The sequence below is a fragment of the Orbicella franksi genome, chromosome 11, assembly GCF_964199315.1.
Source record: "Orbicella franksi chromosome 11, jaOrbFran1.1, whole genome shotgun sequence".
In the NCBI taxonomy this organism is placed as follows: Eukaryota; Metazoa; Cnidaria; class Anthozoa; order Scleractinia; family Merulinidae; genus Orbicella; species Orbicella franksi.
Genome location: NC_138155.1, coordinates 5,935,272 through 6,006,313, shown reverse-complemented (window position 1 = coordinate 6,006,313; position 71,042 = coordinate 5,935,272). Strand labels below are relative to the sequence as shown.

The 71,042-nt window shown below is 38.4% G+C and overlaps 6 protein-coding genes and 1 pseudogene across 9 annotated transcripts; 5 read left to right on the top strand and 2 right to left on the bottom strand.

The window, feature by feature from the left end:
* Positions 1–3,408: 3,408 nt before the first annotated feature.
* LOC145460115 (uncharacterized) lies at positions 3,409–7,280 on the top strand (the record flags this gene model as incomplete). The annotated part of the gene is made up of 1 exon (XM_081444846.1): positions 3,409–7,280. A coding segment is annotated over one exon (3,507 nt), but the record flags the coding sequence as incomplete, so codon positions are not given.
* A 4,709-nt stretch (positions 7,281–11,989) lies between these two features.
* On the top strand, positions 11,990–16,063 carry LOC145502392 (uncharacterized). The gene is made up of 2 exons (XM_081481711.1): positions 11,990–13,525; positions 13,853–16,063. Exon 1 carries the CDS (start codon positions 12,055–12,057, stop codon positions 13,522–13,524), a length of 1,470 nt encoding a protein of 489 aa, XP_081337837.1. The 5' UTR covers positions 11,990–12,054; the 3' UTR covers position 13,525; positions 13,853–16,063.
* Positions 16,064–16,669: 606 nt separating this feature from the next.
* On the top strand, positions 16,670–18,415 carry LOC145502456 (uncharacterized; annotated as a pseudogene).
* Positions 17,946–24,819, bottom strand: LOC145502389 (cyclic GMP-AMP synthase-like receptor 2). The gene is made up of 2 exons (XM_081481708.1): positions 24,688–24,819; positions 17,946–20,539 (listed from the first exon to the last, which is right to left on the bottom strand). Exon 2 carries the CDS (start codon positions 20,466–20,468, stop codon positions 18,984–18,986), a length of 1,485 nt encoding a protein of 494 aa, XP_081337834.1. The 5' UTR covers positions 20,469–20,539; positions 24,688–24,819; the 3' UTR covers positions 17,946–18,983.
* An 8,132-nt stretch (positions 24,820–32,951) lies between these two features.
* On the top strand, positions 32,952–44,779 carry LOC145502374 (uncharacterized). 3 transcript variants are annotated; one of them, XM_081481690.1, is made up of 8 exons: positions 32,953–33,115; positions 35,257–35,827; positions 37,155–37,600; positions 38,775–39,034; positions 39,504–39,766; positions 41,065–41,206; positions 42,384–42,507; positions 43,077–44,779. In XM_081481690.1, exons 2-8 carry the CDS (start codon positions 35,297–35,299, stop codon positions 43,180–43,182), a joined length of 1,872 nt encoding a protein of 623 aa, XP_081337816.1. In that variant the 5' UTR covers positions 32,953–33,115; positions 35,257–35,296; the 3' UTR covers positions 43,183–44,779. The 3 variants fall into 3 exon arrangements, with proteins under 3 accessions (XP_081337818.1, XP_081337816.1, XP_081337817.1); XM_081481692.1 differs by lacking the exon at positions 43,077–44,779 and having other exon boundaries at positions 32,952–33,115; positions 42,384–43,061; XM_081481691.1 differs by lacking the exon at positions 32,953–33,115 and having other exon boundaries at positions 35,159–35,827.
* A 2,357-nt stretch (positions 44,780–47,136) lies between these two features.
* Positions 47,137–57,957, bottom strand: LOC145502398 (mesoderm-specific transcript protein-like). The gene is made up of 11 exons (XM_081481717.1): positions 57,571–57,957; positions 57,184–57,266; positions 55,955–56,032; positions 55,058–55,188; positions 54,347–54,423; positions 52,941–52,981; positions 51,928–51,995; positions 50,978–51,079; positions 49,186–49,262; positions 48,428–48,488; positions 47,137–47,580 (listed from the first exon to the last, which is right to left on the bottom strand). The coding sequence occupies exons 1-11, from the start codon at positions 57,941–57,943 to the stop codon at positions 47,451–47,453; spliced, it is 1,221 nt and encodes a 406-aa protein (XP_081337843.1). The 5' UTR covers positions 57,944–57,957; the 3' UTR covers positions 47,137–47,450.
* On the top strand, positions 57,795–66,689 carry LOC145502407 (centrosomal protein of 41 kDa B-like). Of its 2 annotated transcripts, XM_081481727.1 has the most exons (12): positions 57,795–57,897; positions 57,998–58,061; positions 58,180–58,227; positions 59,574–59,635; positions 59,770–59,833; positions 60,548–60,695; positions 61,060–61,229; positions 62,297–62,364; positions 63,291–63,405; positions 64,123–64,293; positions 65,511–65,567; positions 66,149–66,689. In XM_081481727.1, exons 1-12 carry the CDS (start codon positions 57,859–57,861, stop codon positions 66,256–66,258), a joined length of 1,116 nt encoding a protein of 371 aa, XP_081337853.1. In that variant the 5' UTR covers positions 57,795–57,858; the 3' UTR covers positions 66,259–66,689. The 2 variants fall into 2 exon arrangements, with proteins under 2 accessions (XP_081337853.1, XP_081337854.1); XM_081481728.1 differs by lacking the exons at positions 57,795–57,897; positions 57,998–58,061 and adding an exon at positions 59,244–59,338.
* Positions 66,690–71,042: the final 4,353 nt, after the last annotated feature.

Genomic DNA, 71,042 nt, shown 5'->3' with positions numbered 1-71,042 from the left:
ACGTGCCCAACATAAATGAAAGGTGTTGACTGTGTGATATAAAAAAAGATTTCATGGCCAGTCGAAACTGAAAGCTTATCCTACGATTCGAAAGTGTGATAACTGTCTTGTCATTGTTATTATTGTGACGGAGATTTCCTTTCAGCTGATGCAGACTATAACTTTGAATTCCATTCTGAGTTGAACTTAAATTAAGGAACGATTTACGTACTTTTTTTAAAGCCATTTTGGAAAGGTAAGTACAGAAAATTAAAAACAAACGTTTTGTCCCAAATGTTTTATAATTAAGATAATTTATGCAATTTTCAAAAGGACAGGAATTTTTAGCATTTGTAAATAATAATTGCTCAAGAAAATATACCCGGCAAAAACAACTGATTTAGGCATTGTGATGCTTGGCGTTGAAGGCCTTGTAATACATTACACAAAACTGATGAAAATATTACTTATTGAAGTGACAAGGTAAATTGTTTTTTATGTGTTCCAGTTGAACTAAACATTGTTCTTTGACTCTTTGAACTGATGAAGTAATAATAAGAAAATTAGAGTTCTTTCAACATCTAGCAATCCATTTAGCTTCATGTAGTTAACGGTCAAAGCACGGATTAAAGCAAAAACGAATTAGAGAACAAACCTTTTATTAATTCTTCTTGCAGGGAAAGTTTCTCTTGTGGACATACCTGTTACGTTTGTACTTTTTCATATTCTGAACTGAAGTGGTGAGTAGAACCTTGACTTTCACTTTCCTTGGTTTTAGTCACCTAACTCTATCTTGGCTAAATCTAAACAACCTTCATATAGCTGACTGTGTTATTGGCTACTTTACAACAAAATGTTTTGGCCATATAAACATTAAAATTGTCAGTGATAATCCACTATCATTATTTACTGCGAATGTTCAAACTCTACGGCTTTCATCTGAAAATTGTGATGTTTGCACAACTTTATTCTAATAGTATTCCGGCTTTTATTTCAGTAATGTTATATTTAAAATACAAAATGCAGACCTGGGAGTGAAACTGGCAATTTTTATCGTTCAAAACGTTTAGAAGTCTGCCATTATCGCCAGTTACAATGAAGTAACATTGTTTCAATCTGAATTTTTAAGTTTGAAGTAAACAATTAAAAGAAAAAAGAACGTAACGAACAATACAGTTCAAAAAAAGTTAGGTATCGTGCAGAAAACATTCTTTGTATGTCGTTACTGTACATTGAAACAAGCCAAACAGCACTAATGCTTTGTTGTCCTTTTTAAAGGAAGATTCCTTTTGCTGACACAGATTGAATTGGGCGTCATTCTGATTTTTACATCTCAAGAAACGGTAAGGACAGTCAGTTAATAGAACAGATATAAGATATCGTCTATTCGAATCTCTCGTTAGATTTCTTTACTGTAAATTTACGAAAAATATTTATTTAAGCTCTAATGTACCATTGTCCTTTCTAGGGGGAGACCCCTGTTCCTGACAGAGATCGAGTGGGATCTCATTCTGATTCTCACATCCCACATAAAGGTTAAAAAAGTAAGTAGCTTTAGTCGCTATACTTCTTCAGAGTACATTAGTGTTGTACAAACAGATGCAAGAAGGTTTTGAATTTTTAGTGCAGAAATTTATATATTAAACGTCCATCCTCGACGACTTTCAGTTTTGTTGGTTGATCTTCCCCTGTGGTCTTGTCAAGTTTGTTTTATCTTCCTTGTCTGTTTTCTTTCAGTTAAATTTTGCAATTCTATCTCAGTCGGTCATGATTGTCATACACGAGCATTTATCGTCAGCTGTAGCTTTAAGTTTCTCACGTTAATTTTTGTCTGTGATTACAACTTTGCTCATCTAACTTAACTTTTGTCAGCGAATTGTAAGTTTGATGTAATATATCAAACACGAAAGACCGTGTTTGACCCCATTTCCAAACACCGAGAAGAGAGCTGCAAATACGACGCGTAGCTGAGTATTTTTGACAAACGTCGAGGTATTTGGAAATGCGGTCAAACACTGTCTTGAGTGTTTGATATATCTTCTCAACTGAAACTAAAACTAAGAAGAAAACAGAGAAATAAAATCGTACAAATCTATGCTAATTAAGATCAAGTATCCAAACACCGTCACGGTCATGTTTTCTTTTGTTTAAACTTGATGAATTATTAATGAGATTGAGAAGCGTTTATCTTTATCCCTTGCTATATTTTTGGCGTGGATTTCTGCTTTGTACTTCTGACATCCTTTGTAATATTTCAGTCTTTATAGTCGCGTGACGCTAGAGGGTAAAACATGTTTTTTTTTTAAAGAAATCCAAGTCCATAAGTAAACCTGAAATGTTTCTGTTTTTGTTATCCTACAGACAAAGTCCTGGTGTAAAGTGAAACTGTTGCCTTAAATTCTGTATTCTTTCCACAACGAAAGAGAAGTGGTGAGTAAAACCTTGATACCATTTCAATTTGATTTACAATTTAGTACCAAATAAGCAAAGCGAACTTTGCTTGTTTTTCACCAAACTAATATAACTCAATAATAAGACAGGGTTTACCGTAGTACTAGTCACTAATCATGTTTCACCGCCAGAAAATTTTCAAAATTAAGTACAGCTCCATTTTAACTATTTCTGATGATTTCTAGTACTTTCTGAAGGTATCCGGAGTGTCGAGCTACACTATTGAAAAAATTCAGGTAATTTGTCGTCTTATTCTTAATCAGCATTAAGTCGAAAATGTATTAAGACTAGGAATTTCTGCCAAAAACAAAAGCTCGTGCTATGGATGCAAAGGCCGGTACGATAATGCTTCCGCCCTTTGTATCGAAGGAAAACTCTTGGTTAACTTACCACGAATAATTTGCATTTCATAGAACGAGTTTGAATCAATTTCTAATCGACGGACCATCAACCAGTTTTTCCAATGAATTCTTCTGCTCGCGCTCTCAAGACATCCGTGCAAATTAATGGCTAATTTTTAATAAATATATCTTATTAGATACTTTGGTGTGTAGTATCGCTGCATATTTTTACGAGTTGTGCCGTACGGGCTCGTCAAAATACAGACAATTAATTAATTAATGATTCGGTGTGTTAAAGGGACACAGTCAGCTGGCGCACATGCGCATTAGATACCATTTCATAGCTAATTTGCATTTCACAGAGACGCAATCTGCATTGTTTTTAACCAAATATGATAAAATAATATCATATGATGAGCAGAAACACACTCAAAAACAGGTTTTTCAGTAAACGATTGAAAATCAAGCAAAACACTACGAGGATTGAAGCGGATTTCTAGATGTACTCGACGAGTAACTTTGATTTCAGGCTGAGGTGAACTCTTGTCAAAGTGAGAAAACTAGTGTCCAGATCAGTGCGGTCCCACAGCTGACCCTGTCCCTTTAACTGACTTGACGACAAATTTCTTTTCACTATAATTCTCCTTTAATCCTGACAGAAGTGTTTGACATGAACAACATGGACGAAGTTCTACAAGCCATCTCTATCGGCCTCATGGTTGCTTGCTTCCTTCTCAACACCAATCGAGTTCTAAAGAGCATCGAAATATGCAAGGAATGCTTGGTCATCTTGAAACACAAAGCATGCATCAAAGACGATAAACTAGTCAAATTATTGTACAAAAGGGTGTATTTGATACTGTCGAGGGCTTATCGAAATGAAACAAAATACGCAGAAAAAATTCTCCAGATTTATCGTGAAACTGGAGAAAAACTTGAAGAATATAAGCTAAGCTTCGATCTAGCAGCAATGTACTTCCGTCAAAGTAAATACGCAGAAGCGAGAGAACTATGGGAGAAAACGCTCCTAATCGGTACAGAAATTGGTGACAAAAATGGAGAAGCCTCCTCTTACGGAAACCTTGGAGCTGTGTATCAATCAGTTGGCAAATATGACAAGGCAAGAGAACACTTCGAGAAATCACTTGTCATCAACAAAGAAATCGGTGACAGAAACGGAGAAGCCGACTGTTACCTAAACCTTGGAGCTGTGAATAAATCAGTTGGCAAATATGACAAGGCAAGAGAACATCTCGAGAAATCACTTACGATCAACAAAGAAATCGGTGACAGAAATGGAGAAGCCAGCTGTTACGGAAACCTTGGAGCTGTGTATAGATCAGTTGGCAAATATGAAAAGGCGAGACAACATCTCGAGAAATCACTCTTCATCAATAAAGAAATCGGTGACAGAAATGGAGAAGCCAACTGTTACGGAAACCTTGGAGTTGAGTATCAATCAGTTGGCAAATATGACAAGGCGAGAGAACATCTCGAGAAATCACTTGTCATCAACAAAGAAATCGGTCACAGAAATGGAGAAGCCAAGTGTTACATGAACCTTGGAGCTGTGTATCAATCAGTTAGCAAATATGACAAGGCAAGAGAACATTTCGAGAAATCACTTGTCATCAACAAAGAAATCGGTGACAGAAACGGAGAAGCCGGCTGTTACCTAAACCTTGGAGTTATGTATAAATCAGTTGGCAAATATGACAAGGCAAGAGAACATTTCGAGAAATCACTTGCAATCAAGACAGATATCGGTGACAGAAATGGAGAAGCCAACTGTTACATGAGCCTTGGAAGTTTGTGTCGATTAGTTGGCAAAGGTGAAAAGGCCAGAGAACATCTCGAGAAATCACTTGTCATCAACAAAGAAATCGGTGACAGAGATGGAGAAGCCAGATGTTACAGGAGCCTTGGAGCTGTGTATGATTCAGTTGGCAAATATGACAAGGCAAGAGAACATCTCGAGAAATCACTTACGATCAACAAAGAAATTGGTGACAGAGATGGAGAAGCCGACTGTTACCAAAGCCTTGGAGCTGTGTATGATTCAGTTGGCAAATATGAAAAGGCAAGAGAACATCTCGAGAAATCACTTGCAATCAAGACAGAAATCGGTGACATAGATGGAGTAGCCACCTCTTACATGAGCCTTGGATTGTTGTATCAATCAGTTGGCGAAGAAGATAAGGCTAATGAACACTTGGAGAAAGCATTGGCGATCAAGAGAAAAACTGGTGACAAGGAGGGAGTAATTATGTGTTGCAATAATCTCGCCTTTTTATTTTCCTCTCTTGGTAAATATCCCAAGGCTAACAAATATAATCAGGAAGCACTTTCCATCGCATCAGAAATTGGACACAGGGAGGGGAAAGCCTTCTCTTTATTAGCGCAAGGAAATATCTTGTACTCAATTCATAACTATGTCAAGGGTAAAGAGTATTACGAAGAAGCAATTGCCATCTGCAAAGAAATTGGACAACGATATTTAGAAGCCGGTTGTTGCATATGTTCAGGAAAGGTTCTTTTCAAAGATGGTGAATATGTTAAGGCTGAAGAACATTACACGAAGTCACTTGCCATTAGTGAGGACATTGGAGATGTTTCTCTGCAGTACCAATCGCTCAAAGAACTAGCATGCTTAAGAATACAAGAAGGCAAGAATCAGGAAGCTACCACGTACTTACTTACTGCCGTCGAAAAATGCGAGAAAATGCGCGGCTCCCTACGAGATAACGATCAATGGAAGATATCGTTTTCGGATAACAAAATTTCTTCCTACAAGATCCTCTGTACATTGCTTTGTAAAACCAGAAATCTCGTGCCAGCTTTGTATGTTTCAGAGCTTGGGAAGGCCAGGGCTTTGGCAGATTTGATGTCAGCTAAGTACTCTGTGAAGAATCAAGTATCCGCTAATCCTCAAACATGGTCTGGAATTGAAAGCATCATCGACAGAGAACGTAATTGTTCTTGTCTATACCTCTCCTATTCTTTTGACAGCATGTATATCTGGATTCTTAAAAGAGGTGGAGTCACGTATTTCCGAGAAATTGAGGGAAAGGACCTTATTGCTTACGAACGACCTGTTAAAAATCTTGAAGACTTTTTTGCCAACAAAAGCTTTAGAAGTTTTGGCACGTCACCATGGCCAACGGAGCTACGCAAAGATGAGTCTTTAAATGCCATACAAGGTAAATCCAATTCATGGGAGGATGACAGCTATGAAGGTTTCCGGATTGGAAATGAAAGTAAAGAGAACCAAGGTCCAAAAATGAATCTTCCTCTGTGTTACAAACTAATCATCGCTCCTGTGGCTGACTTGCTTGACGGCTCGGAAATCATCATCGTTCCCGATCGTTCTTTATACAACATTCCATTTGCCGCGTTGCCTGATGAAAGTGGGAAGACCTTATCAGAAACTTTCAAGATCCGGGTCGCTCCTTCTTTAACAACTCTCAGGCTCATCCTTGACAGCCCAGCAGACTATCACAGTCAGACCGGTGCACTGATAGTGGGGAATCCTGATGTTGGTGAGGTGATTTTCAAAGGATGTCTAAAGTCCATTTCGCGACTGCCTTGCGCAGAAGTGGAAGCGAAGATGGTAGGAAGAAAGCTGGGTGTTGAGCCTTTACTAGGACAGCAGGCTACTAAGCAGGCGGTACTTCAAGCAATGGATTCGGTGGCTCTGATTCATTTGGCTGCTCACGGTGATGCAGAAAGAGGAGAGATTGCCCTGGCACCTTCTTTTCGCATTCCTAACGGTATTCCTCGAGAAGGGCTCTACTTATTGACAATGTCGGACATTTCAAAAGTTCAACTGCGAGCTAAACTGGTAGTCCTTAGCTGTTGCCATAGTGCACGTGGAGAGATTAAGGCCGAGGGAGCGGTCGGAATTGCTCGAGCATTCCTAGGATCTGGCGCACGCTCAGTGTTGGTGTCACTGTGGGCCATAGAAGACAACTCAACAGAGCAGTTAATGAGTCAGTTCTACGATCACCTTGTTCGTGGGGAAAGCGCTAGTGACTCTCTTCACCGGGCTATGAAGTGGATGAGATGTAACGGCTACTCTGACGTGAAGCAGTGGGCGCCTTTCATACTGATTGGGGATAACGTGAACTTTGATTTTGGAAAGTAAGGTAAGTTTACTTGAAAAAGCGCTTTCTGTTTTCTAACAAAGGATTCGTGGTAACTGTTCAGTATTTTGCTGAGGAATTATCGATCGGGCTGAGTGTGTTTTCAAGAAGAGTAAGGTGCGGCATATCTGATTTTTTGATTACTATTGTTGTTTTTCTGTTCTTCTGTGCGGACATGGTATTTTATAATAACTGACCTGCTTTCGATGAGAATAGGGGCCATGAAATTACGTAACCTGAAAAGCAGGCTTCACTGACGAAATTTCGGATATTCATCGCACTCAGCTGTAAACGTTACAGTGGAACTTCGCATGGTTCCAGCAAAGTGTTTTATCAAACAATTAAGGAAGCCACTACCCATATATTATTGTAGTGGTGTTTTATGTAATCGCAAAGTACGTTTGAGAAATTTAGAAAGCACAAGCAACAAGGTAATGTCTTCCACACTTCTCAAGTGTTTTTAAACGAGCCGTAATGTTTTATGGGAAATTAATCTTTTTCTTTCATTTATTCAATTTTTATGCAGATTTAACCGTGGCACCACGATTAAACACGAAAATCACGATTACTTACGTTTTATACAAAGGCAAAATGGAGCTTTTCAGGCAATCAGCTAACAGTTTTTCAAGAAAACGTTTAATTGAGATTGACTGAAGTCGCCGAACACAAGCCTTTTTCATAGTTTTACACTTTGTCTGTTTTTTTGTTTGTTTGTTTGTTTTTTTGTTTTTTGTTTTTTGTTTTTTTGTTTTGTTTTGTTTTCTCTTTCAGCTGTCTCTGTTGGACAAACTGACCAGCGGAAACAAGTGAGAAAGACAAAGCACAACGACCTCAAGAGACAGTTTTCAAGCCAGTGGTGTGTCTCAGTAACGTAATTTGACCCTTTTCAAAAGTTTTGGTGCCCTTTTAACAATTTAATCATTCGGCAGGATTGAAACTGGGTAAAATACTTCGCAAAACGTTTCAACTTTTTATTTAGTATCTATTTTCGAAGCAAAAGCTAGTTTTACTCGCACAAGTATGCAATGATTTTACTAGAGCTATTACCCGTGAGCTTTCAGTCAAAGAACATTTCAAACTTAATGTAGCTCAGAACAGTTTCCAGCACTTTCCAAGACTATGGTTCAAGCACTCTTTATCAGTTGATGCCACAATCTTGAGCCAAAAAACTGCATAATCATCGATAAACACGTTGTTTACTATATTCTTGACACTAGAGGTTACCATCGCATCAGTATTTTAGCTTTAGTAGTTACATTTATTCGAAAATTTAAGGTAGCTCTGAGCCCCATGTACAGAATTTTTCTAAACTTTGCCAAAAGTTGCATCTTCTCCTTATCAAATTTCGATAATAAAGAATACATGGGTTTCACCCCGCCGTGTTTGAAATATAAATACCTAAAGCTAAAGTTAAGGGTGTTTTTAGTCTATCGTACCGCTGCTATCGCGACCCAAATTGTCCTGTTGTATTTGTAGATAAGGCACCTAAAACGACTGGCACTAAGTAACAATTGTTAACATGACTTGGAAAGAGAATATTATTCTAAGCAAAGTGAGGTCGACAACGTAGTGTACAGGACATTTCTTATTTAACCAGCTTTCCGAGTGAAAGAGCTTTACGATGTAAACTTTTATCGATTATTAGAAGTCTTAAGAAGAAACGTAAAAAAGCCAATCAAAAGTGAAGTTAAATTTCTACTAAAAAATTGAAGTTGAAATGAATTTATTTTTACCAGTTAGGTTTGCAATTACATTTTGTGAATAGTGCGCCTGAAAACGTCGACCCTTAATTAGTTAAATATACATTTGGCATTTAGAAGTTTTAAGTAAAGTAGTGTGAGGAACAATTTGCACAGCATTTATCGTGAAAAAAACAGTGATCATAAGGCTACTGTTGTTGATTAAAGGAGTAATAAATTAAAATAAAACTCTAAAGAATAATTGTTTATTTATGTAAACTACTTCCCAGAATGAGCAAAGCTGTTATTAGTATGTAGCGATGCGGGATTCTCACAAAATTTCTGTGACGTTGAAATTGCGAACTAAAACGGGCACGAATTCAAAAGACAATGGCCTCTGCAAATTTTCATTTCGGATTCGAAATACCGTACACGGGGTAACAGGAAAACACAAGTCTTTCCGTTTTGGCTACTGTTGCGTGAGTTATCCATGTTTTGTTTTATAGTCTTAAAAATTCTATTATTTCAGGGGGGAACAGTTCAGAAAGAGGCGAAAACATATGTTCTATATCACCTTGCATCTTCTCAGCCATTTTAATAAACCCGATCGTGTTCTAAGAACGCCAGTGATCTAAAATTTTCCGGCGCAAAATTTAACCATGCGAAATATTAAGTTCTGAACGAAAAACGTGCTCTCATTGAAAGCGAAAAAGACTCAGTTGTCTGACTCCTGCAAAATTCTTTGATCTTATTATAATGAGTCAAAAACGCAACTTATTTTAGAAGATATCGTGATGATGTAGGCTCATTGGGGAAATCCCTTCACTCTTCTTAACAAAACGAATGGTCTTATTGGTTTCAGCCTGCTTCACTTTCATTTGTCATTTCGGGTTATTATTGGGAAGAAGACAGCAAAGAAATCTACTCTCCCTGTTGTTCGGTAGAAAAAGTTGAGCGGTTTTCACTTGAATGTCAAAAGTTGTACCCATTTACTTTGGTTTTGCATTTCCGCGGTGCTTGTTTAGTTACTGAAAAACTCGCGCTATTTTCTCATCCAACTAGAAGTAAAACCAACCAATCGTAACTCGCTCGCACATGTTTTCCAGCGCTTCACACCGATCACGTGTTTAAGCGAGATGTGATTGGTTCACTCGATCGCCCGTGTCTTTTGTGATTGTTTACTTTGGCTTGGATTTCAGTTAACATTCAAATGAAAATCTCTCTGTGGAGAGCTTTTGACTAGAGTTAGCGGTAGCATCTTAACTATTTTTAACTAGTTATGTGATCTTCACGGGGAAACCACAAACTTCGCTTTGGCTGAATTAACCTCTCTATCGCTTGGTCAATACAGGAAAACCGAAGAGAAATTTGACAACGCTGCTTTATTTCCACAGTTAGGCGTACTGTCCAAACTAAACCGTCACGAAAACGGAGCTTTTCGAAAACGTTTTTCAAACCATAGGAATTTGAAAACGACGGCCTTGCGTTCTTGTGTGGTCGGAAAACAATTTGAAAACGGAGCTTCTCGATCGAAAACGATGACTTCACGATTCGCGTGTAATTTCCCTGACCTAGTTTTTCTCAAACGCAAATCTAAAATGACTGGTAATTGTTGCGTTTTCAAATTTCTCCGGCGTAGTGTGGACGGAAAACATTTCACGCGTTTTCAAAGTGAAAACTCCGTTTTCAAATTTTTCATGTGTAGTCAGTGCACGAGGTCTTACATAGAAATGATCTACGGAGTAGTCCGTTCAAAATGCTTTTATTTTCTTAAGACTTGAAATAGAAATCAAAACTAAATATTTCTGTTGTGGCTTTTGACAGCCGTGATGAAATTTCGTCAACGTTTCAAAGAACTCAGTGGCCATGAAAAGTCTGTCAAAGTCACGCGTTTTACAAATTGCGTCTTCTTGTTGAAATCCTTTCTCGTCAGGGCAATAGCATGCACTTGGCCAGTGTTCATTGATTGACACTCATTTTTCTGCAGCTGTTGCAGTTTCTGATAAAAACGCAACAGTTTTTAATTATATCTTGCTCATCTTTTTTTAGTAGGGCATAAACAGTTGTAAAAAATACTAAACTTCATTAGAAATAGCCTGTCAGCCTGCGACCTTGGACCCAGCGACATTCAGGCTATTTGAACTTATTTGTAGAACTGAAGGAGATTCTCTTGGTACCTTTCAAGTGTCCACAATTGTCTTTTGATAGGACTTAGATTTTCCAATTGCGCGCGCATTTTAACTGACACCTGCTACATATTTTGGTGCTTCTAGGGCTCATTACAGGCTCGATTGTCGCCGCTCTTTTGAGTCCGGTCTGCGTGTCTCCCCGAGAGGAAGAGAGGCACCATCAGGTTCCTTTCCCAAACAGCGACTGGTAATCGAGCCTTGGTCTATTATCATTCTATGTCGTTAATAAACAGGAAATATGAAACTATAGTTATGTTAAGAAACCTTTTATTTCCTGCATTGCGTTCATGACTGGTAAATGTACCTTTAGCCCCCAATTGAATGGGGGTGTGCGGCCCGCTTCCCAAAACGCTTACCCTATTTATGACCAATTTTCCCTACCTTATTTATGACCCGGCCAAAAATTCTATATTCTATTTTTGATCGTTGCGGCTGGCACAGTTGCCCTAAACATAATTTATGAAGGGCTTTTTTGATGGTATTATCGATAATGATGAAGAAGTAGCTTCTTCTAAAAACCATACCCAGTTCACGACTAGCATGTAAAAATCATACCCTATTTATGACCAAAATGGCCAAACTCGATACCCTATTTATGACCAAAATGGTTGAAAAACTCTACCCTTTGGGGCCGCATACACTTATATAGCCCATGTAAGGGAGTACCCCCACCCACAGGCTTTACCCTGACATTCTATCAGTAATCAATATCAGAGTCAACATTGGTGCCTGTTAGGAGTAATCACAGGGTATAATTTTTCCTACAAAGCCTCTCGAAGTAAGTAAAATTTACATTCGTTCCAGTTTGAAAAATTCAATGCGAACAGTAACGATTGTTTTACTTTATTTGCAAGTTAAATCAAACTTTCATGTATAAATTTGTTTTTTATTAGCTTAAATATTTCTTTAATGCCTAATAGCATGGTTAATTAGTAAACAAAATACTCAATCAAAACGATTGTCACACTCTCCATTTTTGATGAGGAAAAATGATCGATTATTCTCTCTTGCGATAAACTGATGATAAAAAAGAATGGCTTACCATGTGATAAATATTCAACTCAATTTAACTGGTTGTTCATTTGTCAATTCAGTTTGACCAGCTGTTTCTAACAGCCTTTAATGTTTGACTTTATATTACATATTCAAAACGGTCAGACAAAAACCTGAAAACCGAAACGTATTCGATCTTTCGTCAGCTGTTTATAAATAGGCTTTTCCCTGTTTTGGTTTTATTTTGCACTAAAAATCCTATTTAATTCAATCGCGAAATATGCCTGAGAGATCGTTAAAAGGTTGGTTTAAGCTCGCTTTCCATTTGTTCGTCAGCGAACAGTGGGAAAAGGTCAGAGAAGTCGTTGAAGACAATGACGCTACCTACAGATGGTTGAAGGAACAAATTCTGCGCGAGATTCGCATCATCGAAGAAAGAGCGTTTCGAAGTTTCCTCGGTTCGGCAGCTCTAAACGTACGTGATCGACTCATCGCGTTGAAACATGTCAACCCTGACGAAGAAACTTTCAATAAAGTCAAGTTTTGGTTGAAGCAGCAGACAGGAAAGTTTACTTTAGAAGACAGCGACAACTCGACAGAAGACAGAGTGGTTGGGTGCAAGATTGCCCTGCTCGAGGCTTCGTTCCTGTACTTCGACGAACCCCAAGTGGTAGCTAAATACTTTCGCTTTTTGCTGACAAAACTGCGTGGCGTTGGCGGTGTGGATTCTGCGATTGAGGCAAAAGACAACCCCACTATTTCAGCTCAAGTGAAGATCATTAACGATGTAGCCAAGGAATACGTATTAAGTCTGGGACAAGAGCTCGGTGATTGGCCGGATTTTGAGATCCCCTCCGAGGCCCTACCGACTGACAAGGCCGATTATGAGCCCCCTGAGATTTGGTGCTTCGGTGATTATGGCATGGCTGATGGTCAGATGAGTTACCCTGAGAAAGTGGCCATCGACAAAGACGGCCAGTTCCTCGTGCTGGAAGAACACACAATTGGAATGGGTGGAGTGGAGACCATCCAGAGAATTCAGCTGTTCAGCCCCAAAGGGAAATTCTTAAGATGCGTGCTGAAAAGAGGGCAAGGAAAAGTTAATGGTATGACGGATTTCTGCCTCACCAAAGATGGCAACATTCTCGTCGCAGATGATGACGAAGACGGTAAAAGCAGAATTCAGAAATTCGACTACGAAGGTAACACGCTTTTGCAGATCACCTCAGAGGTCGAAGCACCGGACATGGCTACTCGTTTCAATAGCCTAGCTGTCGATCCCGACAGCAAGATCATCGCCGGAGACTTCGTTGCCATGTGTGTCCACGTGTTTTCCACCGAGGGTAAAACCGTCTGCAAGTTCGGAAAGCTGGGTCGAGGAGATGGCGAGTTCCAGACCATCAGCAACGTGGCTTGTGACGTCACCGGGAAAATCTACGTATCGGATTCAGTACTTAAAAGAATCCAAGTGTTTGACAGTGATGGAAATTTCCTGTCCGTGTTTGGTCCCAATGGCACTCACCTGCGCTATATGGTGTTTGACGCTACAAGAGGCGAGGTGTACGGCTCCGACTACGAGAATCACAAAGTCAAAGTGTACACGACGGTTGGCGAGCCGCTGAGAGCGCATGGCAAATACGGCACCGCCCTGAACGAGTGTTGGTTTCCGTACGGTCTGGCTCTGATGAACGACGGTAAGGTGGCCGTTGCCGAGAGGGAGAATCACAGGATCACCGTGGTGAAGATATAAGGTAATTCTGTTTATATAATAAGTCAAATTATTCTCGCATTTTGATTGGTTCTGACTTCTGATCTACAGGAGAACAGACGACATAGATGACGACATTAACATTTTTGGTTTCCTTATTATATAAAAAGGTAGACTCTATGTCGCTGTGCATCTTTTCAGTAATAGATCTCAGATCATCTGACCACATTTTGGACGTCATCTGTGATCAATTACTGAACAGACGCACAGCAAACATGGCCAGATTTCGTTCCCAAAAACTTGGCAGTGAAGTTGATTATCGTATGTGTTGTAGTCGGAAGTGATTTAATAATTTTTTTTCTTGATGCAGATGCTGGCACAAAGGATGAACGCTGCAGCTAATTAAAGAAAGAAGAAAAATTTGCAAGGTGTATGGAATATAATTTTTCACGTTATTATTGTAAGATAGTTGTGTGGCGATAAGTAGATTCATTGGTATGCAGGCTACGTAATTTTGCTAAGAAGTTGACATTTAAGGAGTTTGTCCGTTAGGAGTTGTCACTCGACGGCATCTCTGATTTTGATCACTTCATTCAGAAAATCTTGTTTAAGTAAAATTCCCGTGTTTTTATTTAGTACATTTGTTGAATTAATAATTATAACAGGGCCGTTTATGTTTGCTGTAATAAACTTTGCTAGGGCTGTTTATGTCTGATCAATAAGGGAGACGCCCCCTCTTGTATGAGTGGTGTTTTCTTGCTTGTTTTAAGTTCAAAATTATTTTGTTCGCGTTTCACTGCAGTGATTAGACAGCAAATACAGATTGTCAAAATTTACTTTTTGGCACTTTTTGGGGGGGGGGGGAGGGGGTACAGTGGTAATGACAGTGCGGACTATTCTTCCAAGAATACGGCCGTTGTGCCTGAAATTTGAATAGACCAATCAGAAATCAACAGGCGGGAAAAACTGGCTCATGTGGAGAATTGCTATTGAAGTCCTCTTTTAATTTGCGTCCTCGGTGCTCTAATAACATGGTTTCAGTTAGAGCACAATCAGTGCATTATTTTTGGGAATGAAACCATGGATAAATAGTCCAGGAATTTAGCCAATCACATCATGTCTTCAGACCTTTCGCTCGTGCCAAAGCCGCGTCGGCGTAGAGGAACTGGCAACTCTGGGGGGCGAGAATGGATAAAGAGTAGGAATCAAAGCTTTCTCGATATATACTGTAATAAAAGTCATAAGACTTCAAAAAAAATAATAATAAAATGATGCTTGTTAAAACTGTTCACGTTGTCATTTCGATAGACATCATTTCTCCTGGATTTCGAAGCTGATTTTGGGCGTTAATCCTTGATTTCAAATCAACCGAAACATGCTTATTTTTGGAATTTACGCCAGACCAGCGATTGTCAATTAACTTGAATAGCGATCTTGATCAATCCAGTTCTAAAACACAGTACAAACTTGCACCCGTTATAGTGGCCCATCAGGCCGGAGCAGTTATCCCGGTTTCTGTACCATAAGGGACCGGTCACTATTTATCACCTGGGGGGTGGCAGAGGACTTAGGAGGGGTTAGGATGTCAGAAGGGGGTATCAGTCAAAATATCACATGCCCATACAGACTTGGTGAACGGCTATTTAGCACTCTAAAAAGTGACTTTGCAGTTTCCGAGCACTTGGGATGGTTAGATTGCTGATATGTCAACTGACATCAGTCACAGTGTTCTCAATGGGCGAATCTTTGCTGACGTCATTGCTTACATTTTTTCTCATTAACATACGACTTTGCGTATAGAAGGCATCATGCTAGACACGATTTTACTAGAAAAACTTAAAGAGCTTGTGAAACTTAGTAAGTGGTGAAATGTTTGGCTCTTTGGGTGTAATATTCGTAGAGAAATTGGCTTTCAAAAACATCAAAATTTCTGTGTGGTAAAAGCGCTAATGAGCTCATATATTCTTTGTAAGATTTTGAGCTTTTAAACCCTCCTCGCACAAAAAAGTATTCTATACATCGCGCTCAAATTCCTTGGGACAGTTAATCGTGCTGTGCCCTTTCAATATTCAGTAATAATCTCTTTGTAGCTCCATCAGAAACTGTATCGCTTATGGTAATGAGGCAAATATTGTAAACAAAGATTCTCCTATAGAACGGCGGAATTCTACCGGCTGTAAAATCGAATGTAGCCACCTATTACGTTCATTAAAATTTGTACACATATAAAAGTAAATTAAGACTTACAGACTGAGACGTTTCAAGAAGAATTTCGCATCCACCATCGCCAGTGAAAAGATCCAGGAATTAACACGAGATCATGGTGTCCTTCGACGTAGAGTCGCTGTTTACCAACGTACCTATCGAGGGAGCCTTTCAAGCCGCGCTACGGAAACTGGAGAGTGACGCAGACCTGACTGACCGCACGACGCTAACACCAGTTGAAATCGCGGACCTCTTGAATTTCGTGTTAAGATCTACGTACTTCCAGTTCAATGGATCAATTTACGAAGAACGAGACGGCGCAGCCATATGGGATGCCCAGTATCCGCGGTTATTGCTATAGTGAAACCTCTATTAAGCGGACCCCCAATTAAGCGGACATCCTCTATTAAGGTGGCCGAACACAGTTTTCGCGCGCGCTTTTGCTGATGCAATTGAGCGCGCGCTCAAGGATTGCAAAGAGCGATCATTTTATATACTCAACATCGCACTATCTGTGCCATTTCTTCTCTATTATTGAACGCAGTGTATTGATGGCTTTAGTCTTTTATTACAAAGATACGTTAGAAAAGGTAACGACGCAAAGAAACCAGCAATTCTCAGCTTTCTCTTTGTTACCGAAAGAACCCAGTTAAATGCAGCGCATGCGCAGTTGCTCGAAAACTTGAGACCGATTGCTTTTGCAGAAACTTGCGGATTTCTGACGATCCAGTCGTTAGAATTTCAAGAAATTTGGCAAAAAAAATAGTTCAGAAACCTCTATTAAGCGGACACCAGACTGAATCGACAATGTGGCATTGGATTACGTACTTGAAATAGTCGATTGTATGTACCTGTATTATCGTTGCTGTATGGAAAGGGCATTATTACAAACAAATGAAAGTTGGTAATGAAAGCTGACGAACATTGCGCAACTGTTATACACCTTTATTAAGCGGGCACCCTTTATTAAGCGAACACTTGGGAAGGTTCCGAGGGTGTCCGTTTAATAGAGGTTTTACTGTAATTTCTACATGAAGGCATTTGAAGAACAAGCAATAGAGTCCGCCCCTCGCAAGCCTAAGATCTGGAAGCGCTATGTAGATGATACCTTCACCATCCTGGATCGGGATAGAGTTGACCTCTTCCTACAACACCTAAATCGTCAACAACCATCTTTATCCGTTTCACCATGGAGATCGAGAATGACAACAAGATCGCCTTTCTCGACACGTCAGTTTATAGAGAAACAGATGGCCGCCTTACCACCAGTGTCTACAGGAAGCCAACACATACTGATCAGTACCTAGCGTATGATTCACATCACACCCGGTCAGTAAAACGCGGTATTGTGAAGTGTCTGTAGGGCTAAACGTCTCGTGACTAAACCACCAGTAATCGCTGGTGAGGAGAAACACCATTTATCTGTACTTGTTTCTAACAGATACCCCTTCTCTTTTGTGCAGAAGATCACAAAGACAAGAACAGCCCCAGGAAGAGAGCCCGTCGCAGAGTTTAAATCCACCGCCGTTTTATCTTATGTCCAAGGAGTATCGGAGCCTCTCCGCTACTGTTTAGAATAACAAGGCATTCGCAACGTCTTCAAGTCTGACAAGACACTTCTGTCAAACTTACTGTGACCAAAGGACACCGTCGACCCAGCTAAACAAGATGGCGTAGACTACAGGATTCCTTACGAAGTGCGGCAAAGTCTACATCGGGGAAACAGGGAGACCTATGCTGGAGAGGATCAAAGGAGACGACGGACACATACGACACGCCCGTACCCAGACCCTAACAGTTTCTGAACACGCCCACGAGACCGGCCACTATCCTATTTGGAACGAGGTCAAGTTTATTGATCGAGATCCTCAGTGGTACACACGTAGGGTCAAGGAAGCTATTCACATAAGACTTCACCCTAATAACATTAACAGGGATAGCGTAATTGACATTCCTGAAGCAGGGATGCCCACGATCAAAAAACACAACAACAGGAAAACGGCACAACAGCGTACCGTTGAGGGAACAGCTACGCGCCGGAACAATGGAACAATGCGAGGATCGAAATGCACCAATCACAGCCGACCTTCATGATATAAATGATGCCGCGTAATCAGTCGACCTCATCGCCTGAAGAAGACTAGAAGTAAGCAGTCGAAACGTCGCGATCTACATCCCAAGTGACTACAGCGTGAAACAAAAGAAAATAGACTTTAATATTACATGTTATTTTATAACTTTTGAGTACGCACTTTAATAAAATAGATCATAATCCTTCCTTTTATGGACATTTACAAAATGCATGACATAATATAGAGCAGCATTATTAAACATATTGGTTGCATTCAAAGTCACTTTTCATGGTGTCCAACAATCATTAGATGTTTGGACCCACATGGGTTAAATGTTCATCAGATTTGCTTTTTAATGGTCTATGTGCCAAAAAACTTCCAGAATTTTGTGAATTTTGATAAATCCTCTATGAGCTTGTTTATATAAATGTCAGCACAATGCTCTACCAACTTATATAAGCATGTCTGATTACGAGTATCAATATCAATGCTTTCCACACCACTGATTAGTACATAAATGAGATGTCCATTTGACTTTGAGCCGATGATTGTACTGCATGCAGGGATGTATGTGACTGGTGCAGGGTGATGTCTGAATAGTTCCTCAAACCTCTGCAGGGTGATGTGGAAATGCACTACCTAAACTTTCAAATTTCTGGGCTTCTGGTTGGTCGTTTGGCTATCAAAAAGTCATTAATCACCTGGCCATGGTATAAGAAACTAAATGTATCCATAAAAAGTCAGATTAATTTTCGGTAAAATTAAGCTGAATTTGTAAAAGAAAGTACTCAAAATTGGACCTAATTTCACTGAATCCTAATCATACCTTTTTTAATTAATTAAATGATATTGTAGTCAGAGTTTAATATCAAACGAACTAATATTTACAATTGCAGTATAACAATTATAAATACAATAATGATCAGGCAGTGTTATATGTGTATACATTAAAATAGGTCAGACGTGGCATTGACACTGGCCTGATTGGTACTAGTGGTTTGTGCATAATTAGTAGCAGCGTGTGCATAAATACTACACGCAGTACTAAAGGAAAGGATTCCCAACACCTTCTAATAATTATACATTTATATAGTGCTAATACTATAAAATATTCAAAAGCGCTTTACATAACAAGAAGCTAACAAACTAAAACAAAGATCTATAAAAAGCAAAAAATGTGCTAAAAATACAAAGATGTATTCAACCTTCAACCATTGCTAGGAATTAAAATCCACCCATTTCAAGATCCTTTAAGAATTTGTTGGATCCCATAACTAGATCAAAATCCCGCTGATTGACATATCCAACTGTACGTTTATAGTGCTCAATGGCCTGGTTCCTTTCCATAGCTAAATATTCCCTGACACGTTTAACTTTTCCAGCTTTATCTTTGGGAGTAAAATTTTTAAGACATTCTGCAAACTTAGCTAAAGTGGGTTCTTCTTCCAATTTCTTTTGTACCAACCCAATTTGTTCCCCTGCTCTCACTTTAATGAGGTAACTGATCCAAATTGTGTAAGTGAAAACTTTCCAAGCTTCTAACTTATTAATTGGATCAAGGAAGTAGTCTGCAATATCATCCTGATATTTAAACCCCAGACCCTTATACATGAGAAACACCCATGGTCTTCCAGGGAAAGATATAGGATTTTGACAAACTCTAGCAACCTGATCCCTAGCGTTTTGACAATCTCCTTCAGACAAACGTTCTAACAGATTCATCTCTGGAATGAAATAATTAGGTAACTTTCTTGATGTTAGATAACCCAGAAGATCATCTAGCAGACCCAGTACCCTTTCTCCAATCTTGGAATCACTCCAGTAGTCAGAAGGAAGCTTCTCCAGAGCCCATAGGAGTGTTGTTTTAAGATGGTAAGAGCACAAGATTTTGGGGTTGGAAAATTCTTCTGCTGCAATCACTTTAAGGAACTTGTAACTATTTTTCTGTGTCTGAGTCATGTTTTTGGAAAGTGTTAGCTCTGCTTTAGAGAATGATATTCTCCACTCAGTGTCTGGGTTCCCACCAGGGGATGGTTTTGGAACAACATGATGTCCTTCCTGTACGATCCTTTCAAGCACTTCTCTGTTCGGCCATTGTCGTCTTCGCGTTTTCCATGGTTCTGCAGGAAGAGGCCATCCACTTACCTCCAAAGCAAACACCAAATCTACTTCAAGTTTTCTGGACACTGCTAATTTGATAGAAGTGTTTGGTCCCACACTTGCTTCAACGGGATATGTAGGACCTGCAATATTTGTTTCAACATTCCAATTAGCATCTCTCCTTGTGTTGATAGCATCTGTACAAGCTTGCAGTTTTCCACTCCTCCATAACTTAGAAGGTTTTACATAAGTATACTCTTCCCCCTTGCTATTTCTTGCTTCAAAAACTACATCCACTCCATATTGTTCTTTCAAGAAACGTATTTCGTTTGGATTGTTGACAATTAGCCAAAGGAATCCTTGTTTTCCAGGAAGATGGTCGAGATTTTCTTGTGTCAATTTTACTTTACCACTCAAACCAAAGTACATCGTATCAACATCAGGTAGTTTGGTGCTAACATACAGACCCTCAGGCAGACTTCCAGTTGGTAACCAGCTTCTATCATTCTCAAGTTGTCTGGAGATATTATTAAAGTGATACTCTGCAACAGGGTTTCGTAACATTGGTACCAGGTCTTCATAATGTTTATTGACAGTTTCCTTATCCATGATTATTCTTTTAACTCTTTAGACAAGCTAATTTCTTCATCTCCTGTGGTATTCATCAGATGATTTGACATCTATAAAAAAAAATCACAACAATATTAAATATTTGGAATCTTTAGTCACTCATTACACGACTTTAGGCCAATACAAGGGTTTACTGTGATGACTTTAGCAACATTTGCCAGAATTAATAAAATCAGAATAAAAAAATCAATACCTTTAAAAATTTAATAGCGAATTTATGGTCATAATTGAAAGCAATAGGGACATCTAGATCCGATCTAGTGACAGACTAAACTTCGTGAATCAATCGTGGTAATGTATAAAGAAGAAAGTCATGATTGGTTACTCTGTCAACTATATTAGAGCGGTTTTCAATTGAGGGTCGAAGAGTAATTGGTTTTACACGAACTACGCTAGACTATTGGCTTAAAAAACTCGCGCCAGTTTTTCATCCAATCAGAAGTAAAACCAAAACAAATCGTGACTCACTCGCACGCGTTTTCCCGCGCTTTACGTCAGCTACATGTGATTACTTCGAGTTTTGATTGGTTCATTGTTTCGTCTGTGTCTTTTGTCATTGGCTAGAGTAATTACTTTGGTTTTGGTTATACGACACAGGTAGTAATCGTGGATTACAGCGGTTTTTATTTGAGTGTCGAAAGTAATTAGACAATTACTTTGGTTTTGGTTTTGGTTTTACTACCGTTTGAGATTGGCTGAGTAGCCTAATTGGTAAGTAATTGGTTTGGTTTTGGTTTTACGACACTCAATTGAAAACCGCTCTAAATAGTGCGTTTGAGTATTGGTAGGTTTGGTATGTTAAAAAAGTAAAAACTATAGGAACAGCATTTTGTGCCTAAACTGTTAGGTAGGCGTGAAATTGGCCTCCCTCCAGCAGGGGCAAAAACAAATGAATTGATCGCAAAGCACATGCATATGAGAGGGTCTGTTCTCGTTTATACATGTATTATGTAATCTATTGGTTACGACTGGTCAGTAAATGACACGCACTGCAGTTGGTGAGCCGCATTAGGTTCGCAGTCCGCGTTTTATACCTGAGTCCATGTTTTATAACCAGTCCGTAATGCTTAGTCCGCTTTTATCCCTACGCCCGTGTTTTATACCCAGTCCGCAGTCCATGTTTTATACTGACCGTATCAATCGACACAAACGATGCCTGTTCTGTCAGTATGCGAGACAACATGCCTTTACTACCAAGACTAGGACAACTATTCTGTTTACAAACACGACTTTGAATCGCCTTGGATTTGGGGAAACAGCATCGTCACTTCCAAAACAATGAAACGGAGAACATTTTGGACTGTACCAAAGCAATTCTGTGGGAGTTGAACTCTTTTCCAATGTAAACACTTCTGTTGGGTTTATGTTACATATTTTGCGCACAGAAATCTAGGCCAGCGAAGTAAAACTACACATTTCCTCCTTTGATTTATTCAGCAGAAAGCAGCGTTGGTTTTGGTCAAAGAAAAGAGGGTACACAACACGCAGCCAAACTACAGCTTTCTCTTCGTACTAAAAGTCGTACACATTTCGAGAAGACATGTCTGCAAGGTTTTTTAATGCCATTAACTCTAACTTTGAACTTTAAATAGACAACTTATCCGCTACAATCCACAACAAGCTGCCTCGATACTCGGAAGTCTACAATAGTGTAAAACACTCAAAAGAAGGCACATGGACAAACATGGAGTTGACATCATTCGCCCCTGAAGAATTTTTTGTGGGGAGGGGGGCAAATTGGTGTCCACACAAAGATACATACACAAAAACCTAAATTATTCCGCATTACCCTATTAGAACTGAGTTCTCTCGAACGCAATAAAAGGCAGTGAATAATTTAATCTATGATCAGGGTCGACTTGAACGGGTGTGATGTTAAAAGCCACAAAGAGCACCAAAGAGGGTGGAAAGATTTCCCCTTCCCTATAAATTATGCAGTGTTTATTGAGTTTTACTCCTTGAGTGTTAAAGAACAACAGCTATAATTTATCACGCGGCAGCAAGACAGATGTGTCCCTTATGGATCATTGAATATTGCCTGATATTTATTGTTGGTCGGCGATAAATCCTTATATGCTAGATTTCACTTTTTCGTAACAAAACCATGATTTTTGTAACAAAACCAAAACGAAAATCATAGAAGAGTGCAGGTGTTAGCGTGAGCTCAACCAAAACAATCTTTTACTCGACCAAAACAGACGCGACTGAATGCTAAATCCAATATTTCCGCTTCAAATTCTTGCATGACGAACATAACGGACCACTGTTCAGAAACTGTAAAGCTAGTTAAAAAACACTTAAAAGTTGTTGTCACTGACTTAAAAATCTTAAAATAGACGTTTCGGCTAAAATACTATAACCTTCTTCAGTGATGGAATGAATGTTAACGGCGTCTAAATGTAAATGAGATGTTTATAAGAATGTGAGGAACTCGCTAGGGATTAATTTAGCATTTTGTAAATGTCTGGGATCTGTGCGTCGTCGTTAATTTAGACGCCGTTAACATTCATTCCATCACTGAAGGTTATAGTATTTTAGCCGAAACGTCTATTTTAAGATTTTTAAGTCAGTGACAACAACTTTTAAGTTTTTATTACTATGCCTGACTACAACTACAGTATTTGTAAAGCTAGTTATTTTCATTAACTGAAGAATACCCTGCCACATCGAACCCTTTACTGAAAAATGGTGGCTACGCGTACACGGTCCGGTACGCAGTGAGAAATATATACAAGAGAGGAACCTGTCTTAGTTGCTGGCTACGCGGTACAGTGTGTTGCCCGGTTTCCGGCCGCTACCAGTTTCTGGCCTACAAAAAATCATTTTCGTTGAGATTTGTAATTTCTCGTCCACCGAAGCGTACCGACGGAAAAACGAACATTTAAGCTATAAATTGATCGTTTTAACGGGCTTTTTGGACAAGAAACGACCGAGCAAGGACGAATTTTGTTCAGGTGAGTAAACGTTTACCAACTAATTTTTGCGAGGTTCACTGCACACCAAAGCTACCGTATAAATACAAATAGCTCGTTTCGTAGGAAATTTATCAAGGAGCTTCATAATTTTTTGACAGAATTTAGATTAAAGATGAAAGTTGTTAGGGGTTCAGTCATCACAAGCTAGAATTGAGCTGTTTCTAATTTTCAGCCGCCCAACTCTTAACGAAGGTTTGGAGCTAGTGTGCCAGTTTCCGGCCACCAAGAGACACATTACTCAAAACTTAAAATTATGCAGTGAAATATCTTAAGTTTATAATCTACAGCTCGAAGAATTAATGACACGTAAAAAATAAGCACAAAAACAGCTAAAGCAAGTATATGTTTATAACTCGTCCGTATTTGTTGCCAGAAATAACGCGAGTGCCCGGTGCAGGGTACATACCATCCACCCCTTAGTAATTATTTTGCTTTGAAAACCTTATGTACGATCACTAAGCCATTTTTAGCGAGCGAAGGGACTGACAAGTCGGTTTTAGTCGATTAAAGTCGAGCGGCTCAAAGGAAATGGTCTATATCTCTATGGCCGGAAACTGGAATAGCTAGACGGAAACTGGTCAACTTACTAGCTTTGCCAAAAATGTCATAATTTTTTTAATACTCAAGAAAGGTAGCCAACCTTTAAACATTTTAAAGGTAGGTAAATGAACTTTATTTGATAGAAAACTGAGAAATTTTTCGTGCATATTCATGAAGTTATAACTATTACAAACTATAGTGGCCGGAAACTGGACAACATACTGTACCCGGTACGTAGTGAGTAACATATACAAGAGAAGAAGTTATCTTAGTTGCTGGCTACGCAGTTACGCGATACACAGTGAGTTTCGGCTCGTGAATTAAAGAACGAGTTATATTCATGAATAAATTACATACTTCAACTTGAATTAATAAGTTTCTGCGTACCGCGTAGCCGGTTACGAAGAATTTAGATCGAGTGGCTGGGTATTCTGCAGTCAAGCCCAAATGGAGTTTCATTAATGTAAACACACAGGTCACCAAGGGAAGACTTGAAAGAAACTATTTACGTTAGCTTAAAACAAATGTGAAAACCACAATAGATGACACTGCAGTTTTTCAATCAAAGAATTCAGTGAAGGATGTCTTTGAAAACTCCAGATAACCTTAATGTTAGTGCCAAAATGTCGTTTGAGTCGGCCAAGATTTCAATCACTAATGAATACATAAAGTAAAAAACTTACCAATTCGAGCAAAACTCTGTTTTCGCTTCTTCTTCGTCCATTTCCAAGCTGTGAAAGTTTCTTTTCAGCAAAGCAGGTCGGGGTTTAAATGTAAATGCAGTTAAATGGGTAACAGAGCTGAAAAACGTTTGCGCAATGTCATCGCGTGAAACCATAGCAACATATAAGTAAAAAAGCGGAATTTTTGAAAAAAATGAAAAGCGCCGAGGGGTTTTACTTCAGATAAGACCACAGGTCACCCAAGCGTAATATAAGAGTTTGTATGGAGAGCTGTGGCTAAAATAGAAGAGTTTGTATGGAGATCAGGAGTTGACATTAAATTCGTTCAATGTATGAATAGTTAACCGAATAAAGACTCGAACATTCAATGGTGTCATTTTTTCTCATCCTGGAGAGTTTAAACGAGATTTGAGCGTATTTTGAAAAGTTTACCCCACGGTCTCTTATTATAGCACCGTAGAACAAATTTTTCAAAATTAGCTCAAATCTCGTTTAAACTCGTAAAATGTCAGCTCCTGATTTCCACGCAAACTCTTATATTTTATCCACATTTATCCATACAAACTCTTATATTACGCTCCGGTGGCCTGTGGTTGTACGCGTAAGCTTTTGCCTTTGAACAAGGCTTATGTAAGATTCTGTGAGGGGACAACTTGCCGATATTCATAACCATAAAAAAGCCAACAGTTAGCAGTCAAGTGAAAGTACAATAACCATGGTAACCACTTGTCTATCTGTAGTGAGAACTACCTGAAGTTGTAAGTAGTTAATATTTCCGAGCAGAATAACTGACTGCCTATGATGGAATAGCCTAGAACAACAATGAGCTCATTGGCACCCAATAGGGGTTCAGGATTACTAGCATAAATACATTGTTCTTCGGTTACGCCCCCGGTGGTGGGACACCGGATACCACTATCCCGTATTGGTTATATTTTACGTTACTGGATTAAACTCTACTGTTGGACCCAAGTAACTGCGTATTCTCTGTCTTCCCGTTGGTTTTTTTTTTTTTTTTTTTGCTGTAACAGATCCCGAAAATCCACATTTAAGAAAAGTGCCGAAAATCCACATTTAAGAAAACATTTGCGCAAACGTTTTTAATATTAAGATCCTGGCAAACTCCGTCGCTGCAAGCGTGTTTCCCTCTGGATTGTTGTAACAAGGATAATAACTTAAGCGGCCCAAAAACCTGTTATCACTTTTCTTTCGTTATCTTTTGTGCTCAGATGGTGCAACAATTTTCGCCAACGCCAAAAGGCTACTGTGTGTTTCTTTAACATAGTGAAATTTTACACTGCGAAAATAAAATAGACAAGGAGTTCAGACAACTCAACGTAACTGCTAATTATGCAGTCATCGTAACTACTAATCATTTCTGCTGTATTCTCATATTTTCAGTTAAGCTTTTAACATGTTCTCAAAGATTTATCGATCTTGAACTTATTTCCAAACCTAGAGACACTGTATGAATTCGATGTACGTCATCACAGTGGTCAAAATGTTTCAGAGCTCGAGCTGAAAAAAGCATTGCCTTGAACATTGACGCGAGCACCGTTGTCTGGACTCTTATCGACAACGGAAAATTTAATAACCAATCAGATTGCGAGATTAGTAGCAATTGTGGTAAAATATCATAGGGACAGCCCTAATACTAGAAATGGCGGGCGCCTACGGTCTCCGTCCCCGATTGTGGCTCCTGATATAGCAAATATAAGGGAGTACCTCCCTCCCCCCTCCCCCGCAGGCTTCAACCTAACATTTTATATCAATAATCAATAGAGCCGTTTTCAATTGCGTGTCGTAAAACCAAACGCAAACCAACTACTAACCAATTTGACTACGCAGCCAATCTCAAACCGTAGTTAAACCAAAACTAAAACCAAAAACAAAGTAATTGTCTAATTGCTTTCGACACCCGACTGAAAACCGCTCTATAAGAGTCAGCATCGGGGCCTCTTGGGGGTGATTGCATGGTAATCACAGGGTATAATTTTTCCCTCGAATTAAGTGAAGTTTACATTCGGTCCAGTTTGAAAAATGCAATGCGAAAAGTAACGATTGTTTGTTTCTTTATTTGCAAGCTAATCAAACTTCCATGTTTAAATTTGTTTTCATTTGCTTTAATATTTCTTTAATGCCTAACAGCATGGCTGGTTAGTCAACAGAATATTCAATCAAAATGATTGTCACACTTTCCATTTTTGCTGAGGAAAAATGATCGATTAATCTCTCTTGGCGATAAACTGATGATAAAAAAGAATGGCTTACCATGTTATAAATATTCAACTGCTCAGACTACGAGAATCACAAAGTCAAAGTGTACACCATGGCTGGCGAGCCGCTGAGAGCGCATGGAAAATACGGCACCGCTCTGGACGAGTGTTGATTTCCGTACGGCCTGGCTCTGGTGAACGACGGTAAGGTGGCCGTTGCCGAGAGGGAGAATTACAGGATCATTGTGTTGAAGATATAAGGTAATTCTTTTTATATGATAAGTTAAATTTTTTTCTCATTTTGATTGGTTCTTCCTTCTGTTCAATAGGAGGACAGGCATTTAGATGACATCATTAACATTTCTTTGTTTCCTAACTATATAAAAAAGATAGATCCCCTGTTACCGTTTGTCTGTTCAGTAATAGATCACAGAGGACGTCAAATGTGGTAAGACACACGAGGCGATAGCCGAGTGTGTCACTTTTTTTTTTTTATTCTTACCACATTTTGACGTCACCTGTGATCAATTACTGAACAGATGCACAACAACATGGACTCTATGTATCTAAATTGATGGCCAGACTCGTTCCCAAGAACTTGGCAGCGAGGGTCATTATTCGGTGTTGTATTCGGAATAACTGTTTAATATCATTATCTTTTTTTCTTGATGCAGAAGCTGACCCAAACGACGAACAATACAGCTAAAGAAAGAATTTACAAAGGCTTTTGTTCTTGGGCCATCGTAGTTTAACGAGGAATAAAACACAAATAGCGGTGATAAACATATTAAACTTACGCATTTTAATAACTTGACGTTTCGTATGCTACGCAACATACGTTTTCAAAAGTGGAATAAAGACCGTTACAATTTTAGAATTTAGAATTTACAAGCTGTATAGAGTTAAATATAGATTGTGAAAATTTACTCTTTTTCCCACTTTCTTTTTTTTTTTTTTTTTTAGGGGGACTAAGGAGGCAGAGGGATCTAAATACTGATACAGCGCTAATGACAGTGCGGACTGAGAAAGCTTTGATTCGTCGTTTTCATCCATGCGATTGGGCGTTCTTTTTTGAAAGCAAACTCCTGATCGCAGGTTTTCTTCTCCATACGAGCCACCTAGTTGTTCCATTTTGAACACAAGATGCGGCTCCTCGTCAAATTAAAACCAGAATTGTCGAGTTAAGTATTGGAGGAGGCCAAAGCAACTTTAATTTACTATTGTCTTTATCTTTTAGCCACGACGAAAAGGCTATTATTGTGTCGTATCAGTAGGACAGCTCGGTTCTGACTGCCGCTTATACTGCGCATGCGGGTACAGCCAACGTATGCAAGGCTCGACCTCGTTCCCAGGCTCTTTTTTCCTCTGTCTCCCTTGTTGGCAACGAGTAAGGGAGGCAGAGGAGAGAGAGCCTGGGAACGAGGTTGTGCTGGGCTCCCTACGAGCGGCCACGTCACCTATCTACCTGAACCGGTGGGGTCTGGGCACATGGAAAAGATTACTCTGGAGACACACGATTTGATTGGCTAGATGTCCTAGATTCTTGGACTGAGATTTCCATAACGCTGGCTCTCCCCAAAAATATTCACTTGTAGATATCTGCCTAAAACCGTTCAATTACAGCACTTAACCCTTCAGGAGAATTGAAGTCCTCCATAAACAAAATTTATCAAAACCAATTCCAGCCAGAATTTCACCTTTGTTTTGAACTTCCTTTGCTAAAATGGGTTAACGTCCTCGGTGTTCTAATCAAATCGCTTTAGTTAGAGCTCAATCAGTCCACATTTTTGGGCATGAAACGAGGGTTAATAGTCCAGGAATTTAGCCAATCAAATCAAAAGAGTCCAGAGCCACCTTTCCCTCGTGCCAAGGTCCCGTCGGCGAAGAGGAACAGGCAACACTGGGGACGAGAAAGGATGAAAAATACGCTGTGATCCAAGCTTTCTCGATGTAGAGACTAACAAAAGTGATAAAAATAGAATACAATAAAATAGCGTTTGATACAGTTGTTTGTGTTATAGGTTTGAAAAACGTTATTTTTCCGCGTGATTATTGTAACTTTTTTGGGGGGGCGGGGGCGAGGCGGGGGGGGGGGGTGGGGTGTGGAGTAGTTATGCAATGCCGGCGTTTGTCAATATACAACTTGAACAGAGACCTAAATCAATCCAGTTCTAAAAATTTAATGCAAACCCTTGAATGACTTTATTTAAGTCTCAGTCTTAATAGCTGAGCACAAGTGCTCTACTAATTGGGGAGACAAAAATATAAAGTAAAATGTATTCACCTTAGATTTAGTAAAATTAAGAAAATATTAAAATTGAATCCAAAAAAACAAAACTAATTTGTTGCTAAATCAAAACGCCGCTGCGATGATCGAGAATCCATGCAGTTTGAAGTTCAAATGAAACACGCGGATACACATGCCAGCTAGGCAACTGGATTAGATGCTGCCTAATCTGGAAATAATTAAGTGAAAAAAACAATGCGAAATGCCAGATTGGACAAAACTACAGGTCGAGTACAATGTGTCAGTCAGCCAAAGATATTTTTTGTTTAATTCAATGTAGCTGGATTTGGCGCGCAAGCGTTTGTTTTGGCGGTGAACTTTGCACCTAGAGTTTACGCCATTTATCATGTAATATATCAAACACGAAAGAAAGTTTCATCGGGATATCCAAACAACGAGAAGAGAGTTGAAAATACGACGCGCAGCGGAGTATTTTTAGGCGAAATTCGAGGTGTTTGGATAGCCGATGAAACTGTGTCGAGTGTCCTTTACGGTTGTGATTTTCTTTGTTTTAACTTGATCAATTATTAATGAGTTTGAGAAGTAGTGAATTTCTAGTCGGGAAGCCGTACGCAGAGTGGAAAAAAGGCGAGGAGATTTGGGAGAGAGATTGTGGCTGTGAGAGCCATTTCAGAGAGCCGGAAGCTAATCATCTTGAAAGTAGAATAATTTGCTTTCTTTTTCTCGGGGTGTTTTCTAAAAGAAATAGAAAATATCTTTCGAGTTGTAGCGACATGAGTGGAAGTTTGGGAGAACGAGAAATGCTGTAGGGACACGATCCGACAGGCGAGTGTTTCATTTGAACAGCTTTTTCCGATTCTCACACACTTTCGCGAATGTTCCTATAACTCGAAAGAAACGCAGAAAATATTTTCTAGTTGTTTTAGGAAACACCACGTGAAAAATTAAGGGGTGAACCGTTTATTTCGAATATCAAAATGTAACTTCTCTTTGCTCGAGCCTGCGTTACGTACACAGCAAAAAATGTCAAGTTCAAATTGTATCATTAATCGGATAAAAAATCCCAGATTATAATGCCACCAAATATGGTGCCGGCCGTTTGCTCCTGTAGAGGAATATCTTTTGCGACAGTAGTAAGCCAATCAGAAAGTCTCATGGTAAAATTATGTCATTTTTTGACAACTTTTGACGCGCGAAACCGTGACTTCGCCTACTACTGCCTTCACACACGAGGTACTGGCCGAGACACGGGTTTCATAAGGGCCGATATAAAAGCCAAGTAAAACGACATTTCTTACCCTCTTGGACATTAACTAAAGATTCAGGTAAGCACTGAAGCTTCAAACGCCCCAGCTTGTGTTAGCTTAAACTTGGAGTCAGCTTGGCTGAGTGTTAAGGCTCGTTAAGTCTTTTGTCCTGCTAAAAGTTGTATTTGTTGTGAGCTTAGCTCGTCCGCCTTGTATATCACTGACATAAGCGACTGCTAAGTTGGGGTTTTTACAGCCATTTGTTTGTTTCTTTGGTTTTTTCTTTGCGTAAATTCCCCCCATATGCAAGGCCTTTCAGGCACTGACCAAGGTTTTAAACACAAGTTTAGCTTAAGTTGATTTGACATTTACTATTAGATTAATCTACAAGATACTGAGAAGTACTTGAAACCATGGATAGTCAAGAGACTGGAGTCTTCTACTACCCATGTTGAAACTTAAAAGAGCTAAGCTAACTGTTCTCATTTGAAAATGAGAACAGTTAGAATTCAGGTCACTTTCAAAATGTCGAACCACAATTTTCCCGAATGATAAGCTGTTACTGTACTAATTAGAGCATCCTTTCCAGGAAAAATGCAGAGAAAAATGTAAAGTCCTTTTTTTGTGGTAAATGGGCATCAATCACCGACGGCATTCAAATTTCTCAGGAGTGATGTCATCTTTTGTCCTCCTTGAGTTTTTGTCACGTAATTTACCCGCCTTCAATTTGAACGGGAAATTTTAAAAGAAGATATTAAGTTTCAGAATTTTGCTACAAATGAATTGAAAAAAGATAAAAACCTGACCGGAATATATTAGTTTTGTTAATTATCAGAGCATTTTAATACATTACGTCATTACATCAATTATAATAATTGCATTCCTGTGTTGATCGAAAGTTTTCTGTTTGATAGCGAAAATGCATGGGAGAGCTTGATAAACCATAGCCGCATTCTTCCTGAAAATAATGTTTAAGATGTGGTACACATTGAATTACTTCCAAACTCGTCGGTTAGGCGGCATTAGAAAATAAAACGTCGAACAACTCGGCTAAAAAAATCACTGATTCCGCCCGCTGAAAATCAAAGTTGTCATACTTGAAAAAGTTCGATCAATTACAATAGACGTGAAAATCTTCTGAGGGCGGTACATAAGGGAAACTACAAACATCACGCACGAATCCACTCGTAGTGACTTTGTTTCTGTGGAAATTTATACGGTGTATTGAGTCTTCTGGCAAATTGTAATTGGGAGCAGTGAGGTCAACCAGTTTTAGCTGATTTTGTGATCGGCAAAAGGAAAACAGATAAACGCTTTTGTATTACACGTTCCTCAAGTCAGTCAGGAGATTATTGTAAATTTTCGTTTACAACCCAACTGATTCAGTCCTTTTTTTCAAAAAAGAAAAATATGTGTGCATATTGGCGGTCTTGCGGAAATGAAAGCACTTGAAAACAGTTTCCGAGTTAGTTTTATAAAGCATTCTAAGACGGTTTGCTGAGAGAAAAATAACATCAAAGATGAAGCGTTTCCGTTGATTAAACTTGTCATATAGTTAAGGGAAATTTAACTTTCTAAAACAACCCACCGTCAGTTTTTACCTTTTATGACGTTTATGGGTTTTATGAAGTGAACGTCGTACCAGCCTTTTTGAGGAAAAAAAAGAGGACTTTTGATCAAAAATGTCTTGGCGATGTAAACTCAACAATTCGTTTCGGAAACTTGCCTTTGAGACTACAAATTCCAAAAAGGATATTGTTCAACAATATTTGGAGAACAAACAGAGGGGAAAACAGTATCTAAACAAAAACCCGCGGAATAAAACTTGAAAAGAAACATCGATGAAACACTGTGTTCTGAAATTCCTTTGGAAAGGACTAAATGCAATTGGATTTTGTTATTTGGGTGAAAAAGGTGAGAGAATAAAGAACAAAGAGATAATTTTCTAAAGTATCGTAAAGCACAGCTAGTATCTTGATTTCGCTTATCGGCCCTCCGGGTAGTTGGTTTTTGTTATTTCTGTTTCAGGTTATTCGCTCGCCCGTTCACAAATGGCTTCCGAGACAAGGAGTTTAACTTGTCTTCAGTCACGTTGTTTCACATAGAAATGTTAATTTTGAAACTAAATATTCCGTTTGTTAATCTGTTCGAAAGTCTGTTCATTTTTGCGGCACAGCGGCAACGAAACCGCAAGCGATTGGTCCACCATCAACACAAGCAAGTAAGAAACAATGGTCTTGTTCACCGAGCGTGAAAAATGACAGTGTGGACTTAATATGAACAACAAAGGACCTGAATTTACTTCCAGTGTACTTGAACTGATTTACATGCACTAATAGGTTATGCTAATGCTAATACAATCGAGTTTACTATGTGAGATCATCGGTTCCTTTGTATTCGCGAATTTCTCAGCGAGTTCTTTTGTTCCGTGCACGTGAGCATACATGTTAGCACCTCTGTTTCAAATATATTTCTCACGTTCTCATTGGTCCCGATATAAATTTTCCACGCTGTGATTGGTTGTTTGTTAATAGGACACATGAGACGTAAGGGGTATTTAAATATTCGCGGTTGATGAAAGTCAGGGTTTTTAGTGACAGCGTATTTTTCCTGCTAACAGAGGTCTGTGAACTTAGAGCGCTCTTTTGTCGATTTTCTTGCCACAGGAAAGCAGCTTAAGGCCGTCTCTTGCCCTCAACGATCAACTGAACGCAAAGGTGAGTCTTTTAAACTGCTAATCAGTCGATTTAGCACGCTTAGGGCATCGAACTGGTTAACTTGGAAGATGGTAACACAAACCGTAGATACGGGTTGTATTCAAGAACTGAGGCAGCTCGTTTCTCTACGAAAATAACTCTAACGAAAATGTGATCTTTAAGGAAAGGGATTTTAGTGTCTGTAGCTTGGACTCTTCTCATTCTGATTCGCTTCTGATCGCGTGAATAAACCGCATGGAATATCATAAACACGGGAACGTGTTTTCTTCGAAGCTTTTCCATAGTTTATCGCTTTGCACTATAGCAAGGAATTTTGTGTTCGAAGGCAGCTTATCTGATCGCTATTTTGGTGGCCTTAGCTCTCTCGGTAATCAAGCTTCACATTTCCCAACCGAGAATTTATTCTACTCGATAATCGAAGAAAAATTCAAATAATTCTTCGATATGGTTTAAGTTCTTTGTGGGCGATCTAATACATATTCACAACTTCTTACAACAAAGATGGCACATTAAGAGCCAGTTTGCTCGATTTTTAAAGCTTTCCTGGCGGAATTATTGGAAAAAATCTCTCGTTAAGGTTGTAACAGCAGCAAATACATTAAATGCAACAAAAAAACGCTACGCGGAATTGCGCTTAGCTCACAGAATTCACCGAACGTTTATTGTTATTGTAAGGAAATCTTTGAGGCGTTGAGGTGAGAAGAACTGAGTTGTTGAAGGAATAACTGCACATTTGTAATTACTTGATCCTTTTTCTTAGGGTATTTGGATGGTACGATCATAAACATTTTGCTCTGCAAGTTTTTGATTAAATGTGCCATGGAATTTTAGGCTAACGCCGAGCAAAAGTTCTAACTGATGTCTTCATGCATAATTCTGAAATGCCACATGTCATTGCAAATTTGGTATCAATTTTTAATCTTACATGTAAAATACAAGGCATTGAAAATTCAGGAAAAATCACCCTCGAAAGCTTCTACAATTCCAGTTGACTTACATATATACAGTACCTTCTACTAAGGCGCTTTATAATAACAGTTCAGACGGCTATAAGAAGCAGGGATCGAAGCAAATCTTGCAGTGCATTTTGATGTTAGAAAATATTGTGTGGTTCTTGCAGGCGGCTTTTGGGGGTAAATTGTATAACTCTGATTCTTTTTATGAACATTTTACTTAAGTTTAAGATGAAAAATGACTGTAGTATTTCTGTGGAGATCACATCGCTATTCAAGTCAAGTAATTCGAAACGAAGATGTCGCTCGAAGACCTCTTGAATCTTTCGTGCGTATTGAATTTCTCGAGGGATCACAACAAATTTTTATTCTGCAGGGTTCAAACAATAAAAATAAACCATGAATTTTAAAATATCGCTTCTAAATTGGCCAAGCCTTGTAGGAGTTGACCACATTACCATATGAATAAAAAAATCGTTCTCTCAGAATTTTAAACAAACATTTTCGTAAGGTTTTACTCCAAGTGTTGCTCCAGCGCGCTTGTATCAAAGAACTACATTGTAACGACTGGAAAAAGTGGTGGGACATATAGCTTATAACTCTTCATCTTTGAATTTTGTACCTTGTGTGGACCCAAGAGCTCTCTTCATATCTCAAGCATATGAAAATTATATCAAATTTGGTAGTGTTCACTTGCACTGATGAGCCTGTGGGTTAACGTTTGAAAAAGTGCACCCTCTGGCATTTGTGGCACGGAATCATATAGCTTTCCTTTCACCCACTTAGTCTCGCCTGCTCATAGAGATCTCATATGACATTGTAATACCCTGAGGAGAAGTTTAAGTTATAAATCCACAATTACATTTTCTTGGGTCAAATTCGAACTGCTAATTTGCTAAAAAAAAAATTGCTACAATTAATGGAAGATAATTTTATTTTAAGTTAAACAATATCTGCAATATTTCTGGATAACTTCTTCTGTTGTTGTCTTGCAAATCAGGGTTTGATATATTTAAGTAAATTAAGTGATTAATTCGAGAGAAAATTCTGGTCAGCTTTAAGAGGATTATTAATACAAAATGCTTGAAAAAAGTGTTTGGATAGTAACTCGAGTACATTTTTTCTTTCATAAAGCTCTGTAGTGAATAACTATTAAACGTGCTTAACCCATACCCTTTACCTCCTCAGTTGCTCCTGAAAGCCTTCTTCTTTATCACGAGAAGATAAAATGCCTCCAGGAACAAAGAAAAGAAAGACAGAGGACTGTTGCCATGGAAATTTTATCAGTGGTAGTCCACGCTATGTGACAAGACTCTTTCTCAGAGAACGACGTGCGAGTGGAATTGAAAGTATAGGCCCTTACTTTGGTAGTCTGCCTCCGGAGATGTTAAACCTTTTGTTCTCTTATCTTGACGCCCCAGCATTGTCATCCTTAGGAGCTTCTTGCCGAGTTCTAGACTCTTATGCCAAACGCATGTGGAAACCTTTGTGTACAAGACTTGGCCTTACTCACAAACCCACAGTATTATGTGTTGCAAATCCTTTGAGTGAAGCATCCACGTTTTCATATGATAAGGCAGTTGAACTTTGTAGAGGTGAGAAACATTGGGAAATAATGGCAATGCGGAGTTGGTTGTACTCTAAGTGGAGGTGTGTGGTGTGTTATCGTAACTGCTCCCACAGGGTGGATGTCCATTTTGATGTGACTCTCTGTGATGGTTGTCATCCTTTGTTTTACAGACGCAAATGCCACGCCAAGGTTTGTAGAGGATCTAATCTTTTATGGTTAAATATTATTCACAAGTGTATTGAGACTCCCTTGTACTTAACAAATCGTTGAAATTACAAGAGAAAAGGAAGGGGGTACATGTAGGAGTCAGAAATCAAAGGTACCCTGTATACGCCTAATGGTGAGTGGTACTATGGGCATGTTAAAGACACAGAATGGTGAAACAACAAAATGGCACTACAGTAGCATTAATAGTGCTCCAGTTAGCTAAATTAAGTGGTGCTCGGATTAGCCTAAATATCGCTGCTCGACAGGGTTAACCTTACAGACACACATATCCCACTTTGACTCTTACCCATAGAGCCATTTTGCCATTTCATCATTGTGCAGTTCTAGAAAATATCCATACTCCCCCCACAGAAGGGTTTGAAATTTCCTGGGGGTGGAGGTTTCTGTAAGACCAAAAAATTTCAAGAAATGTACGAAGCTTAATTGGAATTTCCAGCAGGGTGGGGGTTCTTAGAAAAAAAAAATCCCTTCTGTGGGGGAGGTACTGAAATTTTCTGGAACTCCCTGGCACTGTGGTGGCAGTGAAGAATGGGATGCAAGCACCCTGGCCAGACTTGGTCCAGATTTAGGCACTGCCTTGGGTAACTGCAGTACAATTTGTTTGTTGGGCAAGACATTTTACTTTACACCTGATAGTTTGCTCCCCTCCACCCAGGAGTCAGGGTTGTTCAAAGTAAAATTAACGTACTCTGCTGGCTACCAAAAATCATGTGCACTATTTACTTAATGATGTTTTTAAGCCAGCTACTCTACTGCCCTACTTGAACGTTTGATTTTTTTAAAAAAGATTACAAAATCAGTTACTTATTCCCCACAATAAAGTCACCTAATTCATTCTAAACTTTGTGACAACCATGCAGTAGTATAAATGTACTGTGTAATGTACAAAAATTGAAATCTGGAAGATTGCCAAATTTACTTTCTTGACTCCCCGAAAAGTTGTTATAAGTAGTGCTCTGCTAATTCAACCACAAAAATGCATTAGTTAAAAAAAACTCACTCAAATCGATGAAAATATGTGGCTACATGAAAATGTTAGTTTGTTATGCATTTTCCGTTGTATTGTCCGGGAGATTAATGGTGATCTGTGTGGGAGATTCAAATGTCTGTCTCCAGGTGACTCCAGGATAAACTGTGAGAGTTTGCATAGATGTGTATTGGGCAAACTGGTAACCATAAGAAAATCCCGAAAAAGTGCTGTCAAGGACAGAGTAACCTGTGATGGACTTTGCAGTTCCCTTTTAGGAGCTAGTTCATTAATCTTACTACTATCTGTCTTCTCTTATAGGAGCAATTCAGTCTGACAGAAAGAGATCTCAGGACTATAGACAATGACTCTTATGAATTCTTAGTATCTGACCTCATAACTATTGCCAGAAGAAAATATGGCAGCAGGGAAGCACTACAAGAGAGACTAAACCACAGACAACGACTGAAGAACATGAGAGAAGCCGAGAAACAGTGCGCCTTGGTTCAAAGGGAGAGAGAAGTTTTAAGGGCACTGGAAACCTTGAATAGCTCATACAGTGAAATAGAAACTGTTGATGCGCGTTGTATGCCGTATGTTAGCACTCCAGCAAGCTATCAGTACCATCCACAGCAATCTGCAGAGGATGCTGCTAAATGGCTTATTGGGTGGAAGAACCGACAGGAGACGCGACACAAGTTGTTGATGGCAGAAATTGAGGCAAGGTCATCACGATGCAAAGGCTGCAGAGCACGCTATGATTACCGGTTAGTATATAATTGTCATGGCAATCGATTGCTGTCCCAGTTTGAGGCTAAAATGTAGAAATATTGAACAGACCATGGTTGGGTTTTGTTCAGGTGAACCAGTCCTCCAACAATGACCAAAAAATGAGCAAGGCCAATGTTACATACAGTTGAATCCCTAGCTCAGAGAAAGGAGAGGTGGCCGATTAATAGGGGTTGGCCACCCTATAGGGGTTTGCATACTTTGAATACATTTTAGATTGGGTCAATTGCTTGGTGAACAACCACGTCAAGACAATTATCATAAACTTGTGTTTGAATGTTTTTATCTGTTATCGAATTCTGTTTTGGACTTTTATCTGCCATCTTCTTTTCCAAAAGAGAGCAAACTATGCGTATCATTTCTTGTGGCTGCTTAAAAGGGGCAGGGACAATAGAAAACTCACTCATAGGGATAACCAAAAATGTGGCTGCTTAATAGAGGTTTGACTGTATACAGTTTAAGTAGACCAAACATGCTTGTTCTATAAGATTTTTAACAGAAAAAGGCTGCTAACAGTGACCAGCAACCTCTGAATGGATGAAAGCTGGACTAGCTGCTCATTCAGGCCATAAGGTTGAATGATTCAGTTTTGTCTGGATTGAACTCTTGCAAAACAAAATAATTATTAAATAACTTTTTAAATTAATAGACTACTTGTAAATTGTCACACATTCATAATACATACTGGCCAAGAGAGTCCACAAATATGTAAAGAACTAGCCAGCTGAACAGGCAGATTAGCAGGCCGCAAAGTCTGATACACAAGCGCGAAGCGCCTTTCGCTCTCTGCCCCACTAATCCGCCTGTTCTGCAGGCTAGTGAAAAACATACCAGGCCTCTGGAAATTACGTTTCTTTTGCAATTACATTGGATTATTTTCTAAATCACACTGGAAAAACTTGTCCGAGTGTGTTCGTTTCAAGTTATATAAAATTTAAAGACTGAATCACTTGACATGAATGATGTGGGAGATTACTCAGGACAATTTTATTTTAGAAACATGTCAAGTATACTTCTCTTGCATCCACAAGCTTCCTCTTAGAAAACGTTTTCTACTTCTGATTGAAATTAGCATAATATAGTTAAATTCTCTTAGTTCTGATCTGAGGAATTCAAAGGTCCAATTGAAAGTAATTTTATAAATTTATGCAGATCTCTCTCCAGGCTGCCCTCAGCAACAAAGTGCACACATGTTCTAGAAGAGAATGCAGCAAAGTTGATGGAAACAATTAAGGACAACTTTCACCACGACATTGTTCATTACACTCGGCATGGACAGTTGTCGATGGAGACAGGCGTGTATGACATGGAACATCGTTCAGCTCAAGAGCTCTTCTTGAGGAATGAGAGAAGAACAAAGTTGATGGAGGAACTGAATGCTAAGAAAGCTGAATGGCCCTCCATTCTAAATGGTAAGTGTAATCCAGGTAACACCTTTGTTTGGCCTTGAAATAATATTTACAGAAAATAGAGCACAAACAAGTGAATCAATTGCGGAGGATCACAGGCAGGGTTTGTCAGTTCAGCCAATAGGAGCTGCTCACACAGAAACACACAGACAGCCATTGCACAAAAATTTTAGTCTATAACTTTATTTCACTAATTTTGATTGGTTCATTGAAAGATGCACTCATATTATTCATTGGGGCAGAGGAAGAAATCAATTTTGTAGGTAAACCAAACTCTTTAATTATTATTAATAATGACTAAGAGTGTGTATTTGAGAAGTACCGGCCAGGGCTGAGCATGCTTGATGGGCCCTTGTTGTGAACTTGTTACTGGTGTAAAGATAGAGACTAAAAGTGAATCAAAGCTGTCAGTGGAAGATTAATATAAGATGCATATGTACAAGTATTCTTTGAATCTGTTTTTCTCAAACAGGACAGAAAGATGCAATGAACTGTAACTACGCCCAAGATTTCATCTACAAGGGTGTCGCTGTAATGGACAGCGATGGAAATAAGTGTCGTCTGCGTAATGCCAAGGATGTAGCCAGGGTGATTTTGGCGAAGGCTCATGGATGGGATTCAAGATATACAGAAGTGATGAACGAGTTGGAAAAGAAGGGATTTGTTCCACCATTTGACAAGCTGAAACTCGAGGGCCATTTGTTACTGGATGACTTTGTTGAGAGCTCTGTAGTGGTAAGTAAACATTTACTACGCACATCTGTGTGTGCCATTGTCTAACCATACAGAAGCATGGTAAAATTGGACTTTTCCTGTCATACATTACATTAATGGGATCATATCTACTACACACATCTGCGTTCGAGTGTCAATCCATCCCCTCGATCGCACTCAATTAAAATCTTGATCAACACTTGATCAACCTCTCCATCAAGGCTCAGTTCACACTCCGTTGACAGTCAGTGCAGTCTGCAGTTGACTAAGTTTCGCAGACATGCCATTGAGTGTTGATCGATGCATATGAGTTAGTTGTCAACTGTCATTGACCAACTGTCTATTGAGTGTTGATAGAGATGTTGATCGGGTGTCAGTCTAGTGCTGACAGAGTATCAATCGAGATGTGGATCAAGTGTCAATCAAGATGTTAATGAAGTGTTGATCATGGGTATCGACTGAAACTCAACCGCAGATGCGTTTAGCACATGATTCCATTAAATGTTCCTGATTCATAATGAGGAAATTTGCACAGTCAATGGAAACATGGAAGATGTTTTCAATCTATTTCTAGAATACAGTCATCTAAAGAAGTATGCTGTAAACACTGCAGCTCTTTTTGGGAAGAAAAACTTCTGTCAGTAAATTAAATTCATTATGTATGCCAAGTTGAAATAAACAGGCCATTTCGGAGTTGCCTTTTGCCTCTGTGTCAAAACGAATCTCCGTGCAAAACCATTCATATGGAAATGTTTTCCACTAACATGTTCATTTTCATGCAAATCAAACACTTTTTCATATGAAAGGTTTTGCACAAAGACCCATTTTGAAACAGAGGCACAAGGTAATGACCACCTCTTGTAAGCGACCGACTCTCATTAGCGACCAGTTTTCCAAAATACCAAAAGTTTCCAAGTGAAATCGCTATATTTGGAACCTCTTGAAAGTGACCACCTCTTGTAAGCGACCACGACCACTTTTAGAGCTAAAAGTTCGAAATTTTCTTTTGTTTTTAACCTCCTGTAAATGACCACTTGACAGATAATGGAGCAGAAATTAGATGATAAGTTATTGTATCATTATTACATTCCTAGATAGTACAAGATCCAGTAACTTCTGAATGGAGAGTACCAGGTTTTTTTCTTGAAATTGGCTTTTTACATAAATAAAATATCTAAGACATAGGGTAAGTCTTTGCAGTTGCCATATCCTAATTAGGAAAACTTATGACCCAATATGGTCTAAGCTCTCATAAGCGACCACCTCCCGTAAGCGACCAACTAGGTTTGACTGTATTTAAAAGATCCTATGATCAACAGGTTCATGGTGACAACATCATTGCTTGCTCTGCTGTTGAAGTCGCTGACAGAATAGCCGTGATTGAAGGTTTAGAAGAGGAGCAGAAGTCCTCGGCAGCACTAAGATGTGCCCGGATTTATGCAGAATGCAATCGAAAACCTGGTAAGTTACTGCTAAGAATGGTCAAGTATAGATGCCACCTCCCAAAACCCCCTTGGCCAAGTCTTGGCTGTCATTCTGCATGGGTTGCTTGCAGTTATAGCCATCACTCTCATTTGCTCGTAGTTAGTGTTCATTTGTTGGTTAGGGCAATCAAGTAATTAACATCTAATTAACATCTAAATAACTAACAACTTCTGAGGAAAATATATTTAACTCCTAATATATTTAACTCCTGCATGAAATAGTTTATTAATAAGGGAATGGGGTTCTGGTGGGCGGCATCTAATGTTGACCAAATATAACTTAAGGTGGCCGAACACAGTTTTCGCGCACGCTTTTGCTGATGCAATTCAGCGTGCGTACAAGGATTGCAAAAAAACAAACATGCCGTCAATAGAGCGATCATTTTATTTACTCGACACCTGCACTATCCCTGCTATTTTTCTCTATAATTGAATGCAGTGTATTGATTGCTTTAGTCTTTTATTACAAAGATATGTTAGAAAAGGTAATGATGCAAAGAACCCAGCAATTCTCAGCTTTTTCTTTGTTACTGATAGAACCCAGTTAAATGCAGCACGTGTGTAATAAGTAAAAAAATTGCGATTGAATGAAAAATTGCACTCTCAGAAATGCGCCTATTTCTCGAGAACCACTCATTAGAATTTCACGAAATTTGGCACGAAAATACTTTAGGAAATAAGTAACTGGAGTATTGAAAATAATTGAACTTTAACAAAGGAAATTCTAGATATTCCAGTGAACCCTCAACAAGGGATAGTTAAAGATCTCTCTGTTAAATTATTAGCAAAATGGTGTTAACTTGTGAGAATTGTAACAAGCTTGTTGCATGCAAATTATAAACAAAATCTAATGACTAGATTTTCTAAAAATAAACAAAACCGATTTTAAAGGCCTGTTTATTTATTCATGTTGCCATGACAATGGCACATACGTCAGCTTAACCATCAAAAAACCAAAGTTTGTGTTGTTAATTTGCTTGCTGCCATTTTTGGCGACCGAGGGATAAAGGGTTTTAAAGAAAACGTTAATGAAACACAGGTGTCAAAAACTGTGTTCAGCCACCTTAACCTTTTGGTTTCGCAGAAAATGCATAATTATTAAATAAGAAGAAAAACATGGGAAAATGAGTTTTAAAGTTTTGGTTGCTTTGTAGATGTCAATGCACTAAGACAGACACGGAAAAGCAGTCTTGTGAAAAGTCTAAATGTGAAGTCTTTCTCTGAATGTGGCCCCAGTTCTGACAGACGATGGTCACCGGCACATGAGTACATCAACTGGTGAGATTGATTCAATGTACATGTATTATGTTAAGTTGTGATCTAATGCGTCCAATAACATCATGCAATTGCAGAAATTAACAACTCGACCAAGTGTTCCATTTAATGCGGCTGTCAATTATCTTTTTGTAGTAATTAGGAGCTGTAGCAAAGTAATACATGTAGTCAGAGCAAAATGATATTTCTAGCTGTGTTTTATTGGAAATCCACAAATTTGATTTTGCTTTCTCATTATTTTTTTATTTGTTGATAGACAATGATCATGCACATGCTGCTCTTAACACTGAAAATTATTCTTCATTTTAGGCTAAAAAATACACAAAATTGTAGATTTTGTGTCATATTCCTTTAGGGTGTCTACTAAAACAATTAGACAAACCACCGTTCTTTTCAATGAGCAATACTACAACTTGGCTACACCTTGTTGACTATACATTCATAAAAAACTCGGGATGTGGAAGGAGAAATCAACAAAGTTTCTACTTGTCAACAAAGTTCACCACAATTATAAAAAAGTGATTGTATATTTGACATTGCATTAATTTTATTTGCTATGTTGTCCTTTGTAGTGGAACAACCACATCACTCTTTGGATACAAGCTGACGACCCCAGAAGCAGTTGCATGTTTAATAAGGTTGAAGAGAGAGATTCACCCTCAAACAAAGATGCTTTAATTACAAACTTTATAATATATAATTTTGTACGAAAGACTACGGGTAATTTGACATTCAGGTTGAAAATGGGTTAAATTGTTAAATGTGACTTCCTTTAGGAAATATGTTACTTACTAAAGTCCAAAGATGCTTGAAATGTAATTAAGCTTGCAAGTGGACACTTTAAAAGTTACATAATGCCAAGTGACTGGAAAACCAAATTCTCAACAATATTTGTAGGTATCTTCAATAAATATAAGTACCAAATCTCAGTTAAAACTTGGAATGACAGATTAGAAGTGTTCGAAGTTGATTTTAGACATAGCAGTACACGTTTGCTTAATACAACACTTACATTTGTGGATTCTAAAATGTCCAGAGATTTTGTTTTTGGCAGCAACATTTTTGCAGAGCAAAATACTATTTCATGATTTGTGAGTAAGGGATACAAAATTATTTTATGTTTGTATTTACTTTAATTAACAAATTTGTACATACAATGTGTTGAGGTTTTGGAGGTGCATCGATTCTTGCCATGTTAGTATGTTGAGAGCGTGGTCAGTGAATTTTATTACGTTCAAATACTGGACTCAATGCATTTAGCTTGTTTGAGTGTTGAATTAGGCTAGAAGAGTTGATTTTATAGAATTAACAATTTGGTGGCTTTACAAAATGGACAAAAGTAATTTATCAATTTGAAAAACCCAAAAGCAAACCTTCACTTCAGATTCAAATTTAATATATATACTGTTTTCTACTCTAGTCAGAAATGTCCATGTTCAATGATATAGTAAATTCTTGCTGGTAGGAATAACCCATGCAAAATACAGGTCAACTTGTCATTATTATAAACAACAGCAGAAAATATTACTATCCATACATGATCTTTAATATTAAATACATCCTTGAAAACATTTTTTTATTATTATTTCTTATGCTGAACAAAAGCCCAGTGCTGAACATACTCCTATACAAACCAACTCACGATATTTATTAAACAGTTTCTGAACATTATTTCCTAACATTATAACAAAACCTGTGCTTGCCTTAAATGTTTACAGTTTCCAACATATTTTCTCTACCTTCAAAGTGTTCAAAAATTATTTACTTTCCTTAAAACTGCTTACTAACATTTATTACTGTTTTCACTGTGTAATAACTGTACAGAGAGCCAATGGAATTTTTCTATAACAAGAACATTTTTATACCAAAATCTGCACAAGGTAATTCGGATTGTATTCATAACTACATCAAGAAACAAGATAGCACTACAATTTAAGGTAGAACTCCATTAAACAAACTAAAATAAAATTATTAGTTCTCGATCAGTTATCTCATGTAAATTGTTAGCAAAACCTTAGCTTGATGGTAAAATGTAGAAAAACACCTTTGTGTGTCAACCAATCAGATTGCTCCATTGTTATGCATTTCAGATTTAATCAAGATGTTATAATTTGTTGACAGTACATCTTCATATGTGTTAGGTAATATTTGACTTGTGCTAGCTAGCAGTGTTCATAATGATCAATACAACAAAATGTTGAAGATTCTTTATTGTTCATAATTGTTACAATTATTCAAACTGAACTTGCTCATGGAATAAACTCCAAGTTTTGAATTTCCTGTGGTGTGTTGTTTTTAACCTTTTTCTCTTCAAATTCTTAGCCATTTTGGGGATATGTTGTAGTTCATTTTTGGTTTCAACTGTATGAAAGAATTGGTTCATGCTTAGCAAGTGTATATCAAGTTATGGATGTACGCGGGAAGTTTGGAGAGCACGAAGCATAAGAGTTGCTCGAGGTGAAAGCCGAGAGCAACTCTAGCTTCTTAAATGCTCTCCAAACTTCCCAAGTACATCCATAATTTGATATACGCACAGCTAAGCTCATGAACGAATTCTTTTATAACATGGCGACAACAACTTGGGTGCTACATGTTTTATTTGTGATTGACTACAAAGTTCTCCCAATGCACGGTGAAGGAAAACAAAGGTCATTAGGATCCTAACACGCCACAATCATTTGAGAAATGGTTGAACGAAAACACTTAACCTGGTTTCTAAAATTGTCAATGAAAAATTCGCTTCTTCAAATTAATAATAATGAAAATGCAGGCAAACAAAGTCAAAAATATTAAAGTTTAAGTAAACATCTCGGCTTGGCAAAAGTCAAAAGCTCAAAGTAGAGTTTGGATTGTTCAGAATAATCTTCTCATTGCCAAAACTTAAACAAAAGGAACTTGCACTAAATTTGACAGAAATTTTGCAGCTAAATTGAAACGGCACACGTCATCTTACGTACGCATGGCTGTGCATATATGGAGACTAGTGTGCACGCTATGTTATAATATGCTCTGTTTTCTTCTAGTTAGAATTAAATGAATCACATATTAAAGTTGAAATCAAAATTCTCAAACTCATTAATAATCCATCAAGTTTAAAGAAAAGAAATCACGACCGTGACGGTGTTCGGATATCTGATATTGATTAGCATTAGATTTTTATGATTTTAACTCTCTGTTTTCTCCTTAGTTTTAGTTTCGATTGATAAGATATATCAAACACTCAAGACAGTGTTCGATCACATTTCCAAACACCTCAAAAAAATACTCCGCTACGTGTCATATTTTCAACTCTCTTCTCGGTGTTTGGAAATGTGGTCAAACACTTTCTTTCTTGTTTGATATATTACATGAACTGCAACACTGATACAAAATCCTTATCAAAATAAGAAATGAACTTAAAACTGCTACCAAAGGTATTCAAGGGTTCCCATTAATATCAACAGTATAAATTGAAGGTCTGTATGCATATCCATCTTAGGTTGAATTTTAGGCTCTTTAGTCTCATTTTTTGTATGTGGACTTCTCTTTAGCAGAAAAACATTGCCCTGTAATTTTTTTTCGTTGGGTTGCTCTTCATATTCGAGAAATACCGGTAATGTTACACCAAAAAGGGCACTTTTTGTTGAATGTGAAACGAAAGAAACCTTTTAATATACCCTCATGGGAATCTAACAACCTAAGAAGTTTAAACACAGTATGACATCGAAAAATTGAAAAGGGAAAATGCCTATGACCAAGGCTGTGGTCTAAGAAAATTTACAAGGAGCACAAAGGTTCCTGACCATGAAACCCTGGTTGCCCAGCACTTAAGCTTATTATGAAAAAAGTGAGTTTTTCCAGTCGCCCGAAGTCAAAAGTTAGTCGCCTGTGACACCCAGGCACTTCTAGAGCACAGCCCTGCCTATGACTGTTCAAATTGTAAAACAAAACAATTTTAATACTAAGTTGCATCTTCAGTTTGGTTCTTACTTGTATGCAAGCTCGATACTTTCATTTTGGGGTTCTTTTTGGAGGTGGGCAACAGAAACTACATGTAACATTAGGAGGTGACTTACTCTTCCTTTAGGAGCTTATAAGGAAGTTGGTTACAGGGAAGTCAACCAGGGGTCTTCAACTGGAGAATTATTGTCTTCATGAACCACTAAATTCACACAATTAACCTTTAGATGATTTCTACAGAACATTCAAGCAATATTCGCAAAAATTAAGTTGCCAAAAAAACCTTGTGGCAGGTGAGGGAAAGTTGAACTTGAAGTTATCCATAAATTATCTCAATTAAAACAGAGGTTTCGTGTTAGTTAAAAACACACTAACACCACATGCTTTAAGCATTCTTACAAGGTTTGACATTAACTTTCTTGAGAATGCCTAAGAATTTAATTGCAGGGTCACTTAGAGAAATGAAGTAACACGAGTTGTTTGAAATAGTATTCCAGTAGTAACTGTTACTGTGCTATGAGTAGATTTTTAGTAAATAATTTTTTAGCCTCTTCAAGGTGTTCAGTTAGTTGGGGTGCAGCGCACGAAAACAGCACTGCGCCCCAACTAACTGAACGCCTGGAAGAGGCTAATAATTTTTGCACTCATTGCTCAAACTTTGAGCAGAATCCATCTTAATAAGTTCAACTTCCATAAAATTGATCAAACAGTTTTATTTTTTGGGTTTTTCCATTCTTACCTAGAAAATTCCTACTGTATTACAGACATTTAACTTTTGTGAAGAGTGCAAGGTAAAAAAGGCAAGTCCTGAATAATACTGACAATAATATTTCAGACAATATTGTTACATTGTATAAAAATATCCTCTGAGTTGATTGAAAATATAAAAAATAATTATATAACATAAATTTGTAATTACTGATCTACTAAAGACTTTTTAAGAGACAATAATTATTGAACTATTAATAACTTCATTATTAGTAGTGAATTGCATTGTACTTATTAAATTACTTTTCTGGCATCACTTTAATGAGAAAGTGTTCATAGGCAGCAATAAATCCATCTGGGTCTTCCCAATGTGGGTAATGGCCGATGTCTTCTGATAAAGATTTGTATGTGCCTTTAACAACTAATTCCCTGTTGATAAATTGAGAAATGAATAACTTGATATGATCTTTGAGAACTCATTCCAAGGCCAAATTTATGCTACAGACAAGTCATCCAACACAAAATGTATATTTATTTAGGATGTCAAGTTTATCCATCTGAGATGATTTATTTCTGCCTGAAACAAATTATATCTGCCTGAGATGGATAAATTGTCCTAAGTTCTAAGTATAAATCTGGTGTTCATCTGCATTTTCTTCAAGATGTGCTGACAGATAAATCAGCTGAAGATGAATTTGACCATAATTTATTCATCTAGATTTATTCCTTAGTAGAGGATTTATCCATCTTGGGCAGATGAATAACCCTTCTCAAATGAATAATTCTGCCCAGTATATAAATTTGGCCATTCTTAACCCATGCATGGCACAGCATTAAGGAATAACCAAACTAATCCAAATGCTAACCTTCACCCTAAGACAGCAATGCGAATGTCCCATAACAAAAGGCCTGATGAGGAGAGCAATGTCATTATGCATGTTTGCATCACAAATCTTGGTAAATTTCAATCTGTTCTGCTTGCATGGTTAATATATAAGACGTTTGTCATCCTCACTTCTAAGGGGAGCATCAGTCATCCAATTGCAACATATGCATGGCTAAACAGATATTAAGTGAATAGCCCAATTTCAATTATTAAAATTCAGCCTAAAAACAATAGACCTCAGCATGAGGCTCTGGGGAATAAACCCCACATACTCTGTAGTTATTTTCCGGAGCCTCATGCTGAGGGGTATTGTTTTAGTGGAATTTTAATATATTGAAATTGGTCTACTATATGAAGAACAAAATAAGATGTTTATTTTAATTAAATCACCTGTACTTAGTGAGTGTTTGAGGAGGATTAATAGGATCTGCGGGTCCATAAATAAAATGCACTGAAATAAGAACGAAAAGGAGAAATTTTAAAAAAATGACAAATAAATTATTTACTTAACAAATTATATCTGCGATTCAATAGGCTGGCAAATAGTCAGATTTTATTAACAAGAGTATATTTTATGAACTAAGAATATATTTTACCCATTTATTATTAGTATAATTCATTTATTGCCCAGCTCATGCATACATATTTCTCTCTTTTTAGTGAGACATTTTTCCAGCCAAGAGTATTATAATTCTATACTTAAATGTCTTTCACCTTTTAATTTCCAACATTAAGGGGCACTCATTTATATCTGACTGTCATCAGTTATGTGCCACCCACTCTAAATAAAGCTTCCTTAATTAAATAAATATTAAACACCATCTTCAACTAGGGGAAGTTACCTTCATGAACCACTAATAAAAAACTGATTCTCAGAATTAAATTTAAAAAATGCAGGCATATTTAATATTTTTGAAAAATGTCAATAAAGATTGTGTCTGGGCTCCAGAAAACATCTACCCCCTTGATCCCCATGGAACTGGCCAGTTTCCTGTTCTGACCCACCTCCCCAACCCCACTCAATTCTACTTTTTGCCTGTTTTTTCAGACCTCTCCCCAACTCCCTTAGAATTTCCAGTGACCTCCTGCAAGGTGGATGTACAGGTAGATGTCAGCACATTACAGAGATGACATGACTTTGCAGTTACCTGGCACTGTGGTTGTTTGCATGATGCCAACCCATCTTCCTCTGTGTTCATACCGTTGATTTATATACTGCAGAATGCTGAAAACAGATTGAAATGATGCACCACTGAACATGCTTTTTGGCCATGAAAAAATGTATTTTATTAATAACAAGCCCACAGAATGCTGAAAACAGATTGAAATGATACACCAGTGAACATGCTTTTTGGCCATGAAAAAATGTATTTTATTAATAGCAAGCACACCAGGCAAGTAAATTGACCTATCCTCTGTGTAGACTTATTCACACCAACATGCTGTTGTCTTGTTTACTTCCTCTTCAACTAAAATTATTTGTTTGTACTGCACATGTAGTAAACTGACTAAGGTCCAAGTGTTTCAAAGATACAATATATTTCCTGTATGCTGTGGGTACTGATTACAGAACAATTTTGTTCATAAAATTAATAATACTTTGTTTTATAGGCACATAATTTCCTGTGCATAGAGAGCTATGGATAAAGTATTTGACACATGTTGTACACATTGCAGGCCTATGGTTCTAGGTTATCAAAATCTTCTGTACAAAACAGTTCTAGCAAACTGTTAGACATCAAGCATCTTTTTCTTGTTTTCCCATTATGAGGTTAAATATACTTACTTAACTTTTAGTTAACGACAAGGAGCATGTTGCTCAGTAACTGGCGTGGCGGCATGGTGTTGACGTTTATTAGCGTTTTTGGTGGCATGATGTGGCGTTTGTTTTGTTGCTAAGGTTTGCGTTACTGTAGTAGGCCTGGTGTGGAGCAGTTTCCTGTGCCTGCGGGTCAGCAGTTTATTGTTGCAAATTATCCATGTACCTTTACATGTGGTGGTAGTTTTTACTGTGCGTAGTGTTCGGGGCATCTTGATCAGTTTTAGAGTTTTTTAAATTTATGATTTTCTTTTCATTCTTTTATACAGTGGAAGCCCTCGTAAGGGGACACCCATGGTATGCGAAAAAGCTGTCAGTAACTGGAGCTGGCCGCTTACAAGAATAGTTTTCGTATATGTAAGCGGCCGCTAGAGTTGTAACGGAAAGATGGCCGCCTACAGGAGCTTGCCCAGCTCACAATATACATTGGGAATACAAAAATACCACCAATTAGTAATTATTTTTTTTGGCTTTATTGCTTTGTGCAATGCCATGATAATGGCAATAACGACATGTATACAGTTAGAACTGTATATTGTAGTACCAGGACCGGCCCTTAGTGAATAAAGCCATCATTAACATAACAATTAACAGTCTCACCGCAACAAAAAAGCAGTAAATTACAGTTTACAAATATTCATAGGTATCTTTCAAAGTCAGGCCCAATTCCTTTGAAGTGTCAATTTACGGGAGCTTAAAACAAAGCAAAAGTCTAGATCGTAAGCCCTCCAAGTGTCCGAGGCCACTTAAGGGAATGTCCGCTTAGGGGAATGAGTAAATTTATACAGAGTTTGTAAGAGAGTTCAAACAGGATTTTGTGAAGGCGGTCATTAGTAGAGCTGTCCACTTGTGAGTGTCCGTTAAGAGTGCTTCCACTGTAATAACAATTTCTTTTTCAAACTTTGTGCGTGTTCTCGTCCATCAGCAACATGCGTGCAGGAGGACACTGGCAAAGCAGAAACACAATTGAAAGGCAAACTTAAGGAAAGATCCAGCTCCTTCATGTATGTTTAATGAAGTGTACACCTTCCACATAAACTCTCCTAACCAGTACTTATATATGTACCCATGTATATGTTGTGCTCCTGCACAAAAACAGCTGTTAATGTATTATAACTCACCTTGGTGCCACAAGATAACCATCTTTATGTCTCATAATGGTCCAAAAGTCTTGTAACTCTTCCCTTGGGGGTCTTGTGTGAGGACCAAATACTGAGGCAAGACTACAAACAAATTAGGAGAATTAAAAATGTAAAACTTAATCTTCCTATCATGCTTAAGTCAATACCTTTGTCTTGTCGTAAAAAAGTGAAGCCTTGGAGCCGAACGGCTCATAATTACCAGAGCATATCCCGGTTTCTGTAGCATGAAGCGGTTAGGAGTATTTCTACTCCCCCTGGACCGGATGCTAGTCCATCACAGGTGACTCCCCCGCAATTTGTTAGGTTTCCCAACAATTTGCCGGTACCTATTTATACTCCTGGGTGGAGAGAGGCACTGTGAGAGTCAAGTGTCTTGCCCAAGAACACAACACAGTGTCCCTGGCCAGGGGTCGAACCCGGACCGCTCGATCTGGGGACGAGCGCACTAACCATGAGGCCACCACGCATCCACTTTGTCTTGTCATACAGTGCGTATACTTGGTCCCTTCCGAAAGAACTTTTCCTTCCTATGCTGATGTCAAAGCCATATAAATAAGAAAATGCTAAAATGATCATATTTTTAATTGACAATTTATTGACATGTTATAGACAGATTGCTGACAAATTGCCGACAGTTCACTGACTGTCAGCTGACAATTCTATTTGTTGCAGAAAATCAGAAAAACTGCCAGCCAAATGTTGGCAACCAACTATTGGCATGGCCAACTTGTAAACAGCCAAAAGCTGTCAACCAACAACCAATGGAAGATAAACAAATGGCCATGCAACAAAATGGCTATAATATATTTGGGAAATTTTGGAGATGCAAAAGCATTTGACTTCAGATCTCTAACAGTACATGTATGTAATTATCAATTACAGCGTAACATTGTAAAGTTTTACTTCATGGAGAGAGCATTTTCTTCTACCTTCTAGCAAACACAGGATAACTTGTCAGTCTTGCAATGAGAGGTCCGAGCCAGGCATTTAACGCCAACTATCATAATGCAAAGTAAAATGACATAAAATTTCAAACTGAACAGCAAGAAGAAACATTTTTATTAAATTAAATTAAAAACAAATTATGTAACAAAAGTATCTAGTCTTAAAACAGTTACATGTAGTTTGTATACATGTATGCATTATAACTCACAGCTAGCTCTGGGCTCAATGTCACTGGAAGCTTGCAACTATGTATTATAACCAGCAACTACAGTGACAATTGTCACATAGCAACTCAGGGCATCTTCATATGAGCCTGGTCAAACAGGCTGGCTTAGTTGGCTGGCTCATCTTGCCACTCTTTCCTTAGTAAAAGCTCTGATGTGTTCATATGAGAAGCTATGCTGGCACAGTTATACCGAGATCTTGGTTTTTGGGACCAACATCCTGGCAACCGGAATGAAAATGAATGCACAGACACTCCAGTCCAGGTACCCAGGATGATTTTTTTTTTTGACAAAATAGCTTCGCTTTCACAACATAGCGGCCAAAATGACATAATTTTCATCTTGTATGTATTTCCACTACAGAAGTATGCAAATTACCTTTATTAGTAAAGTTCTAAGAGTCCACAAAGCTACACTACAATAGTTGCAAATGATACAAGTTTACGTTGCATCATTTTGGTTTTGTTTCTTGAATTTCATCCTGGTCTACTGGGTTAAAATTTCCCATATGAAGAAACAACAAAATTTGTCTCAGTAACTGAGCCAGCCCAGTTACTAGGCTCATATGAAGAAGCCCTCAGAGTATAAAAATTACCAAATGATATCTCCACTGAGGAATTAAATTAAAAAGACACTGATCTTGAAATCATCAAGAGTGCCATCTTCAGTTAGTTTCATTTTGTAGACAGCTACTTCAAAACTTCACAATAAAGCCTTGGCTATAAACTAAGTCACGTTGAAATACTTGCAGTTCTGTAATAAAAAAGACCAACCTTTTGAATTACTTTTGGAAAGTGTGTGTCTGGAAAAATACCTGTCAGTAGTAATGAAGGATTATAAAAAGGTGTTGATATATTATATTATTATAACTTAATGATTTATAATACAGATAGGACCCTGCACGTGCTCTGATTGGTCAAAAACCCATGTTTATCAGAGTGTAAAACATAAAAAAGTGTGTTTCATTGTTTTTCGCTGCATTACCTCTATATCATAAAGCAAATGAAGAAGCCTAAGCCATGTATTACACTGTGATAAAACATTCCAAACATCTGAGAACACTCGAGAAATGTAGAAGACACTTGCTTGCGGCTCATGTTTTCTACATTTCCCTTGTGTTCTCAAATGCCTGTCATGTTTTACCACAGTGTAATACACGGCTTAGGTTTCTTTATTTGTTAAATAATTTATGTACACCTACCATGGCAGGCCAGAGCAGTTCTAAACAATAACTTGTCAAGGGATTAGAAGTACCAAGTCGCAGCTGCATTTCTTAGTCTTAACTCTGGTTTATGCAGCATAAAAAAGTGACTAGGTTAACTGTGTGACTCTGGATCTCCCTAGATGGGATGCTCGCCCATTGCAGGCATGAACTCCTATAGCGGGTAATTACACTCAGGGCTCAAAAAATAAAAATTGAATTCCAGCTTTGGGATAAGTAGCTCTCAAATTCTGCTTGTCCTGGGGAAGTCATAGTTTCCTCTTTTAATGATTTAGTTGGCAGACTAACAGCTTGCCTGATCACTTGCCCAGCAGGCAAGTGGGAATGAAAAGTTACTTGCCCAGCAGGAAAATCTTCTTGTCCCGAACAACCGGATGGCACTTTTTTCAAGCCCAGATACTTCTTCCATTTACCCAACATTCCATCAGAGTGAAGAGACTTTTAACACCATACAATAATGAGTCAGACTAAAAATGTCTTGCTCAATGGAAGACCACAATATGCACCAAACTCATGCAGGCTTAAACCAGGACTGGCATACAAATGATCTGATTAAGATACCGTTTTGAAAGACAATCACTGCTAATCAAAAGAGAATTTCCTGGTAGCCATTATTATTTCAAGGTTAAGCAAGAGAAACTGTTTGACTTATTAATAATTACCTTTTCTTAAAGACACTAACTCGTACTGCTAGATCAATGCAGTGTCTGAATGAACAATGTCCAACAGGACAAGCATCCTCAACAACAGCAACCCAGAATGAGTGGAAATTACTCCCAGCTTATAAATGGGCTACACAACAAAGTTACTAGCACAGTCAGTTTTTTGAAATACAAATTACACCTAGTTGACCCTTTAAATATGCACTGTTGCTGACTTATAATATTGAAAAAAGCCACCTTATTAACAAAGGTTATTTAATGATATATTTGTTTTATTCAGTGATTATACACGTACCTCCATTAGTTAAGCACAACGACTCTATTTTGGTGTAATCTGTTGGATCCTGTTGTTTGCTTTTTCTGTCTTCATATCTAAAGGATGATAGAACAGCAAAATGTTGAATGACTTAATAAATCAGTATTTTGTAAAAACAATTAGAAAATAGCCCAAAGAAAATATAATCACTGATTGGTCAAAAATTAGTTACAAAAGATTGAAAACATTTTCACCAAGCTGCTCCTGAGTTGTAGAAACACTCTGGAAAGTTTGGATGAACTGGAAAGAGCTGTAGTAAAGCCCGCCTGTCGACTTGTGTCCCCACAGCATTTCTCATTCTCCCAAACTTCCACTCATGTTTCTATTCAGTAATTAGAATTTGAGCTTGAGATTTCTACCCTGCGATAGTTGACGAGGACCCAGCCCGAGTCAACTATCACACATAGAAATCGAGAACGAATAATCTAATTGTTTTAGTATAAATCTACTGCCGGTAATCATTCAAAACTGTATCTAAATCTTCTTCACAGACTCTTCAAAAACGCCAAGAAGCGGCAGTCATTCTGTTAGCAAGGGCACACTGCTATGTTACTTCAGTACAGTATTGTACTGTAATTGTGCTCTCAACTGATCAGTGATTATATTTTTTATTAATAGAAATTATCCCTAAAAATGTAACAAATGTATGCAAATTAGGAAGGAAAATCTATAGGTGATTTAATAAATTACCTTGCCAACATCTCCAGGGCAACTGTATCACCCAGATCATGGGCTAAAATGTGAACCTTCTGTATTCCCAGATAACGTAGAAATTCTTCCTGTAATGAAGCCTGTTCCATCACTGTGTATTCTCTTTCACGCTTGATAGAACAAATTGATTTAGGATTAATTTCTGATCTGTAATCGTGAACAAACATCTTGAAAGTCTACAGACAAACCAGGGGTGGGAAGGACTCCCATAAATATAAAAAGGTCAGGGATGTTCATTGTCTCACTTAGGGGTGTAAATCAATGATTTTAGTCTCACAAACAGGGTGTTCAAGACAAAATGCCAAAGACTAGTTTTAGCCATCAAAGTATCTTTTATCGTGCACTCGAAGAAATAATACTAATAATAATAATACTAATACTAATACTAATACTAATACTAATACTAATACTAATACTAATACTAATACTAATAATAGTCATAGTCATAGTCATAGTCATAGTCATAGTCATAGTCATAGTCATAGTCATAGTCATAATAATAATAATAATAATAATAATAATAATAATAATAATAAACGCTGTCATTTCCTATTTGAGTGCTAATACTCTAGGGGTCAAATAAAGTTTTGGCACTGCAACTGTGAGTACTATCGGTACCAGAAAAAGTGTCTACTTATAGTAGCACTGTTGGAGTAGTGTCTGTATGTACCAAGTCTGAGAATGTGACAAAGTGTCTGCTTAGGAAGGATGTCCCCTTATGGGAGATTAAAAAGTACATAGTATTTGAGTGTGTGTGAGATCACGACTGAGTGTATGCTTACTTGCTTACAGGGGCTTTCTCCCTACAGTTGGAGTACAACAGTATATTGAATATATTGACAGACTTGTAAATATAATCATTCATAAATTACTCACTGGTTTATCACTAAATCCTAAGCCAAGCATGTCTGCAGCAATAACTCTTCCAAAACTTTTCTTCAGTGGTTCCCAAATCTGAAAAGTAATGTTTCCAGACGGAAATAACTGCTGCAATGGCTGCTTACCACAGATCTTACATTTTTCATGAAAAAAGCCTGTCAAACTCTTTTACTCTATGCACGCAACTACAGTATATACAAGTACTATGTAAAAACAAGGATACAAAGATCTGGAAAAATCTGACAAACTGGCTCAAAGATGCATTGTAGTTAAGGGATGGACAATGTTTATATGGTAACAAAACATTAAGGTTGAACATTTTATCTTTCCATATTGCCCTAGAGAACTGTTGTGTACCTGAGTAACCTATGGAAACCAATCCCCCTGCATCCCCCCTCACCCCCCCCCCACCTCCTCCCCTCTCAAAAAAAATTATTTGCATACCTTCCTGTCTGTATTGTGTTCCTGAAGATATACAGTGCTCCCCCACCCCCTCTTTCTGGAATTCCAGTTTAGTTACAAACTTTCATTTACCAAGTTTGGTTTTTGAGACCCTCACCCTCTTGGAATTTCTAGTAACCCTCCTTGGTTGGATATGGACATTATCTACATGCATGAGTATGCCCGTCTTCTGATGTATGTAGCTAGATGCAACCGTAAGAGTAGATTTGCAAGACTTTGAAAGTTTACGAAAACCTGAGCTGTAGACTTGGGTTTACAATTTTTACACTTGCAAGTTCATTCCATATCTGTTAGTGAATATTTCTTGCATACATTAGCCTGGTGTAATTAACAAGGACTTCTATTTTCTACTATAGTCATGCCATTCTTTACCCAGCAAAATGCAGCGATGCATTAGAAATGTGGCACCTCATTCAAACCAAAATAATTCCAACCAATCAAAGATTAACTAATAGAGTGGTTTTCATTTGAGTGTTGAAAAGTGATTGTTTTTGCATTGCTGCGCTACACGATTAGCTTAAAAAATTCATGCCACTTTTTCAACCAATCAGAAGTAAAACCAAATCAATCATGACCCGTTCACACGTTTTCTTGCACTTCACGTCAGCTACATGTTATTACTTTGAGTTTTGATTGGTTCACTGTATTGTCTGTGTCCTTTGTGACTGGTCAGAGTGATTGCTGTGGTTCTGGTTTTGAGATACTCAATTGAAAACCGCTCTAACATAGCTAATGATGTACAGTGTACATGTAAGCTTAAATACCTTTGACCAGTCATAATTACTTGTTGGAAATCCATGGATACAGAGAACTACAATACCATCATCTTCTTTAAAACCTCTAAAATCTGCAAATAATTTCATTCTTCAGAAATCGAGCACAGCAGAAGTTAGGACATAACCCTGACTTGTAAGTCAACAAAGACCCCTTTATTCCAAGGATTTCAAAGGGGTACTTGAAAAAGCCTTGTCATGCAAAATTCTGAAATAAAGTTGACTTTGATTTTATGTAAACTTGTTACAGATAGTATTTTTCTTCGACAAAAGCGCAGATCATTTAATCGCTTGTAAGTCTGTCGCAAAAACACGATCGAGATATTCGCGCCAGTATCAAAGCTACGACCAGCTACTTGTATCATCATTGAATCTCACCTTGATAAAAAATCGCGTTTCCCTTATAATTAAAATACTGCCCCATGTTTCTCCACTCTTCTAGCCTTTTAGAGAAACGTGGTGCTGGTAAATTGATAAACGTAGCTATTGCAACCACACCAACGGCGCATACAAGTTGAATGGAGATCGCCATTTTAGCGGAGCCTGACCGCACACTGCAACCGAAGATCAGACTGCGTGCAAGAAACGTGATCCATCCTCCCCTCCCATGACAGTTGATGAAACGACTTAGTAACCGCGTACTTGGCGACGGTGGAAATCGACAAGATGTCTGCCACAAGTAGATCAGCGAAAAAACCCACAAATGTAAGCTGAGTTTTACATTTGTAAACGCAAAGCTGGTTTGATCCATTTCCGATTTGCATGTGTAGCTGACAGAGTAACGATTTCTTTTATTCCTGGGCAGATTTTGGACAAGAAAATCCACAAAAATCCGAAATATGAACACGTTGCTGCAACCGTCGATACTGGTACGTGAAAGATCGGAATGTCAACGTTTTTTTTCTTGATAATGAAAATCCAATTTTTGTAATACAGGACTAACAGTCTTTCAGAGTTAACAATTTTTGCCTTAAAATCTATCTGCAGGAGCTAGTGTTTCTAGATATACGCAGAAAATCGAAGAAATGCGGAAAAGTAAGTTTCTATAATCCGACAACGACTACAAATAAAATATAAGCTTACAATATTAAAGTAAGCTATATTTATGTTTAATGGCTAGTTACCTAGTTCCCTGGTTGTTTTCATTGATTTTTTAATATTCGTATTCACATTTCGGGCAAGTAAACTACAAACCACGTCAAGTTGTCTCATAAATTGCAGTTAAATTAATTTCAAGTGCTTTAGTGTTCTTGAATGGAATTGAATTAAACTGCGACCTACAAGTTAAGCGTTTAGTACTTGTTTCTATGCATACTTCATTTTTGTTAAGTGCTTGTATAATATAGATGTGCTTTTACAAAGTAACAAACTTGCAGTAATCAAGAAATCTCAATGTGATCTCTGGCTGGATTATACAACTTGTATATAAGGCCCAGTTCAGACAGCAAACTTTTCATGGGCTGAACTTAATTTGAATTTGGACGGACCCAAATTATCAAAAGTATGCCTGTTGATGCAGATGTTGAACTTACTTCACCAAACTTAATTTAGTTTTAACCAATCGACCAACGTCAGCATGAAAAGGTCAATGTCTGAATCGAAGTCGTTCCAAGGTCGAAATTTCAAGCTAAGCTAGGTGGGATGAACGGCTGAGCCATTCCAACTTCGAGTAGCCGTTCTTAACTGATTCAGACACTAAACTTTTCACATACATGTACTTAATTCAACATATTAGGTTCACTCATGAAAAGTTCAGCATCAAAACTGGGCCTAAGAATACTGTCCATATACATGTGTGACTTTAGGTTATTAGGTGGGCAGGTCTGCGTCAGGTTAAGTATTCCATACTGCAGCCAGGGCATATCAACGTTTCTGTAGCATTAAGCAAATTGAGGCTACTCTGCAGCATTAAATTTGCTTGTACCTTTATAAACCTGAGTCAAAATCTTGACCTCGGGAACTTCAGATACCTATTATATGGTGTAACACCCGTCCTGGGGTGGGTAAAGACATGGTGAGAGTACAATTGTGTACATTAATTTAATACCTAGGAACACAATGCAACAATGATCCCAGCCAGGGCTCGACCCTGGACCATCTAATTATCTACTGAGACACTGAAACTTTCTGGAAATATTTGGCACATGTAGGTAGGCTTTTGTTACATTTAGTGTGACTCACATGTAGCCGTAATGTAGGTTAGTTTCAGAGTTTTGTGGTGTTAGGGTTCAGTCTAGAGTTTTGGGATTAGCATTCTAGATTTCAGAGCTGCACATTAGTATTTAAATCTGCTTAGCCCAATATGGATATTGTCGAAAAAAAAAAAAATGATCATTTTAACAGCTATCAAATAATGATTACAATTATGCCATGTCTCACAGATTACAAATACAAGAAAGATGAGATCTTCAAGAGAATGAAGGTTACCACTTTAGTCCAACTGGTATGTTACCAAGCAACATTTTATCTCAGAAAAATTTTCTTTTGTTTTTTAAATTGTATCTTTATCATTAAACATTAATTTCCTTTTTCTTTTTCATTATTAATTATTAAATGAGTCTGACATTTTTTGTTCAGGTCCTTCAAGTTGCTGAGGCTGTTAGTTTGGAGCAAGAAAGAAATAGTATGTCAACTGCTGGAGGTTTGTACTATCAGCGTCTTTTGCTTGTTAATTTATAATTTCCACAATCATTTTGTCTTACATAGTTGGTCATCATCACCATTCCTCCTCATACTGTACAGTATGTTGTTCGGGTCTCTGGAACGTGTGCTGTCTCAAGATCAGCCCTCTAAGCTCAGGAGGCTTAAGGCTTAAGGACTGCCTAAGGTGATCTTGCAGAAAGTTGTCTACTCACTGGTAACCCTAATGCCTTGTAGGCATGCTAAGAGCTTGATACCTTAATTAATAATTATTAAGTTATTTAATAATAGTCTTTTAGCAACCACACTCTGTCTATTTGAGCCCCAGAGGATAGCCATCAAGCCTGGTCTTTATTTTCAATACCAGTAAGATTAAGTCAGGTGCTCAATTTCTCGGCAAAGCTGGTGTTCAAACCTAAAAAAATGTGAGGCACTTGGCATGTGTCTGTGACAGTGAAAACTGCTAAATCTCCCAGGTATTTTCTTGTCCATCTGAGGTGAAAAATTATGTGCACAAGGCTAACATACATGATGCTCTTGGGTTTTTTTGCCAGGTTCTTTGGATTCCCTCCTTTCACAAAAACCAACATTTCCAAATTCCAATTCGAACTGGACAGAGGACCCGCATGAAAACTGGCTAAGGTTGATGGGGCTTCCTCTTTAAATATTGTAATTTATTTATTGTGTAATGTAATACTTTGTTCTTGTATAAAAGGTGAAAGTGTGATGTCAGATGAAACAATCACAGCTGAAGACAAAGAGACCTCTGCAGAGGGGGAGGGAGTGCCACCCCTGAATCTAGAAGATGACGAGGCACGGCCAGATTCAACTGCAAGAAGTACCGCACGTTCCACACTAGAAAGGTAAAATTTATATGATACTCAAATGAAGGGGGAGTAGGAAAATCTAACATGATTCAATTACGGAATTGGGAGATAAGCGCAGGCCTGATGGGCCACTCTGCTTACATGCAAACTTATTACCTTTCTTACCAAACCACAAAATTTGTTTACTTTTGGGCACTCTTCATAGTGGCCGAAACTTAGATCTGGGACACTCAGTAGAGGTCCTAGGCCAGCATCACCAGCCTGAAATGAATGCAAAGAGCTACTAGACAGTACAAAGCTCTGTGCATGCATTGCTTGCCTGTTGTGCTGTCCTATGATACAGTAACTGTTAGTTTTAGTGGAGTTTGAAATAATTACAGCGAATTGCATTTCTCTTCAGCCTAATACATGGTGTTGGAGAGGTTGATATCCGAGACAAAGATGAAAAAGATGGCAAAGACACCAGCTATGAGGAAGAGCAGTCTTTGGTTCCTGAAGTTGAGTCACTACCTTACCTTCTGCTAGATGTCAGGGACGAGGATGCATACCGACAGTGTCATATCATAGGAGGTGAGTACTTGAATGTACTCCTCAGGTGGTCTTACTTGGAGTAAAATAACAACAACAATCTTTATCACCAGATTAAAAGTTTAACTTAATTACAACATAATATATTAATACAAATGTGAAGGATCAATGGCAGAGGCTTATTTGCTCAGCCCTTTCCCTTATGCAAAAAGTTGTGTGCTCTGAAAGGCCAAAATATTACATCCCCCCCCCCCCCCGTTTTTTTTTCTCTTGGGCAAAAGGGCCAATCTTTTATCTGCCCTCCTCCCCTATCTTTTTGGAGCACCTCTTTATCTACCACTAATATACCTAGGGTTTAGGAAGTATGAAACATCATCTTACCAGCACGGAGAGTAATAATTAGACTTTTCAGATTGTGAGACAAAAATTAACATAAAAAAAAATGTGTAAGACAAATTTTGAGCTATTTTTGATGTCACATTTTCTTGGTTTGCGAAGAATCTGTCTTACAGACTTTTATTTTACTTTGCATGAATGTTAAATTAGAGCCTACTTCTTATTCCTGAAATTTTGAGGTGGAGACATACGTGTAGATCTTGAGAAAAACGTCATTTAACCTACTAGTGCCCAGTACTAGCTAGTCTCTACGTAGGAATTTGGCCATCCATTTAGGCCATCTGTTGACATTTAAATTGTTCAAGTTTCACAAAGAAGGGTAAAAGATTTAAGCAAACAGTAAATAGAGAAAGGAAAAACATCTTGGAACATTTTCCAAAAGAGTTAGAAGTTGGGCTGTTATATACCATCAAATATGTAGTAAGACACCTTAAATGGTTACCCTAACTGGCAAAAATGCTGGAAGGGGTACCAGTAGTGGACTGAGTATCCAGGGAGAAATGGTGCAAGCCTTTGGTTGGTGAACTTAAGTGGACACCTTTCCTAAGCAGACAGATTGAACTGCTCTCTAATGTGTCCGTATTACAGAGCTCATTCTTAAACCTACTAAATAAATGCTCTTAACAATTCCTAGATTTGAAACAAACCTGGTTTCAAGAAGTAAAAACAATTCTATTTGTCAATATTGACTGTCCTTAAAATTTAATTTGCAGCACTTAGTTATCCAACAGCAATGCTGACAAGATCATACAACTATTTTACCAAGGAAATTCTCACATTTGTATCCTAATACATGTATGCCTAACACTCCACAGTGAATGCATTTTGTTTCTGGTGTGGGATTGGCCTGGAAAGGGGGCAGGCAGTGGATTTTGAGGCATTTTGGTTTGAAATTGGGTATAATTTGCACACTCTGGCTGGGTAGAGTTCTTAGAAGAAGCTACATATAACATCTTTAATTATCATTACAATTAAGATCGTCAACGTCATACATTGTGCAGTTTTGCAGCCTACATAAAAAGTAAAAAAAAAAAACTCAGCATTCCCTTTAACATTGGTCTGGATTAGGAAACTGATGGCAGTTCTAACTTATTGATTTATTAAGTCAAGTTTGAAGAAGAGCATCCAATTTTAGGTCGAGTCTGAATAGGGTCAGGAAAATCACAACTTCTAGTCTGAAACAAGGTAAAGGTTGCAAATAGCTTGCTGCATATGGGCTCCACCCACTTTTTCTGGGAGTAGCTTTATTATTACGGTTAGACCTACCGTCCACACTAATCCGTCACGAAAATGGCGCTTTTCGAAAACGTTCTTCGAACCGGAGGAATTTGAAAAAACCGGCTTTGCGTTTTAGCGTGAACGGAAAACATTTTGAAAACGGAGCTTTTCGATAATGACTGTGTGATTTCCCTGCTCGAGTTTTCCTCAAACACAAATCCATAGTGACCGTTAATTGTTGCGTTTTTAAATTTCTCCAGCGTAGTATGATCGGAAAACATTTGATGCGTTTTCAGTGAATACGCCGTTTTCAAATTTCTCCGGCGTAGTGTGGATGGAGCCTTAAGTTTCCTATGGAAAGTGAGTTCCTTTCTTACGCTAGAATTTCCAGTTGTTTAAAACGCTAATATGACCACCCTGAAAATGTGTTGTAGATGTAACTTCTGTTACTGTACTGTATGATTCTTAACGTTTAAAAAAACTCAACAGAAAAATAAACTAGGAAAAATAATTATCCTTTATGATGAGGATGAGAGATTAGCACCAGCCGCAGCGACAACGTTTGTGCAGAGAGAAGTAGACAATGTTTTCATGCTGTCCGGAGGTGAGACGAGCATTTTGTATCTTTGTCAGGTGCGATTAAATGAGCTCAGTCACGGTTTGCGCATGTTGAAAAGTTTTGCCTCAATTTTTCAAATTCGTCGTTTGTAATCCGTGTCAATCTTCTCCATCCTTAGCCATCCTTGTTCCTTTATGGTTTATCACTATCTCTTTGGTGTTTTTCTATCGTACTGAACTGTTATTTTCAGGTTTCCTACCATTTAAAGGTTATTTTGTATGTGGCCAAAATAACTCAAAATACCGTGACTAAGCGCCTTTGACATTTCTATCCTTGATGTAATATATCAAACACGAGAATACACGTAATATATCCAAACACCGGAGCGGAGTATTTTTGACAAAATTCGAGGTGTTTGGATAGCCGATTAAACACTGTCTCTCTTGTGTTTGATATATCTTCTCAATCGAAACAAAAACTAAGGAGTAAACGGAGAAGTAAGATCGTCAAAATCTATGCTAATTAAGACCGGGTATCCAAACCCCCTTTACGGTTGTGATTTTCTTTGTTTTAACTTGATGAATTCTTAATGGTTTGAGAAAAATTGGTCTTCTTGCGCTCAATACTTTCGCAGCTCTAGGGAATTCGTTACCTAGCAACCACCAATGAGAAACATTTTGGTGTCAACTCTTGAGCATCTCTAGCGAAGGAAGACTTCTGAAACTCATAGCCGACCAATGTATTGACAACAATATTTTACAGGTCTCAAAGTGCTGTACAAGAAGTTCCCTGAAGGTTTACTAACAGGTCAAGTACCGCAATCCTGCTGGCCCACCCCTCCCCTCTCAAGAAAGTCATCGGGGAAAGCTAGCAGTGCAAATCGACCCAGGCCGCCAACATCCGCTGCTGAACGAAAATGGTTCTTTCCAGAGGGTATCCTTTCGTTGTCTTTAATTACTTAAATGTTGATATCAATTATCACATTGCCTTATTATTAGTATTCACACCGTGGACTGACCTGCAAACCAGAGATAAAATGGGAACTCTGCTGAATGCTTTACCTACAGTACAAATTACTTTCAAAGTCGGAGTCGTGAAAGCTGCTACACTAACGTAGAACAAACACTTTTCAGTCGATACCTGCAAACCAGTCCTGCGCTATATCGATGACTTAAAGTTATTATATGGCAGACATGTATTTTTTATTTGCTTGATGGAATCTTCGTGGGATCCTGATGTGAAAGTCGGAAAAAAATGGATATAGCTTCCCATTCTCCGCGCTTTAGCCGTTCAAAATCGTGAAAGTTCACTTCCGGTTGGGTCACAAACCGCGCGTGGTGGAGACCTGGTACAACATGCATACAAGACGTCAACAGTTTCATGCGAGATGCGAAATGTGACTTCTAACAAAACCAACAAAAAATTGACTGACAGTAGATGGATCGAAATTGACAATAACAGATCAATTAGTTTCAAGCACCAGAGACTTGAAAAACATTTTACTTGACTTTGACCATGACCTCCCCTCAGGTTGGCGAAAGTCCAGAGTCACCGACGACAGTACATGTATATTCTCGTTCAAGGCACCCAAGTTAACCTCACTCTCACCTTAAACTACACAGTAGGAGACAGTTTCTTCTTAATATGAACCTCTTTTGTTCTAAGGGTTAGGGACATTGCTTGTGTTTTTTCCCCTCTAGTTTCGTTTGCCGAATTATAGAGAACCTGTTCAACGGTGCAGGCCGCGACAAGATTTTCTCAGGCGATATTGGAGGGTCTAAAACACAGGTCACGGGTCATTGTTTTACAAATACTGGGACAACCCTAATCCCTTCCTAATGCTAACCTTAGGCCTAAGTACTACACTAAGACAATGTTTTAGGCCTAAATACTACACTAAGACAATGTTTATGCTTATGGTTAGTATTAGTAAAGGTTTAAGGTTGTTGCAGTATTGGTAAAACAATGACCCGTGACCTGTGTTTTAGACCCGCCAGATATTGTAAGAGCTCTCAGATGTCATGTCAGCGGTTTTGCTGCTAAACAACTTCTCTGTGATATATCATCCACCAACTGCACTACACACGTAGGGCCTATGAAAAGTTGATCACAGAAGTCCAGATAAGATTCTTCCCTTGACATGTCTTCAGATCTGATGGCACTTCAAGAAAAACTCGACGATGAACTTCTAAGTCAAGACAAGTCGAGTAAGTTGTGGTCAATTTCGTTCCCAGGGTCTCCCTTCCCCGGAAGAAGAGAAACCCTGGGAACAAGGTTGCCTTATGGTTGAACCCCTCTTGGTGGAGAGATCAAGTGCAAACTCTGTCGGGCTTGTTATGTTGCGCTTGTAAACGATAATTTAGTGTTAAAGCGCGTCCCCCCCCCCCCCCCAGTTGTGTCAGGTTTTCGTATCTCCGGTTAGTCGCAGTGGTTCTGGAGTAGAGCGCATTACTGTTACTTATTAACAATTAGATTTGGAACTCGAGACTTCAAAGAATTACATTATGAACTCGAGATCTCTATCGCGCATGGAAATTGAGACCGAATAATCTAATTGTTTTATTCTAAATCTACTAGTCGTTCAGAACTTTATCTTCATCCTCTTCTCAGACACTTCCAAAACGCAAAGAAGCGGTCGCCATTTCCGGTTAACAACTGCACACTGCTAGGCTACTCACTATCTGCAACTGAACAGATAGTGAGTGGCGGAGCCAATAAGAGAACGGCATCCGTGATAGAACACTGGTAGATTTATGCTAATCGCTGATATATTGTTGTTCCTTCACAGGTCGTCAAAGTTCCCGGATGTCCAGTCGATCAGGAGTCTCGTCGGCGAGCAGAGCATCCACTGCCGCCAGTTCAGCGACTAGTCGCAGTAACAAGCCTGTCTGGAAATAGCACCTTTTCTGTCCAGTCGACAGCACCCCTCCTCTCATGCAGCACGTGAAGGCCTGGGCCACAGGAATAGCCTCGTTTGAACGTCGAGCTGCCTTGATGTTGTCCACTGAGGCGAAGTTAACGTTCATTTGTCAACGATTTTACACATAGAGCATGTGTTGTGATGGAATTTTATTTATATTTTCGTCACAGGACATTACATTAATTTCCTGCTTAACAGGCAGTTGTCGCTGGTACGACCAGTGATGACGCAATGATCGATAGAAACTGCCTCTTTCGATCAGCAAATACGAGTGAACCCGCAGTTTGGGGAGGAGTAATTCACAAAGCGAATTTTGATTGCTCACGAGTCTTTGCGCCATATTTGATTGGATAATAAGAGCCCGAAATATTCTTAAGAGCTTCTGCTGCCCGGAGAACCTGGGTACAAGACCGTGGGCGGCTACAGTCCAGTTCCGTCACTTGAAACTTGAATGAAAAGTGCTAAATTGTAGTGGAGATACAAAGCTATCTCCAGTCTCTCCCATGTCGGCAATTATATATGCCTGCAACAAGTAACGCTATGAAAAATACCTGGACATTCAAAATCCCAATTGAACTTATCACAAGGGATGTATTTTGTACCTTTTCCACATTTGATTTATGTGTTTCGGGGTTCTTGGCCTGGCAAAGAGTGTATATACTTTGCTATTTAGGTCCTCGAACCGCAGTGTGTCAATGCGTCTCTCGATCTGTCTTCACTATTGTTGTGAATTAAACAGCGAGCAGTCTCTCTTTTCCTTAAAAATCCGTGGGAAAGAACGCAAAACAAGGGAGCGTGTGAGCGTGACCTGCGAGCGGCGATGCCGCGAGCTGCGCCGAATAGCCGACGCCCGCGCTACTCGCGGCTTCGTATATCATGCTGGCATGCTCATGACTGCTCACGTGTGTTGCGTTGTTCTTTGCATTCTCTTCCACAGATTTTAGAGCAAGAAAGAGACTGCTTGCAGTCTACTTGTAAATAAGTCTTTGAAATTAATCTAGAGACTCACTTATTATGAAATATACCGTCTCCGTCATTGGTTTCAAAATAATGATCAATTATTGCATGCGCGGGCGTTGGATATGAGGTGATGTATACCGACGGGTCTGTGTTCCAGAGCCTCGCTCCCCTTTCCAGAAGCGGGACTGTGCTCGCCTCATTTTCGTAAATTTGTATAATTTTAACTTTTAATCCAGGGGATATACTAATCCTGTGTAATTAACTTTCGTCCTATTCAGGCTTACCTGCCCGTGAGCTGATCATCTGGGCAATTCCCCACAAAATGCACTACTCTTTGACCTGACGTTGGGAAAAAATTATTTGATTCTCATAAGTTAAAATACGGAAAACTCTTGCTCATATATAATTGACCCCCTCCCCTCCCCCCTCGTTCCTCGAGCTTTTACGTTAACGTCCAACCCTTGGAGAGAGAGGGGGGTCTTGGATTCCGCCATGCACGTGCACCATAGACTTTTTCAGAGTTTTGAAAAGAAGATTTACGCTGTCGTAAATGCTGAGACTCTTAGTTTTAGTCGCCGTTCTCCGAGGCTTGGCCTCGGGGAACATTGAGGGTGGAGGAAAAACAAGACTCTTCGTTTCCCTTTGGGCCAGTCCTTAAGTGCCTTTAAACGGGTAAACAATTAAAAGTTATTTGTTTTTGCAGGTTAACGGTTACCATGTCTTTGTTTTCCTTCTTCACGAGGTTATGTAGGGTTTTTTCCATTATGGCGTAGGTTTATGGGCAAACTTCACGGCTAAACTTTCACAACTCAACTAAACTTCACGTGTGGACATTGCAGATAACGTTTACGGCTAACCCGACTAGTTTTTGGTGGCTTTTTTAGTAAAAAAATTAAAGTTCGTCAGGGAACAATTTTGATAAAGATTTCAAGGAAAGATTCGTACACTGGAGTGAACAGATTTCAGTTAGGGAATGAAGAGAGAAAGGGAATTTTAAAATTAATTAAAGCGAGTAAATTGGAGAAAGGTGTCTGGACCAAGTTACGAAAAGATTTCAGAACTGAAAAAACTAATACATGCATACTGACGCCTTTCAGAGCTTATTTTATCGCATCGAGCCTACGTATAGCACGCGCTCCGATGAGAGGCATCTGCATTCGCGCGCAAGATTCCAATGCACTCACTGCACACGGAACGCTAAATAATTTACTTGTGCGATAACTTAATTCTTGTGGGAATTACCGTGAAAGATTTCTTTATAATTAAAACACGATTTCTCAGGACAGAAAGTGCTGAACTATCCAGAGGCGCAGTCTTAAAGTGCCTACAGTTTTTATGTATTGGACATTATGTGGACATTATGTTTCTACTGATAGCAGTGAATTGCTTAATTGATTGAATTGATTGATTAATGATAGCCTTTTACTTTCGCTTTTGAAATTGATTTGTCTATTGTTCGTGTATAATTGTTGTATTATTTGCGCCCAACACATTGACATAGATTTTCGTTTTTCTCAAAGGGAAATACTGCGAGTTCGAGCATGAAACTTGGCATGGTATATGTTTTAATAATGATATTTTAAGGCGGTAAAGTAAAATAATCGGAAAGTGAGGTACCAGGTGCATTTTTATGCTGTTAAACATGACCAATATTTTGCCGTTATTTTTCACACGCTTCATAGGTGTTTTTAAAATGGTTTGGAAAACCACTATATCAACGTATCTGAGATTAGTTTAAAACGAGGAATAAATTAGAGTGGTTGTTTCATATTTGTGTGAAGTTTGAAGTCAATTTAATTTATTTTAAGACTTTAGCAGCGCTTCGTCCTCGCACCTTATTTCGGTCATTTTATTACACGAAAAACCGCACTTTGACCGCGCTTTCAAATTTTCGCGAATTTCTGAAAAATAAAAATTCGCTGGAACCTTATAATATGATTTTTAGAATTAGGTCACCTAGTCTTTGGGCAAAATATGAGCGATTTGCCAAATGGGTCGTTGACCGGCGTTTCTCGATCCTAACAGTCAGCCATTCTTAATTCACCGCGAAGGTAAACTAACTAATAACGTACCTACACTATCACCGCTTACCGACGTTTGGATCGAGTTTAGTGAAGTTTTGGTTCAAATATCTGACCCTTTCCAGGCACGAAAGAAGAGTCCAAAGTCAAGACAGCGCACGAAAACCGCCGATTGCCGCAAATGCAACAACAAACAACTTCGGAGACAGTAACGATCAGACGAAAATCAAGAGTTCTTTTCGTCCGGATCTCGCGCCAAGGTCGAATAGCGTGTCAAAATTAAAGTCAACGACGCTTTACGAAAACCTGTGCAAGAGATATTAAAAGCATTCTACAGGAAAGTGGAGAGGCTTGTTGATAAAAAGATAAGAGCAGTAAATCTTATAGGGTTTAATTTACTGGAGATCGCAAGACTGTTTTGGTTGGAATAGTGGTGGATGAAGTTTTGGCTGACTTACCTCGAGTCCAAGATGTTGATTGCCAAGAATTGGGTCTCTTTTTTCCAAGCGGAAGCCAAGATGAAGAAGGAGAAGAATCGGAAGCAGAAACTGGCGAGGAGGATGCTGCCAATTACGATAAAAACAGCAGCTTTGACGAGAAAGACTCAGGACCTTTTCTGCTGTGATGCTGTAGGATTACCGTACTTAGGAGCTCGATGTAGCCATTCACTGTTCCGCAGCGTTTCAGTTAAACCTCCATTAAAGAGAACTTTGGCGATAATTACTGTAAGAAACGTGGTAAGATAGATCTAAGCGGTTAGACGGCTCCTAGCGATGTCTGCTAACCAGAGCAGTCACTGGACAAAGTGTGGTGAAAGTGATTTTGTTGCTAACTGTGTTTGCCATAGCCGTAAGCTACGTGATCAATCAATAATCAATCAATCAATCAATAACTTTATTAATGTGTCAAATACATTCTAGCCGAGGATAAAAAACCCTCTACTAATAGGGGACACATAAAATAAATAAAATAAATTATAAAATTTAAAAACCTAAATTTGATATTTACAATAAAAAGAGACTAAAATTTAACTACATTATTTACAGTAATTCCAAAAATTCTAAAATAATTCATTCGTAAGTAGATCATGTGCTACATAAAACACAGTTCTCGCATTCATGTTCAATTTTCTGTGAAAGATTAGGTAACGTGATCTGTCTTTTAAAAGACTGTAGAGACGGTAAGTTTTTTAAGTTAGTTGAGAGTCGATTCCACAGCATAGGTCCAATATATCTTAGCGAGTGTTTCCCATAGGTGACAGTATTAAATCTGGGAATGTGGAAATCTGCGCTTCTAAGGTTGTAATTAGAACTTTTCAATGAGAACAAATTTTTGACGTTTGGAGGACACAAATCATGCTTCACTTTGGACATCAAACAAGCTATATCCTGTAGTCTTCTTTCGTAAAGAGATTTTAAATTAGCTTTCTTCAGCAGTTCCTCATAAGTAGATTTACTATCTCTGAAGGCTGCACGCAAACCCCTCTCCAGGGTGCGTTCGAGTTTTCTCTTGTCATTTGCTCGGCAGAAATACCAGGTAAGATGGCAATAGGTGAGATACGGAAGAATAGCAGCCTTAAAAAGGTGTAGTTTCGCAACGGTGGGTACTAAGTTCTTGAGTCTCATTAATACACCTATCCTCTGGTTCGCTTTCTTGCACGTGATATTTATGTGCTCACTGAAATTTAGCTTGTTGTCAATAGTTACACCTAATAACTTAATACTGTCCAGAGATTCAATGCCAGTTCCTTATACATTTATGCTTATCTCGTCTCTGCTGTC

Bases quoted from the DNA above. Each gene is read 5' to 3' on its own strand.
- LOC145502392 (XM_081481711.1), top strand. From the start codon at position 12,055: ATGCCTGAGAGATCGTTAAAAGGTTGGTTTAAGCTCGCTTTCCATTTG.
- LOC145502389 (XM_081481708.1), bottom strand. From the start codon at position 20,468: ATGGATAAGGAAACTGTCAATAAACATTATGAAGACCTGGTACCAATG.
- LOC145502374 (XM_081481690.1), top strand. From the start codon at position 35,297: ATGCCTCCAGGAACAAAGAAAAGAAAGACAGAGGACTGTTGCCATGGA. The intron at 39,035-39,503 runs GTAAGTGTAATC...TTTCTCAAACAG, and splicing joins ATGGCCCTCCATTCTAAATG to GACAGAAAGATGCAATGAAC. The intron at 42,508-43,076 runs GTGAGATTGATT...TGTCCTTTGTAG, and splicing joins GCACATGAGTACATCAACTG to TGGAACAACCACATCACTCT.
- LOC145502407 (XM_081481727.1), top strand. From the start codon at position 57,859: ATGTCTGCCACAAGTAGATCAGCGAAAAAACCCACAAAT. The intron at 58,228-59,573 runs GTAAGTTTCTAT...CATGTCTCACAG, and splicing joins AATCGAAGAAATGCGGAAAA to ATTACAAATACAAGAAAGAT. The intron at 65,568-66,148 runs GTAAGTTGTGGT...GTTCCTTCACAG, and splicing joins TCTAAGTCAAGACAAGTCGA to GTCGTCAAAGTTCCCGGATG.
- LOC145502398 (XM_081481717.1), bottom strand. From the start codon at position 57,943: ATGGATCAAACCAGCTTTGCGTTTACAAATGTAAAACTCAGCTTACAT. The intron at 57,267-57,570 runs GTGAGATTCAAT...AATTATTTGCAG, and splicing joins AAACGCGATTTTTTATCAAG to ATTTTAGAGGTTTTAAAGAA. The intron at 49,263-50,977 runs GTGAGTTATAAT...ATCTGTTTTCAG, and splicing joins GGTTATCTTGTGGCACCAAG to CATTCTGCAGTATATAAATC.